We start from the raw sequence: 67,314 nt of genomic DNA on the forward strand, positions 1-67,314 counted from the left end.
AAACCTGAACCAGAACGTCATACTCATGTTGTGGAAATTAAAAAACCTGAACCACAAGTCCATACTCATGTTGTCGAAGTGAAAAAAGCTGATCAAGTACACAATCATGTTGTAGAAGTGAAACACTCTCCAAAAGTACACAATCATCTCGTAGAAGTGAGACAACCTCCCAAAGAACATAATCATGTCGTGGAGGTGAAACATGCTCCAAAAGAACACAATCATGTCGTGGAAGTGAAACATCTTCCCAAAGATAACGATTATGTTGTAAAAATGGATGAACCTGAAAAAAACTCACAGCCGAGGGAAATTGAAAAGGAAACTCTAGACATGTTAAAAAATATCCTTCGTAATGTTCCCAACCCAAATTAAAATAACATATTTTCTTAGCTGAAAGAATCAAAAACCCACTTTACAATCTTTGTATATACCCTGTTCACAATCAGCATAATAAATAATAAATACAATTCCTATCTTAATAAAGTTTTTTCGTTACAAATAAAAAAAAGGAATGTAAAGTTGACATAAAGGCCGAAACACGTAATACTTACTTTCTAAATGAAGAAACTCACAGTAAATCTGCCGATATTCCCCTTATTTTTTTTAAACCCTTATCCGCACCCCAATGGTGCATAGGGCACTGCGTAATACAAACGCAGTGTTATCTTGATTGTTTACACATGAATGAAAGGTGATCATCCCTCCGCTTCAGGTACCAGTCCAGGGTAATATCGAATAAATAGTACAGTTAAAAAAATCACTTGTATTTATTTTACCCCCTCTGGGAATCGAACCCGGGAACTCCAGAACGGTAGCCGAGAGTGCTGACCATTACACTACGGAGGCGAACTAATCCCTTATTTCGAAATTAAAAATTCCTAACAAAATGGAAAAGAGTTTTGTATGTTGGGCTTTTGTAATACATACAAGGGTTATAGGCAAACGATTTGAAAATCAAATATAACCCCGTTTATTGTTTTTTGTACCCTAATTTGTGGATGTTTTTGACGAAAGTTTTCCATTATAGTTGTGGAATAACCTATCCCGGGGGTATCTTTGGCTCCGGGAACGTGTCCACGTGACCGGCATGGTAGCCGCTCGCCGGACGTCGCGATCATTTGCCTCCGTTTTCTTATTTCTGACTTCTGACTGAGCTCGCGTCGACCTTAATAAATCTACGCTGGCTCTAAATTGCTACACTTTATCAGACGCCCCGCATAGTCACACTATTTGTGTGCTTTTTTATTTTATTTATTACGAATTGTGCCGGTTTACAGTCGCTTTATATGAGAAAAGAAATAAAAAGGAAAGTTATTTGTACCTTACATTAAAATTTGGACTTTATTCGGTACTTTAGTCAGATGGTCTATATTAAGTAAGGGATAGCCTTTAACCCCCCAAATTCGCGTCTGCGTATTTAAAAAAAAAGATGCTTTTTTCACTCTCAAACAAAAAAGCCAAAACAGCATTGTCTCCAAAATAAGTTATGTGTATATATGGATACAACATTTTGAGTGTGTCGAAATACTTGTTTACTAATCTGGATCATCTCCAATTATAGGAGTTATTTTCATATTATTTTTATAAATCTCATAAAAAAAATTACAATAATAATTAAAATAATAATAAATTTTATATAAGTATGTATATATATATACATATATATATATATATATATATATATATATATATATATATATATATATATATATATATATATATATATATATATATATATATATATATATATATATATATATATATATATATATATATATATATATATATATATATATATATATACACCGCAGGACAAAAAAATTTACGAGTTTACCTGCTACCGCACGCCAAGGCGTGCGGTAGCAGGTAAACTCGTAAATTTTTAGCAGGTAAAATAAAAAAATTCGTAGCAGGTAAACTCGTAAAAAGTCAAGACTTTACTGAACTCTTTTTCTAAGAAATCCTTTTTTGATACCTCTTTCTTTTGTTCGATAAATTAAGGACACTATGTGTCACCTTTCTACAATATTTATATTTAAAAATGTCTCAAACAGTCTTGTTTTACCCGCGTTTGAGTGAACATAACACAACAATCATGAAAAGTGCAAAGAAAATGTCGATTGCGATAAAATCCAAAATAATCACATTGTCGCAATAAAACATATCTAATTGTGAAATATCTCGTCGAGTTGGGTATTCAGAAGGTGCAGTGAGGTTTTTATTAAAAAAATTCCAAGAAACTGGATCCATAGAACGGAAAAAAGGAAGCGGACGGGGGCGCGTGACATCTGCCCGAGATGATCGCTTAATAAAAAAAATACTTATGCGCGATCGATTTTTAACGGCATCTGAAATACGCGCAGAGGTGCAGTCTACCAGCACATCAACATTTTCAGTAAAAACAGTGTCCAGGCGGCTGTTGGAGCATGGTTTCCAAGCACGAAGACCCGCAAAGAAACCATTACTGACGAACAAAATGAAGAAGGCTAGACTGGATTGGGCGAAGGAGCACCAGAATTGGACCTTGGAGGATTGGCAAAATGTTATTTTCTCCGATGAATCAAAATTCAACCTTTTTGGTCCAGACGGCATAAAGATAGTTCGACGAAAATCTGGGGAAAGATATCATCCGTCGTGCGTCACTCGAACCGTTAAACATTCACCCTACGTCATGATTTGGGGGTGCATGACAGCGTACGGTTTGGGACCTCTAAATTTTGTACAAGGTACGATGAATGCCATCCAGTACAAAAAAGTGTTGAAAAACCATCTTATTCCAACAATCGAGGACATTACGCAGTATACCGCGGACCCGATTTTTCAGGACGATTCTGCGCCGTGCCATAGAGCCCGCACTGTGAGTACAAATATTTATTTTTTTAATGCATTTTGTGACCACTTGATAAATAATTTATTGTTTTTTTTACAGATCAATGAATTCAAGGATAAAATTGGCTTAAAATCGATGACGTGGCCCGGGAATAGTCCTGATTTGAACCCGATAGAAAATTTATGGGTTATTATGAAGAAAAAAGTCGGAAAAAAAAAATCAAAAAACGTTGAGGAATTAAAAAGAAACTAGATTCAAGTTTGGGAAGAAGAAATAACTTCAGAAATTTTAGATTCGCTTTACGCTTCGTTAAATAATAGGATTTTACATGTTATAAAAAATAAAGGTGAATTCACTAAGTATTAAATATTTTTAAATGTTATAAATATGTTTTAATGTAAAATACCTGAATTTAAAATAAAGCGATTAGAACCTACTTCTTAAATATGAATTGAAAAAAAACATGTCTTTTATTATTTCATCACAAACACTCGACCATAAATGAACCGTTATGGGTCTCTAAGGTTCGGGTAATCTGATACCTGGTATATAATGGCAATTTCCAAGTACAATTCATGAGTAGGATCTTTTATTTTAACCTTGAAGTAACGAGTAGTCATCACATATGTCAAACAATACAAAAAAAAACTAATTAAATATCAAGAATAATTCATTATGTGTCAATTTTAGTTTTTTTGAGGACTCGTAAATTTTTTTGTCCAGGGGTGTATATATATATATATATATATATATATATATATATATATATATATATATATATATATATATATATATATATTAATATATATATATATATATATATATATATATATATATACACATATATATTATTTAGACATGTACCGTGGTGTAGTGAGGTAGATGCTTGGCTTTGAAACAGACGTCACGGGTTCGGTTCTGCCAATTGCAAAATAAATTTAAGAATGATTTATTTTTAATCGGTCTGGGTAATTACGGGTGTATTTTTTCACATTTACTTTTCCTGTCCTTACTACCATACAAATAGAAAACCCTCTTTATGTAGAGGCTTTGCGGGTTATTCCTAAAAAAATGAAAAGTCAAAATTACAAAACACGGTATCCGTAAATTATCGAAATTTTTTCTCCTATTAAATCCAGTTTTGTCGCTTATGATAGAGCCGTAATGCGAACAATCCATCGTCACTCTTCGCGATGAGGAGAAGTTCGAGATTATATAACCAAGGCTGGTCAATCACTCTTCCCCATTGGTTCTAACAATACTCGAAGCACCGATATAGAATTCCATAGAGGAAATATTCAACAAATTTCAACTCATGACAGTCAAACAACTATACGCTAAAACAATCAATTTAGTTGTATTTGAGAATTCAAATCATAATAAAACAAAGCACACATCATCAATAACACACTAATAACATGAAAATAACCACAATATAACAAAACAAAATCAAAAATCCATCCATCAAAATATACCAAGTAGGTACATAAAATTAACAGAAATACAACATATAACAGACTTTCATATTCGTCTTCATCTTTGTTACCCTTACCCTTTTACTACCTTCCTCACACACACAGACTCCCACTCTTTTTTAACATATTTTTTTATCTCTTTATGTTTTAATAGTTATTATAACATACATGTGGAATTGTGTAATTGGCTTTATTTTTAATACTATAACTATTTTTTCTTTTGTCCTTTTTTAAATGTAAAGCTGTACAATTCCCGAACAAATAAAATAAAAAATTTACGTTTTAATAGTTATTATAACATACATGTGGAATTGTTTAATTGGCTTTATTTTTAATAATATAACTATTTTTTCTTTTATATTTATTTTTTTAAATGTAAAGCTGTACAGTCCCCGAACAAATAAAATAAAAAATTAAATGTTAAATGTTAATCTTAAGTGGAGAAAACTCATTTCATTCAAATACAGATTTATAAAAAGAACGAAATAGCAGTACAATTAAGTTGACAGCGTTAAAAGTTACAATTTGAATTATTTACTTGCATCGATAACAAAATAATGTAATAATATCAAAAATGTTTAGATATGTAAAAATATGAATAGCATTTTTTTATGAAATAACATCAAACCTGGACACTGATTCTACCAATAATATTAAATCCTTGATTAAAAATCGCATTACAAAACATTGATTTTAACACGACTTATTCAGGAAGAAACATACTCGTTTATGTTTTTTAAATAAATTTAAGTATAATAATAATGTCCTCAACCTAGCATTTAAAAAAACACATTAAAACATATTTCATTTGTGTTATTAAACGTATAAATATTTAATTTTTATTGCAAAATCGGACGATTGAATTATATTTTCAATTTGATTGTAATAATATTATTATCTTTTTAATAACAATAATATTTTAACGACATGAGGACACAAGTAATATTTTTTTTCTATATTATTATATGACTCATAAAAAAACATTAAATGCCAGGTATAAACTATTTTTAAGTATGCAGTTAAATTATTAGATAAAAATATAATTATGTAGTTAGTTAATTTTATTATACTTTTAACACCACGGATTTTTTATTCTCAGAGACGATGAAAAGATGCGTATAAAATCAGATTCGTATTTACTCAAAACGTGTTACAAATATAAGAAAATGTACCCTCTTAAGTACTAAATACTCTCTTAATATAAATGAAGGTCGAAATGAATATCTGGGTAAATACATGGCTTACGACCTGTCAATTACCGTTTAAGTGATCGCATTATACAACGCGCAATAATCACCATTCTACCCATGATTGACAACCACTTTACTCAAATTTCAGAGAGTTGTATTTATGCTTCAATTGAACCATAATCAAAAATTCTTTGTCTGTGACATCTATGGTTGAAATAAGTATTAAACAAATTATTGAGAGAAACCTTTATGAAATGTTTTACGACATACACACTTAGGTACACTTCTGGCTTCTCTTCGTTTGAGTTTTTTTCAGTTGATTGTTCAATTTCTTCAAAGTAAATCTCAAACTTTTTTTCACATACGCCCTTTCCCTTTTCCCTCATCGACATCATTTTAAATTAAAAAACATCCTTAAAAATGTTTAAGACCAATGCCAAATATGTTTATTTTTTATTCAAATGATCAAAAACATTAAAGACGAAACAATTTATCCTATCACGATTTTTATTATTTTTATAACCCGTTCAATTATGGACACAAAAGATTAAAAATGCATCATATCAAAACGTAAAAACGTCAGGAAACTTCAACTTTTTCATGAAGATATGAATTATAGCACAAATTATTTTTAAAAATCCAGATTTCCTTTACTGCGAAGTCGATAAATTCAATACAACCCATATAGTATGTTTTATTCCATTCAAATGCTAAAAATAATGGAAGCTAACACAGCCCTCGATTTATTCTGCAAGCTTATTTCGTGGCATATCCAACATCAAACTGGATTGTAAAATGAAGCAGGGGGCAATAGTAATTGATTTTTTTCAACTTTAAGGTGGATGAAAAATATGAAAATCACTTTAAAACCCTTTATTTAATTCCTTACGGATTATTTCAAAACACCCTGGTACAATCTCACTAAAACTTGTCAGAATTTCGATATACATATAAGTAATTCAAATACGATTTCTAGAAATATTCTAGCCACAACCTAGATATTCTCAACTTGGATACATTTTGGCCATTAACTGAATACGATTTTACTACAACTTGGATACAAAATCCTTACAACCTATATACATTCCCATTCCTCTCATTATAATACGATCACATCAATTTTTGATACAATCTCCCTATATTTTTGCAATTTAGCTTGTTTTATGTGGTTCAAAATCCCTTTTGAAACACTCACTTCTACGGTCATGCAATAACATTTATTTTTTATGCATGCTTCTAGAATTTGGCACTTTCTACCTCTCCTTGAGACAGATGTCTCATAATAATTATTATTTTAAAGTTACAAATGTCCGATATAATTTTAGCGCTATACCTATAATTGTTACCTAATATAGTACATCACTCAATAATACAGTTTGTTTTTACTTATTTCTCTGCAACTGCTTTCCTGACATATATAAATATATATATATATATATATATATATATATATATATATATATATATATATATATATATATATATATATATATATATATATATATATATATATATATATATATATATATACATATATATTTATATATATATATATATATTTATATATATATATATATATATATATATATATATATATATATATATATATATATATATATATATAATTTATATTTATTGCCGCGATATCTACATTGAAAGTACCTGAACGCAATCACGTATAAAAAGAGATCCTTCGAATATTTGCTTATTATTATCATACCTCAAGTATTTGAATAAAGATAATAAATATCTCATCACTAAAATGTGGTTTTATCTAAGAGCTTTTTTGCCTTTGGTGGTTATCAATGTAATTTTGAACGTATCAGTTGAGACATGCAGTCTCTCACTTGCTCATCCAGATCCTCCACCTGTTCATACTCATGTTGTGGAAATGAAGAGACCTGAACCAGAATGTGATACTCATGTTTTGGAAATGAAAAGACCTGAACCAGAACATACTCATGTTTTGGAAATGAAAAGTTATGAACCAGAACAACATACTCATGTTGTAGAAGTGAAAAAACCTGAACCACAACGTCATACTCACGTTGTGCAAATTAAAAAACCTGAACCACAAGTCCATACTCATGTTGTCGAAGTAAAAAAAGCTGATCAAGTACACAATCATGTTGTAGAAGTGAAACACTCTCCAAAAGTACACAATCATCACGTGGAAGTGAGACAACCTCCCAAAGAACACAATCACGTCGTGGAAGTGAGACATCCTCCAAAACAACACAATCATGTTGTGGAAGTGAAACATCCTCCTAAAGTACACGAGCATGTTGTGAAAATGAATGAACCTGACAAAATCTGCATAAATGCAACTCCCATGTAAAAAAAATCTTCACAAATAAAAAAAAGGAATTTAAAGACTCAAAGGCCGTAACACGCAGTACTTACTTACTAAATGAAGAAACTCTCAGTTAATCTGCCGATGTTCTCCTAACATCGAAACTAAAATTCTTATAAAATGGATTCATATTTACTCATATATTGTCTTAGCTTCTGAATTGTATCTACCAAAATTAGTTCAATAAAATTATTTTTGTGGCACATATAACATGTTTGGACTCCTCCCTCGAAGTCTCCATTACGACTAATAGGTGTTCGGATTTCCGTGAATTTCCCCAATCTGGATTTCAAAGTCAATCTTCAAGATCATCAATAATTTAAACATTACTCAACTCCGGATGAAAAAAATTACATAAAAAAGTTAGGGAATTTGTGGTAAGAAATAGTAGTGGGAGTAAAATATATATATATATATATATATATATATATATATATATATATATATATATATATATATATATATATATATACATATATATATATATATATATATATATATATATATATATATATATATATAAAACTAAAAGTTTGATACCAAAGTTTTAGTTTTATTTAAAAATGTTTATAAAATGTGTATATAAACATATACATATATATATATATATATATATATATATATATATATATATATATATATATATATATATATATATATATATATATATATATATATATATATATATATGTATATGTTTATATACACATTTTATAAACATTTTTAAATAAAACTAAAACTTTGGTATCAAACTTTTATTTTTCACACTTTTTACACACCGGTTTCGACAAGCACCCTGTCAACTTCAGGGTTGTACATATGAGTACACATCCATCCCAAAAAATGACAAGTTGTTTGTCGAAACCGGTTGAGAAAAAGTACTAAAAATAAAGGTGGTTAAAAAGGAAGTTGTAGTTTTATTTAATAAAGTTAATAATAAAGAATTTTATGTGTAGGGCTTTTAAAATAGTAGGGCAAAAGATGATTTTATAATTTATAGTAGGGCAAAAGATTTAAAATTCTAATATAACTCCGTTTATTGTTTGTATCCGAATTAGTAGATGTGTTTGACGAAAGTTTTCCATTACAGTTGTGGAATAACCTATCCCGGGGGTATCTTTGGCTCCGGGAACGTGACCACGTGACCGGCATGGTAGCCGCTCGCCGGACGTCACGATCATTTGCCTCCGTTTTCTTATTTCTGACTTCTGACTGAGCTCGCGTCGACCTTAATAAATCCACGCTGGCTCTAAATTGCTACACTTTATCAGACGCCCCGCATAGTCACACTGTTTGTGTGCTTTTTTATTTTATTTATTACGAATTGTGCCGGTTTACAGTCGCTTTATATGAGAAAAGAAATAAAAAGGAAAGTTATTTGTACCTTACATTAAAATTTGGACTTTATTCGGTACTTTAGTCAGATGGTCTATATTAAGTAAGGGATAGCCTTTAACCCCCAAAATCACGCGTACGTATTTAAAAAATATGATGCTTTTTTCTCTCTCAAACATAAAGCCAAAACAGCATTCTCTCCAAAATAAGTTATATGTAAACATAAGTAAGTAAGTGATAGCCAAAATCACGTTTACGTATTAAATGATAAGATGCTTTTTTTTCATTCTGAAACATAAAGCATAGTTCTAACAATACTTATAGTATCGAGACAGAATTACATAGAAGAAATATTCCACAAATTATTCACAATTATCAAAATAAAACAACGCATAAATCACCAATACACATTGTTTAATAAGGTAAATAGAACCATAAAATAAAAATAAAAATTGCGATTACTGCAGTTTTGTTTGCTTTGTTAGGTTAATATAAGGTAATTTTACAGAAGCAAGGTATCTTGCTGTGTATTGAACTCATTTTTCAAAACCTAAATATCAAAAATAACACTTTCAAAAACCTAGTGTGGGGCATATGAATGAAACAACGATTTAGTAAAAATTAACTGAAGTAGGTAAGTAGTTTTATTTAGACTTTTATTATTTATTCGACACAAACAACATTGGTATTGATAAAAAAAATCAAAAATGAAATGTATTAAAAATATAATTCTGATGTGCCTCGAGTAAGGAGGGTCAACTGAGACAAATGCGTCTACGGAGTTAATGCGTCTTTTTGAACTTATCCGAAAACTGTTCAGTATACATTAATGTAGATATTAGATTATTTTTAATCGGATCTAAATTTGAGCTAAAAGTTAGCTCACTCCTTTCAAGAACGTCATAAATCATAAATTGTCAATTTTCAGTTGTGCATGTTTTTGGAATGCCCAGAAAATGTACTTTATCCCAGCAGAAGAGGCATATTTTTAACTTAATATTTACCCGCTACAGGGCAGAATGTGTTGTTTTTGAATTTCGAAGAAAAGGTATTGCTTAATTATTTTTTTAAATATACTAAATACTTTTCAAATGGAGAAAAAACCTTCAGGTTTTACCTTAAAAGATCTGTTGCACAGTAAAAAGTTCAAAAAGTGGCTTGATATTTATTTTTAATATATTGTATTATATTTTTTAACTTAAAAACGTTATCCTGAAAAATTAAGTTTTTTTATTTATGACGTTCTTGAAAGGAGTGAGCGACATATAATAAACTCAAATTACGTTAAAAATTACGCATAAGTCGCCATAGACGCATTTTTCCTAGTTGACCATTATTAAATTTTATAAATATTTTATAAGTAGGTACATAATTTTAGAAGGTGGCATTATGCGTAGATTTTCTAGTATTTTTAATTAAGATTTATCAACAAGGAATTATCGCTTGTTGGCAGTTGAAGCCAGAAATTTATTTTGCTATTCGGCATAAGTGGTAGTAATTTGGTTACAATGTCTTCCTTTCAACTTTCTTTTATTCCTCTTGGAGTGTTAGTCACCAAATGTAGTACTCGCACATTATGTTTCTTCGTAAGGAAATATAGTTCTTGATAAGGCTCATCTAAGTCATACTTTTTCGTCTTCTTCTTTTTCTAGATAATAAGGATCTGTTTGTGCCTCCGCTTGTAGCTCTTGGGATGTTGACTCCCAGCTGTCTTTCCACCAGTCTGCCTGGGGGTCTGCGTCGTTCAGGGATTAGTTGAAGGGCGATACGTGGAAGGTTTACATGACATTCTGTTTACATGATCAATCCAGTATCGCCTTCGTTGTCGTCCCCACCTCACAATATCCTCCGTCTTACACATGCTCCGGATGTCGGTATTTTTTACTCGGTCTCGCAATGTGTTTCCAGTTATGGATCGGAGAGTCCTCATCTTGGAAGTTAGAGGTCGAGATTTTGTTCTAGAAGTATCTGCTCTTGCCTCAATCCCATGAGTGGCTAGTAATACTTAAGTCATACTTATGGAGAATATTCCTACTCCCACTGGTATGCTTCACTTCGACCAGTGAACTCAGAAGGAAAGTATAGAGGATCAGCATCAGCTCCTTCTTTGCAAGTGGGTCTCGGTGTGCGTTTTTTTTAGTCCACTCGTAAGACTTTTGAACCTCCACGACTTCAATATTCTTCCAGCATTTTAAAATCACATTTTTATAGTTTTCAAAATCATAAACAGCATTTGTCGCATTTGTGTTTCGATATTTCCGTGTACTCCACACTATTCTTAATAAAAGAATATCAAACCTTGACACCGATTTTAACAATAATGTAAATTTTTTAATGAAAAATGCATTACTTAACGATAATTTTAACATGATTTTTTCACGTAGAACCATGTTTGTTTTTTCAAGAAATTTAAAGTATAATAATAATGATCTCAACATAGCATTATATAAAAGAAAACACATAAAAATATTTCCTTTGTGTTATTAAATATTCTAATGTATTATTTTTATCGTAAAATATTTTTTTAATTTGATTGTAATAATATTATTACTATCTTTTTAATAATAATAATATTTTACGAGGTGAGGACACATGTAATAATTATTTTTATTATTATGTGACTCATAAAAAAACATCAAATGCCAGGTATAAACTATTTTTTTAGTATCCATTTAAATTATTAGATAAAAATGTAATTATATAATTAATTAATTTTATTATACTTTTCCCACCACGATATTTTTATCCTGAGTCGATGAAAATATGAAATCTGATTCTTATTTACTCAAAAGATTATACAAGTTTAAGGAAATGTAGTCTTTTAAGTAATAAGTACTCACTCAATATAAATTAAGTCTATTGAGGTTGGAATATGAAAGTCTGGGTATTTATATTACATGGCTTACGATCTGTCAATGACTGTTAAAGTGATCACTTTATACAATATGCATTAATCACCATTGTACCAATCATTGACAACCACTTGACTCAAATTTCGGAAAGTTGTATTTGATTAGTTTTATATGATTCTATTAAAGCACAATTGAAAATTCTTTGTCTGCGATATTTATAGTTGAAATTAGTTAGTTTTTATTATTTGGAAAAAACTTCTTAAACGTTTGTACGATTTTCACCTTTTACACTTCAATAGACCTCTTCATCTATGTTGATCAATAAAAGTATTGATACAAATTACTCCAAAGTGGAGCAAATCTAGCATGTATAAAAAATTAAGATAAATTGGACACATACACATATTTACATTTAATTAAGTTTATTAAAAGATGTGTTCAATTTCTTCATAATAAATATCAAACCCTTTTTTTTACATACATATTTTCCACGCTTTCCTTCGTCGATATCATTTTAGATCAAAAATATCCTTTAAAATGTTTGAGACCAATGACAAATGTGTATAATTTATATTTAAATTGTGAAAAATATTAAAGACCAAACAATTTATCATATCACGATTTTTATTATTTTTTATAACCCGATCAATTATGGACATAAAAGATTAAAAATGTATCATATCAAAACGTAAAAAGTCAGAAAACTTGAACTTTTTCTTTTAGATGATAACTTAACCTTAAAATATATTTTTTTAAATAATAAATCCTGATTTCCGTTACGAGTCGATAAATCCATTACTACCTTTTTTTTAATTCCTTTGAAATGCCAAACAAAATGTGATACTTCCAAAATGATAAAGTTGATAAAGAAAATTTATATTATTTGATAAAAATATGTAATGTGAGTTTATTATATAGTTATACTTTTATGTACATGTCAATTTATTTTTTTATTTAGATTACTTAAGTGAAAACATCTTATTGAAATGTTTTTTTTTTTTTATTTGGTTATATTATGTTATTTTTGTTCAATATTCTGTTGGTTTTGGAATAAAAAAATAAAAAAATAAACATTAAATCCGATGTGGAATGAAACCGGGGGCGATAAAAAATGATTTTTCTAGATGAATAGTAAATATTTAAAATTATTTTGTAATCGTTCATTTCATTCCTTATGCGTGATCTCAAAACAACCTGTTTACATTCTCTCTAAAACTTGATAGAATTTTGATATACAAGTAATTCGAAAACGATTTTTGTATACACTCTAGACACAACCTGGATAATATCTGGCCATAAATCGAATACGATTTAACTACAACCTTGATACAAAATCCTTTCAACCTATATATACACTCCCATTCCTCTCATTATGATGCGATCACATCACACTTTGATACAATCTCCTTCACTTTCTTTTTGGGTTCAAAATCCCCTTTGATTAACAAACTACTATGGTCATGCAATAACAATTTATTTTCTATGCAAGCTACTACAATTTGGCACTATCTACCTCTCCTTGTGACAAAAGTCTCATTGTAATAATTATTTTAAACTCACTCCTTTCAAGAACGTCATAAATAAATAAAAAACTTGATTTTTCAGGAGAACGTTTTTAAAGTTAAAAATATAACACAATGTTTTAAAAATAAATATCAAGCCACTTATTGAACATTTTACTGTGCTACAGATCTTTTAGGTAAAACCTGAGGTTTTTTTTCTCCATTTGAAAAATATTTAGTTTATTTAAAAAATAATTAAACAATACCTTTTCTTCAAAATGCAAAAATAACATTTTCTGCCCTGTAGCGGATAAATATAAAGTTAAAAATGTGCCTCTTTTGCTGGGATATAGTACTTTTTTTTTTTGGGCATTCCGAAAACATGCACAACTGAAAATTGACGATTTTTTATTTATGACGTTCTTGAAAGGAGTGAGCGATATGTCCGATATAATTGAAAGGCCCTTGATATTATTGACAGTTTTTTATGAGAAACGAAAATATTTTTCAATGTCGCGATATCAACATTTAAAGTACCTGAACACAATAACGTATAAAAAGAGGTACCTTGAATATTTGCTTATTATAATCATATCTCAAGTTTTAGAATAAAGATAAATAAATATCTCATCACCAAAATGTGGTTTTACCTGAGAGCTATTTTGCCTTTGGTGGTGTTAAATGTAATTTTGAACGTATCGGCTGATTCTTGCATCTCAATTGATCATACAGCCCATGCGCCTGTTCATACTCATGTTTTGGAAGTGAAAAGACCTGAACCAGAACAACACACTCATGTTTTGGAAATGAAGAAACCTGAATCAGAATGTAATACTCATGTTGTGGAAATTAAAAAACCTGAACCACAACAGCATACCCATGTTGTCGAAGTGAAAAAAGCTGATCAAGCACACAATCATGTTGTGGAAGTGAAACACGCTCCAAAAGTACACAATCATCTCGTGGAAGTGAGACAACCTCCTAAGGAGCATAATCATGTCGTAGAAGTGAGACATCCTCCAAAACAACACAATCATGTCGTGGAAGTGAAACATCCTCCTAAAGTACACGATCATCATCAACCGAAGGAAATTAAAAAGGAAACTCTGGACTTGTTGAAAAAAGTCATTCACGATTTTAGTACACCTCAAGGGAATATTGATGATAATCTAAAATACTTTGTAGAAAGGTCAAAGACTGACAATGCAGCAGCGGCACCAAAACACGACGGCGCTGATGTGCTAGATGTCTTGCAAGTTATAATTCAAGCACTGGGAGACAAAAAAGATCCTCAAAAAAATAAGAACTCGGTTTCCTTCCTAGGAGGAGATTTTGAAATTAAATTCAAAGATATGCCTAGTGAGTCTTGCAAAAGACTTCATATTTGTTAAAAAAAAACTGGGAAAAAGTAATTGGATAAAAATTTAAAATTGAATTTATTTATCATTTGTTTTCCTGTAAAATCACGTATTTCAATTTCTTCATGATATATATTTTTGCCAAAATAGAATTAAATAAAAAAAAAATCTTAGATAAGTATATGTATGATATTATATAATTGGAAAATAAAAATATTTCGGTAATACCATTTAACTTTTCATTGAACTGTAATTCACTATGAATGCTTATTATAATAATTTTTACAATTCATATTCCATACAATTCCTCTCTCGATTCCCGTTCGTATTTTCCTTTTATTATGAATTATATTTCACTATTTTTTCCACTCATCGGTCTAACAAGTCGAATAAAGATCCAAACAGAACCATTTCCCCAAAACTGTGTTATTGAAAGACAACGCTTGGTGAGCCATTCACAAATCACTCTCCTGCAAAACAGTTTATGAAACATTGTGCTTTTTTACTAGGGACAATCGATATGCAATAAAATATATGAAAACGTCGGATAATCCTGCCAAATAATTATAGCTATAAAATGGACCACGATATCTACTTATGTAGTACCCGAATATAATATATCATCTAAAAAAAAGTGCGTTGAAAATAGATCACGGCTGGAACTATAGTGAAAAGATAACACATAAACAACCAAGTGTAGACAATCCATAAAAAGATCCGCTTTTTTAATACTGAATTGTGGGATAAAAGCAAAACGGGGAGTAAATTATGTTTTTATTTTTTATTTAAGTTTTATTTTATTATTATTAAAGTTTACATGGTAAATACCACTATTTCTTAAAATATTTTTGATACGTGTTTCGAGAAAAAGATGCGGAATGCATATAAACACACAATAAAAATTAGATTTTAAGAAATAGTGATATTTACCAAGAAAATCTTAAACTAAAATTGAATAAATATTACCACGAAGTATCGGCCGAATCAATTAATAAAATTACCTTGACTAACCAACTAACTAAGCATCACGCCGCTTCCACACAGGGGCCGGCAGAGATAATAGAACGCCACACCAATCCGTCTTTACAAACAATCTTCGCTTCTTCCACATTTTTACATATCCTCATACACAGTCTTTAACACATTCATGCATATCTTCATACATACATGCCGATTATTCCAACTTTAATTGTGATAATTCCGTTAAAATATTTTGTGTAATGTTTTTTTATAAATAACTGGGAGTGGAAACATATTATGGAATCGATCTCTGTGTAATGTGTTTATTTAAATTAAAAATCATAGTTTGACTTACAAAAGCAAACGTTTTAGAATATTCAGCGCAACGTGTTAAACTACTTGTAGTTAGATATCAATAATAAAATAATACGTTGTATCCGGTAGCAATTATCCTGGAATCTTAAGCAATATTTCTCGAAATATCTTAGTACAGACAGGGTTGAAAACTTGATGCATATTATGATATTTTATTAAGAAAAAAGTAACAAGAAGAAAGACAATTCATTTTCTGAATTCAAAACAGTCGCAAGTTATTTTTCGTTTAAAAAAATAATGATTTAGCAAAAATAGTTGGAAATCCAATAAAAATTAATACCAAAATATTATGTACGTTATAAAAATGGCGGAGCCAATTAAGCACTCGTTTAAATGGACATTTTACAAGAATTTTTTAAAGACATCTTAAACATTACTTTATTATCGTGTGGATGTAATTTATATATGGGTACAGGGCATTTTTTAACCAAAAAGGTCCAGGAACTCACTTTATGTCAAGCTTTTTACTAAAAAAAATATACTCAAATAATATTTAAATATTTGTCCGCCTCCGTAGTGTAATGGTCAGCACGCTCGGCTACCGTTCTGGAGGTCCCGGGTTCGATTCCCAAGGGGGGTAAAATAAATATTAGTGATTTTTTCACTGAAATATTTATTCAATACTACCCTGGACTGGTACCTGAAGCGGAAGGCTGATCACCTTTCCTTCATGTGTAAACTATCAAGATAATACTGCGTTTATATGACGCAGTGCCCTATGCACCATTGGGATGCGGATAAGGGTTTTTATTATTATTAATATTTAAATATTCATTACAATACTATGTATATCTTATCATTTTGACGAATTATATAAAACAAAGATTGTTATTACGTATTGTAAGCGCGCAAACATTGTTTCGTTAAATTGATTTTGAAGATATAAACAAAAATTATCCGTGAAAAAAAGTATCGAAATACCATTCTCCCGCGTTATATAATATATATATATATATATATATATATATATATATATATATATATATATATATATATATATATATATATATATATACATATATTTATATAAATATTTATATATATATATATATATATATATATATATATATATATATATATATATATATATATAAATATATTTATATTTTTACTATATGCATGTAATGCTTCAATTAAGCTTATCTCACTACATAAATTAGTAAATCAGAATGTATTCATTACTTAAAATTAGGCCACCAGTAAACTAATTCATTAAACAACAACAAAAAAAAACTATTCAAGTACACTAAATTCGGTCGTTTGATTACGTAATATGCGGAAAAGTTAATTAGGATTAATTATATATTTTTTTAAATATTCAGTTAAAATTTGACCGGGTGTCAGCCCTGGCGCGCATCAGCCAATAGCGATACCTAGTCTAATTGTTGCTATGGAAGGCACGTTATGTTATTATTAAATTAGGAATCCTAGGCCCCTAATCCGCCGATTTACCCTTGGATAATGTGTAAGCCCGACTAATTGGGACAGTCCCCTTGGTCCCTTGTAAGGGTTGTGAAACTCGACAAACGGGAAAACGGAGAACTTTGCTTAAGGGATGTGTAAAATACATACAACAGGTGATAGCGGAGCCTCCGCCGAGTCGCATTAATATTCTTAACCTTCATTCAGTCGTTCGTAGCACGTTGTACGTATAGTCAAGCGACGGTTATCAGTTAACTGCACATCAACAAGCCACGCTTTTACACGCTGTAGTGCCCTATGCAACATTGGGTGCGGACAAGGATTAAAAGATACTTAGAAGTTTTATTAATATATTGATAAAGCGGACAGCAGCATAAGCGGGATCAGACCCCCAGGAAGACCACCTAAATGATGGAGGGATAGCTGGTCTTCCACCTCCCAGGAGCGGACCGGAGAATGACAGGACTTAATCCTAAAAAAAGAAGAAGAAGATATATTGAGAGAAACAATATTTTCAAAATTGTAAGGCTGATTCTCTCTAAGTCATGAGTCATCCGAAGCCAACATTAAATGAAATTTAGTAATTATAATTATAATAATTTTGGATAATTTATGTAGCACCATTTTCATAAAATATTACCTCAAAGGCGCTCATACAGACGTGAGTTGTGATATTAAAAAAGATAATACATAATAGATTTTTTTTTATATTTAAAAAAAATCGTCAATCGGCGGAGTCTGGAAAGGAGAAAGTGGAACCACCATATTATTACGCCTTGTTCTCCGTCTTTTTGGGCTGGAGCATGGCCAAGATGCTGGGCAGGGTGCCTCTCTAAGCGATGGTCACGCCAGAGAGCAGCTTGTTGAGCTTCTCGTCATTGTAAATGATAAGTAATTTGTTGAGGTCCTCACCAAAACGTTACATTTCCATTATAAATGATTTTAAGTAATCAGGAATTCTAGATAGTAAAATTGTTACGTTTTGGTGCGATTTAATGATTTCATATTGGTTTAACACAGGATTGGTTACTTTTTGTCGCAACTTTAATACAGTAAACAGAACAGATTTGCATTTAAAGGATTTTTTGTACAATATTGGAAATGTAACTTTTTGATGAGAACCTCCACATTTACAAAACGATGTGTGATAGATATATTAATGGTGAAAATAAGGGTTAGAATGTAAGGTTAAGGAGTTAAAAAGGCGAGTTGGACATTGTAGATGAAAGTAGAACCCGAGAAAGAATTTCCATGATCAAATACTTATTTAATTTATTTCATCCTTTTCCATTTCCAGCTTTTAGAAAATACGATACTTAATCAAATCAATTCTATAAGGAACTGGTAGCACCCCTACTTAATTGAGAGGTCCCTTTTACCTGTCTGCGAACACAGACACTGTCCCGATATTATTCATTTAATTTACCAACCCCTAACGTTATTCATGTACATGCGCTTAAGTATCTTTGCCCATGGAAGTGTTCGTAACTACCCTATGGCTACGTGCGATTTGCGAGAGTGTGAGGGGGCTTGTCATCAAATGTATATCTTCCGGCCTCGTTTCTCCTTACAGAGATGGGCGGGTCATTAGCATCCGTACTAAGATTTCCGTATAATGGCCCAATAATCGAAACTTGTAGAGTAGCGGTCTCCGACCGCTGAAGATACATAACTCTAAATCCTGGATTACTAATGCGGCAATCTTGACTGATCAAGTCACTTCAATCGGACGATGCTGGATGTTTGGTCGAGCACTGTATTTTACAATTAACCCTGTGTTTGTAAAGGCGGAAAATACAAGTGTGTGAATCTCATGTCGCCCCCTTACTTATCAGGAAAAATGGGAAAATAGGATATCAAACGTACTACCCAATTGTTTTGAAGATTTTTCTTATTTGCCTATGTATTTGACGTATAAACGGTAAATTAGGCATAAATATTTATCGATTTGGTATTCACTCTGTGAAATGATCTGTGATTTAATATTTTTCACTCTTACATTCCATACACTAACCAGTCGAGTAGTATTATGTAGTACTAGTATCAAGGTAAGACTGATAACCTTGCCTTCATATAATTAACGATTAATTTGACATCGCATCAATGCACCTTTGAGTGGAGATAAGGGTAAGAAGAAGAAAATTAATTGACATTATGCTCTTACTCTCTGGATGAACACGCCACCTTCAAAAAAACTAATTGAAGTCTTAGATACTTGTGATGAAATTAAAATATCTCTAAAAATAATCTGTTGACGAAAATGTAATTAAAATGTTTATTATCAATATTATGAATTGATTTTGCATTAACTTTAAGGAATAACACGACGATTTAAAAAAAATTGTAAGACCATTTTTTATTTATTTATTTATATGAACACAACTTGTTTCAAGAACTAAAGATGTTTTCAACAACAGGTGAAAAACATTGTTTTTATTTTTAACCTGTCGATCAGAATATCTATAGTTGTCGAAACTGGTCGTGCTTACATTAATAAACTCAAAAAAGTGGTCTTATACAAGTGTTTTATATTTATATTCAAAGCATAAATACGCAGCGACATCGCAAAATCAACACGTCAAAAAGTCGATACCAGAACATATACTGCCACAAAATCGCTAAGGGCTAGTTGAACATGTTTCGTGGTTTCAGCTTACCTTCTCATTATTGACGATAAAGATAACACTACTTCGATACAATGTAGTACCTTTTATAACCATTGAGTGCGGATAAGGTTTTTTTATAATTTCATATTTAAACGTATTTCAATATTTTAAACCTAGCATATCTCTGAATAACAAAAATACGTTTTTTTTTAAATTGAGTAATCGTTAATATCGATAAATATCATTGGTAATAAAGTAAAAATACGTTTGCTAAAAACAAAGCACTAAACGTTGAAAACTAGTCAATTTTAAAATCCTCAAAGTACGACAAAAGCTGATAGCTCTCCAATGATAGCGGCAGACCTAATAGCGTTTGTCCGATTCCAGCGTTGGGGGGATGAAGGGGTTAGGGAAGCATGTTTCTGTCGTGTTCCTTCGACCCCTGGTGACCGTCGGGGGTCGGTCAGGGAGGGGAGAGATTATGACCGAGGGAAGTAATATCCTCTTATTACACGAGTAGGTATTTCAAAGTAACCCGGAGGTTTGACTTTGCGATCTAAAACTATTCCACTGAAAATTATTAATTCGCCGCTGAATAATTACGACGCGCAAAATAATTTTGAAGCTAGATATACATTCATTTTCCAGTAGTACAATAATTTCCAATTAAGTATTTACGTCAACGGGATACATTTAATCATGTCCGTGGAAATACTTTAATGAAAATTTATTAACCTTTCCCACAATTAGGAAATTCTTAAATTATTTATGCAACAAATACGAAAAAGGTTGAGGGTTTCAAATAATAATAATGGGATTAATCGAATGATCTTCAGAGTCGAATAATGATTATTCGAGTCATAATATTATTCGTTAATTAAAAAAAAAACATTCATTCAAATTTACTACCGGATCACATACTCAACAATTGATTTGTAAAAAATCTAAAATTGTTCTATCATAGACCGTATATTTTTTAATTTTTAGGCCTCTTATTTTGCTATCGAGTTATTTTAAGTCAATAGAGATTTGAAATAAGATAACAAACGTTATTTTAAAATTAAACGTGAATGGAAAAAAATATTAATGATCTCGATAAAAAACAAATTATTTTAAAACCAAGCAATATCAATAATTAATTTTAAAAAATAAACTGTTTTATAATATATCGGGTTGTGGTCCCGTGGTTAGTGTCGCAGACTCAAAGTTTCTGGGTGTAAACTTACTCCATCACAATATGATACCTATTTTTAATAATAAGACACTTGGGCTTATGTAAATAATAGAAGGTTTAAATATTTGTGTACATAATAAAAGCACAAATATTTTTCTGTAAAAAATAGAATCGTTCCTTTTTCAGTCAGAAATTCCTAGCGGCTTTTTTTATCTCTTCGAACAACGATGACGATCCAACGCTAACTAAAACCAACATCAACTAATTAAATATTTTACTAATTTTAGGCATCGAGTGAATTATTCGATTACAATAATTCATTTACAGGAATGATTTTTAACAATCGAATATTGTTCGAATTAATGTATTGTGCGCCCCCGTAGTGCAACTGTTAGCTGTTAGTTGTAATTCCATAGTTTAGGGCCTTCAGCCCTGGGTTCGATTCCCAAGGAGGGATTAAAACAAATATTGGTGATTTTTCATCTAATATTCGTTAATTATACACTTTGACTGGTATCCGAAGCGCAGGGTTGATCACATTGACTTCATTAAAGAATCTATCAATATCACACTGTGTTAGTATGAGTAAGTGCCTTATGAACCATAAGTTGCGCAAAAGCGTTAGAAGAGAAGAATAATGGATTAATCGAATAGCTCAAATAATGTTATTCAATTCGTCCCATCGCTAGTTTCAATCACCTGAAAAACCATGGTGAAATTCTGCAAAAAGTATACGAATCAGTGACGAATATACGTAGTAGAAATTTATTGAGTAAACTTTAGGGATCAGAGGTACAAGGGAATATCTAAAATGTACATATTATAGTTAAATCGACTATACAGTACGAGTATGTAGATATATTTAAATTATTTATCGCTGTGACATAATCTAATCGCATACGCGATTTCAAACAATATAATTTTATTTTTGAACTACTTTATCACGAAGTTAGTTATAGGTATGTATGACATATAAGATTGTGAAAGAGTGTTGTGGAGTTCTATTCTCTTATTATTTTTTAAAATTATTTTATTATAATTGTACTCAGTTTTTGTATCAAAAAATCAATACGTATATTTAGGAAAATCGAGAAATTATTCAACGTTTTTATTAGCAAAAGTTTATCCTCTGTTATGTTACTATAATATCCTGTTTCCACGCAGGATGCAATATTCAATAAGGGGTAATAATGCGGCGGCTTTGCTCCGACAATGTAAGACTCTAGAAGTCGATAGGGTCCGCACAAGAGTCCCAAGAGACCCATTCATGGCCGTCCTCTAGCTTCTAACTTGTAACTCAATTCTTTGAACTAAATTCCCCCACTGTTCGGCGAAGATCATTATATCCGGATTCAATATTCAGCAAACAATTTTATATTAAAAGTTTTTAGTAGATCATTGCCTCCCATATCTGTGCATTTACTATTTTTGTAATAAAATGAATATTAATCTCACTCAAATACACAAAAGAGTAAACAATCATCTAGTCCAATGATTCTCAACCTTTTTTTCTTCGGGCCGCATACATATATTTGTAAAGCTACGCGGGCCGCAATACTATACTGGTATGACAAAAAATATCATGAAACCCACCACCCCCGTTTTTTTGGAAAACCATTTGAGATTTATAAAAATATGACCAAAACAGAATAATAATAGCGCGCATATTTGTCTGTCAAATGTTTGTTTTTTGGGAATAAATCTAGCGTGTGCAGTAGCAACACTCTTATACCAGATCTGATGTTGACACGACAACGACCATCCTCTTCGGGTTTCCATGTCTGTACGTCTATATTTATACACGATTATTTATATACGATTCTATATTTATAGAACGCCAGATTTTGTAAATCATGTTCCTGATAATAAATGTGTTGGGGGCCGCACAAAAAAGCTTGGCGGGCCGCAGGTTGAGTATGGCTGATCTAGTCACTAAGTCGCCCTCAAATAACCTATTTGTGGAGGTCCTCACCAAGTTATATTTCCATTTTAAATGATTTTAAGTAATCAGGGATTCTAGCTTGTAAAATTTTTACGTTTTGGTGCGATTTAATGATTTCATATTGGATTTTAACACAGGATTGGTCACGTTTTGTCACAACTTTAATTAAGATTTCGATAGAATACAGTAAACAGGATTTTTGTGCAATATTGGAAATGAAACTTTTTGGTGAGGACCTCCACATTTACAAAACGATGTGTGATAGATATATAAATGGTGAAAATAAGGGAAGAATGTAAGGTTAAGGAGTTAAAAAGGTGAGTTGGACATTGTAGATGAAAGTAGAACCCGAGAAAGAATTTCCATGATCAAATACTTGAACGTTAAAAAAGTTGGAATGATCGGCAGAAATGTTTGAGGAGATGAATGGAGATGTATGGAAGAGGCGAAGAATTTTTGCAAAGACAGAATGACGTGCGTTCTATTATCTCTGCCTACTCATACGTAGAAGCAGCACATTTGGTCAACATGCTCAAGATTTTGAGTTCGATTCCCAGGAGAGATGAAGTAAATATAGGCGATTTTTTGCAATATTTTTTTTTTAAATATACATGTAGTCATACGTGCCCTCCGATTACGTTGACTTTTGACACCACCAGATTTTAAGTTCTGATTGATCTGGTCGTGCAAAATTTTTTGGCCGTCCTCGTTCTGTTCTCCCGTTCACATTTACCTGGTACACCGTAGAACGGGGCTACTTGAACGTTGATGTGTTACTTGAGCCCAGTACAAAAAAAAATTAGATCGTGGTATCGATCGAAGTATCGTGACAATAAGTGTCACCTGTGAAAACAATGAATCATGCCGATACGTTCATTATTGTAGACCAAATACAGATCTAAATCTTTTTTGTACTGGGCTCAAGTAACACATCAAAGTTCAAGTAGCCCCGTTCTACGGTACTTACTTAGTTATTTTCTCGTTACCCATTTGCTCCACATATCCGTACCACCTTGAAAAAATTTCTCAATCATTTTAATTTTCCCTAGTTCAGCCTTACATTCCTTTCTAATATGTATCTTCATTTTTAATTCTGTTATACTACGATTTTCCATGCATTCGTCTGAGACCATGCATGCGTTCAGCCTGCTTTCATCTTTCCTTTGCCATTTCCATGTTTCCCTTCCATACATCGGTGTCGCTACCAGCATTCCGTTGTGAATCGCCAATTTCAAGGTGGTACGGACATGTGGAGCAAATGGGTAACGAGAAAATAACTAAGTAAGTACCGTAGAACGGGGCTACTTGAACTTTGATGTGTTACTTGAGCCCAGTACAAAAAAAAATTAGATCGTGGTATCGATCGAAGTATCGTGACAATAAGTGTCACCTGTGAAAACAATGAATCATGCCGATACGTTCATTATTGTAGACCAAATACAGATTTAAATCTTTTTTGTACTGGGCTCAAGTAACACATCAAAGTTCAAGTAGCCCCGTTCTACGGTACTTACTTAGTTATTTTCTCGTTACCCATTTGCTCCACATGTCCGTACCACCTTGAAAAAATTTCTCAATCATTTTAATTTTCCCTAGTTCAGCCTTACATTCCTTTCTAATATGTATCTTCATTTTTAATTCTGTTATACTACGATTTTACATGCATTCGTCTGAGACCATGCATGCGTTCAGCCTGCTTTCATCTTTCCTTTGCCATTTCCATGTTTCCCTTCCATACATCGGTGTCGCTACCAGCATTCCGTTGTGAATCGCCAATTTCGCTTCGATTCTCGAATGTTGTATTATAAATATTGAATACTCAAACATTGGCACTTATATCTCAGTTGGAATTAAGGTCGTTAAGTCGCAACTTAATTTTCTCTAAATCCAGGTAACATTTTACGTATTTGAATTTTTTGAAACAACGTTTCGTGCATTGAAAAAAATAAGTTTTTCTTCGAAATAATTACATGGTTTTGAAAAGTAAAGAATCACTGAAAGGTAAGGAGTTAAAAAATCTATACATTTATCTTTATAAAAAAATATCCAATATACATTCCTTAAAAAAATCGAGCGTGAAGAGACATGTCGCTCACTCCTTTCAAGAACGTCATAAATCAAAAAACTTGATTTTTCAGGAGAACGTTTTTAAAGTTTAAAAATATAATACAATGTATTAAAAATAAATATCAAGCCCTTATTGAACTTTTTACTGTGAAACAGATCTTTTTAGGTAAAACCTAAAGGTTTTTTCTCCATTTAAAAATATTAAATATATTTAAAAAAAACTAATTAAACAATACCTTTTCTTCAAAATGCAAAAACAACACTTTCTGCCCTGTAGCGGGTAAATATTAAGTTAAAAATATGCTTCCTTTTCTGGGATATAGTACATTTTCTGGGCATTCCGAAAATATGCTCAACTGAAAATTGACGATTTTTGATTTATGACGTTCTTGAAAGGAGTGAGCGATGTGACCTCCGGTAGTCTCCGGTGGAATGAATTCTGTGTTTGCGAATATCCCCTTAAAATTGGAACTGCTATCACTTGGGAACTTAGTGAAGAAAATATCTTTCCCCTTTCGACCATAGGTGAGAAGAATTTATCTTCACTAATATTATTTAATTTATTATAAAATAATAATTTACATTTTCTCGAATAAAACCAATGTGCCCCGGGATACTGAAGGGATCTTATATTTAATATTTATGCACATAATGTATAATATTTACATTTCGGCACGGACAGGTAGTTAATACGGCCCTAATTTATTCCACAAACCGAACACCCTAAAGACACAAATGCTATACCCAGATTTGCCGATAAATATTTATACGGCTCGACAAATAGTATTGAAATTAGAGACGAGTTAATCATGAGTATATTGACATCCCCTACGTGGGCTAAGAGTCGCCTTTCGCTGTAATATAACCGAGGGTTACATTAAACGAATACTAGGGTGGGGTGAAATATTTTTTTTTCGTCTCAAATTCAGTTCTGAAAAGGGTTTGAATGTACCCATTCCAACCCTTATCCGCACCCAATGGTGCATATGGCTGCATCGTGTTGACGCAGTGTTATCTTGATCATTACTTATATATGAAGGCAAGATGATCACTCCTGCGCTTCAGGCACCAGTCCAGGGTAATATTAAATAAATATTAGTGGGTAAAACCACAAATATTTATTATCACCACCCTGGGAATCGAACCCGGGACCTCCAGCATGGTAGCTTAACACGCTAACCATTAATTACACTACGGAGGCGGACCGACTGAATGTGAATGTACCCATACCTACCTAAATAATATATTTTTGTAGTGGCTCAATCTGGTCAAATGAATAAAAAATTAAAAATAAAAGAGAAAGCACACTTTTCTATGTTTAATTGTACGATGATCTTGGGTTAACAATACTTCAGCTACTGTCAAGAAAACCGCCATGAGGAATATTTATAATGATTAAGGAAACACTTGTTTTCATACCACTTGAGTTTTATTAAAGACTACTAGTTTCGGAAGCTAAACTTCCATCGTCAAGTCTGAATAAAAACTAAAATATAAAATTGTTCTTTAAATAAGGAGAGGGGAAAGTTAAGGGGAGGGGGTTAGTAAAGGGCTGAGTTTGAAAACAAAGGAAAAATGGAAAGCAAAGGTGAAGAATTTTGAAACAATATATTACCTATTTAATAAATTATTATTAGAATTTAGGTTTTTTTGGATTTCTAAATTTTCTAAATAATTCACAATTTGGCCTATATGTGGAACAAGGTGTAATAATTTTAATTTGTGAGAGTGTAATGAGTGATTTGTATATATTATGTGATTTGCAAATTCGGAAAAATAATTACTTACAAGACCGCTACGATGTTCTTTAATTCTAATCTTTAAATTTCTTGCGGTTTGGCCTATATATTTTTTATCACAATCTCCACACGAAATTTCATAAATACCTTTTTTTTAATATATCTATTTTTGATTTTGAGTTATCGAGGATTTTATGTAAATTATTATTTGTATAATATGCAGGTTGGATATGGGAGGGTAAGATTTTCGAAATATTTTTAGTTATAGAACCCGTATATAAAATTGTCCGGCAAGATTTGTTTTTAATTGAATCATTATTAGACGCTGAATATATGTATTTTTTTCTTATTTTTTTTGCATTTTATCTTTTAGCGCGCTATTATACCCATTGTTTTTTGCTATTAGTTTAATTCACGATTATAATTTGAGTTACTGAGAGGGATATTAATTAGTCTATTTAATAATGAATGGAAACTAGCCATTTTATGTGGAATGGGATGAATGGAATCAGCTGGAATGACTGTATCAGTATGTGTAGGTTTACGATATATACTAAAATCTAATTTATTACTTATAACTTTAATCGATATATCAAGAAAATGTAGGGTATTATCGTAATTTTTTCCATGGTAAATTTAATATTTTTATGTTGTGTTGATGTGGGTAAGGAATGAATCTAATTGTCTATCAATCATCAACACAAGTGTTTCCTTAATCATTGTAACATCTCTTACCACAAAGTTAATGCCGAAAAAATAAATAAAATAGGAATATTTATTATTGCGTGTGTTGCTGTTACGTTGGACAGATAGATGGTGCAGCCATTGCGGTAAAAAACTGTTTTTCAAAAAAGCTCATTTTTACCTGCTACAGTTAAAAAAACACCTATCACAAAAACACAGGCGTATTTGAATGCAACATTGTCAAAACTTCAAAGCAATCGGTGAATAACTTTAGGAGGTTTGAGATTATGAGCAAATATTGTAATTTTTTTACTCGTATAGATCGAGTTACCTAAGAAATTTGTAACTCTTGAATTTAAATCAAATAAACAAGTGTATCAAGTAGTTTTAGTTTTAAATTACCAATATTTTTAATATTCACTTAACTAACCTGTGACAGGTCATAAGCCCTGCAAATACTCAGACATCCATATTCTTCATCATTTTTGTTGATTTATTTAAAAAATACCTAAATAGTAAACTAACAAAGTGGAAAAAATCCAGATTTTGTTTGGACACACTCAACATGTTACGTATAAAAAGAATGGTTTTTATAAGAATATGAACCCTAGAGGTTTACCAACTTCATCTCAAGGTTTGGAAATAAAGATATAATCATAGTAATAATAAATAATAAACACGTTTATTTGAAGATAAGTTAAAATAATTCCCCTATCCGTTTTTATTTACTCGCACCATTCACGTATTACTAGGCACGATGAGTTCTGTAAAAGAACGCTAAATCCAATCATATTTGTCTGGTCCAGTGACGTATTTTATTTTAATCAAAAAGTCCCCTGATGAACTACAAACATGTCGATTGAGGAGCGAAACAAAAATTACAGTGTAGTGTGTTTTAGTGATTTTATTATATATTCAAAGCACGAAAATAAAAATCCTGCGTGTATATTACACCCAAATTATAAAATTGAAACTAACAGTGGAGGCGGGTTGGAACCAGGTTTTTTTCCAAATAAATACCGAAATGGTCAAAAAAAAGTTATAGTCGTTTATTTATATTACTTTGTCCGCCTCCATAGTGTAGTGGTTAGCGCACTAGGCTACCATGCTGGAGGTCCCTGGTTCGATTCCCAAGAGGGTCAAAATAAATATTAGTAATTTTTCAGTCTATTTATGTATTTAATATGACCCTGGTTGGTACCTGAAGCGGAAGGCTGATCACCTTTCCTTCGTGTATTTAACGATCAAGATAACACTCCTATACGATGCAGTGCCCCATGCACCATTGGGTACGGATAAGGCTTATATAAGTAGAAGATTTATATTATTAATTTAAAATACAAAGTAACATTGCACAAAAGCAACTGGCTTAAGTTAGGGTACTTATACAAATTATATATTTTCTCGGTAATGCATCCTTCCGGCAATGTCTTATGCCCCATGCATTTTGCGACAAGTCAGACTGAAATTACACTTTACGCACTAATGCTCATAAAACATCCACCATTATGCTTATATCACTGATCACTTTATGCCCATATAACATCCACCATTCTACCACTAATTGAAAATCAAACTACTTAAATTTCGAAAGTTGTATTTATGCTACAATTGACAACTCCTTTCATACGATAGTTCTCGGCGGCATCTATGGTTGAGTTCGATAAGTCTTTTTTTAATAGCAGAATTTTTATGAAATACTCTTGGGTCTCTGTTTATGCGATAGATACGTTCCACGGAGAGTCGCATAAAAAATACTTGAACTACATACAAAACTGGGGGATAGGTTCTTTTTTTTTTAAACCGCATAACTTCAAATCAATATGATAAAACGTACCAAAAATCGCATAAAAAAAGTTTGTAAAAAAATCATTAAAAATTTAAAAAAAAAATTAAAATTAAATATCCACATGTAGGAAATTGTTTTTGAGATACATCTTCCATCCAAATTACATTTACTTTTTCTGTTTTTACCAATAAAGTATCTCTTGAATACGATTTGAGCTTAATTTTGTGCCAGTGACACAATCACACTTTAACGGTTGTAACCTGCACTAAAAATTTTTTTATAAATTATGCAAATTCGCATAAAAAAAGACTTGAACTACATAAGGGATAGGTTCCATTACATTTCAAAATCCCATAACTTCAAAATCGCATAAAAAAGATCCGCATAAAAACAGACCCAAGTGTATATGTAAAATTATTCCCTATATTCTTCTTCATCTATGTTGAGATATCAATATAAATAACTCCTAAGTGGACAAAACCACAATTGTGAACAAAGATTAGGACCCAATCAAAATATTAAGACCATTCGCTTTAAAAAATTGAGTGAACATCTTTTGAAAACATTTATTGCAGAAGTGAAGTTTTTAATTATATTAATAGGTACGCCACTGTCGCAGATAATGCTTCAGTGAAAACGGAATTTCACGATAGCTGCAGTTTGCGAGAACGCGTCGGATTAAAAAGGGTATTATCAGAAGAACGCCATCACGTCGGTGATGTACAAATCAAAGTGCCTTTTTGTGATTTCTCTCCCGCGACTGGTGCATGAATTTCCTTCTACCGTGATATTCGTAATATAATATTTCCTTTGTAGATATGACTACAAACTACGATATTACACAGCTTGTGCGCAATTTATATCGCGAGGCGACATCTTATTACGCGGACGTGACACATCGTGACGTCACGGGTGGTATGACGTCACATAATAATAATAATAATACTTAAAAAGGCAAGAAACGTGCTTCCATTTCATTTAAATTTTTATACTTTATTTAGGAACATGTGTTAATTTAGTTTAAAAATATATTTAACGAACAAAAAAAGGTGGTTTATATTTTAAATCGAACCCGGGACCTCCAGCACGGTAGCTTAACACCATTACACCACAGGGCGGACCCAGGGGGGGGTGAAAAAATATATTAGTGATTTTACACTCATATATTTATTTAGTATTACCTTGGACTGATCCTTGAAGCGCAGGAGTGATGACCTTGCCTTCATGTAAGTAAAGATCAATATAATGCTTCGTCAATAAGATGCAGTGCCCTTTGCACCACTGGATGCGGATAAGGGTTAGAAGAAGATTTTTTTAAATATAAAAATCAACCTCTGATTTAGAGTCTACGGAGTTATATATTGTTTTTTTTTAAACATAAAAATAAAAAAAATCAAAATTCGTGTCAGTTGTTTCGCCTTGTTAGGGCATTATCAAACTACTGTACGTATCAAACAGTAAAATACTGTATCACACGACAATTTGGCAGAATTCTGGATAGATCTTACATTCGGGGGTAAGTTGTTCCACGCATAAGAAATACTACCTAAAAACATCAGTTACCTCTCTGTTATTAGTATGAAACATAGCTCTGCTCATGAAACATGTGAAAGCGAATCCAAAATGTCAAGAAATGAGTATGGATGAAAATGTAGTTAAATAACATACATTAGTTAATAGCAGATTAGTGCTACCGCAAAATAAGGAAAATTTAACCCTTAGCACTGGAGAGCGTCATAGAGATGGCATGCATGGTGTGCCATACTACTCGAGTGCCGTCGCTATGGCGCTAAGAAAATAAAGTCTTAACACATTGTTTGTGGGAAAGACTAAAAAGCGCCTTTCACATACTGTTGGTAGAGTGCGGGAGATGCTTATAAGCGTTCTATTTGCTTACTTTTGGTCAAACGCGAGAGATGCCAAAAAACACTGTACAGTTCGGATTTGGGTTTACAGTTACTTGTGATTAGTATACTGAGGAAGGCAGCAGACTATCTGAGTATAATTAGGATTGGGATTGATGGAAAAACTGCCGACAACAATGTGTTAATGATAATGAATGTGAATTTGGTTGGTTTAAAAAACTTTTGAGTGCAAAGGGTAAGTGTATAATGATAAAAATCCATAACTCTTCAGAAATAGAAGGATGTACGTATGTACATACATATATGTATGTGCTTGCATTTTCTCCTAAACAGTTCATATTTTGTATCCTTATGAATCAGAGATGAATGTGTAAAGCTCAATTCCAAAATCAGCTACATGTAATGCATTTTTAACAAAGCTGAGAAATTATTTATAATAGCATTGAACTGCGGTTACATTTATAGACGTGATGAAACTTAATAGTCAAAATATATTTTTCGGTGACAAAGATCCATGATTATTTTAACCTTTCCGGGAGTATGGACGTAAATGAACGTCGGAGCGAATTTTCCTCAAAAGAGTCTTGACGTTAATGAACGTCAAAGTCCGTCTATCAATTGGTACAATGTAAGCAATGACATCAGTGGATATTTGTCATGACATAAAACATAGAGAGGCGAGTTTAATTTAATATTTGACTTTTTTACATAATTTCTTCATAATACATAGATTTCGTGAAAAAATAAAATGAAATTCATGTAAAAAGTAACCCAGTCCCCAGAGAAAGTGGGACATCAATTATTGTACTCCCGGAAAGGTTAATCAAGGGTTATGTGCTTGATTTTACCAAACGCATATATCCATCATGTTATCAAGATATCAATGTAACATTATTATCATTATATAATTTACTTCAAGTGGATTGACTATTTGAGTGTGATGTGATATTTAAAGCAATAATTAATTAATGATAAGTAAAAGCAAACACAAATAATGTTTCTACATAAATTTTTGGATTGTTGTAAATTTATTCTAGACAGAAATTTTGTAGTCAAGATAACATAACAAGCTACTAAGTGGTCATCTTTTTTCAAAAAATATTTCTAAATTATAATGTTGCCATATTTTTTACTTGAAAAGAAGAATAAAGATTTTTTTCAACAATCATAATGGGTGTTATTGGATATATGAAGTTATGTTATTTTTTATTTCCATTTCGTACATTATTTTCCAAATACGTACATATATAGATTTTCCACATAAGTTATATTTGTATTTATTTATTTTTAATGTAAATATTTTTTATAGATTTTTTTCAACAAAATAATAGGAAAATTTTTCCTTTATAAGAGTTGATAATGAACTTATATGAATGGGATATTTACCCTTTTTAGATTACATATTTATTATAGATTAAAAATTATATCTCCATCAGACTATATAACAGTTTCTTACCTATTCAATGCGGATGAAGCGGCTTAAAAAGTTCCTGAAGATTCCCACAGATGTCACTGAACAGACAAAACCTAAAAACCCTAAAATGTGTGATAGGGTTTCCTAACAAATAAAAACCTCTCATAAAAATATAACAATCATGTAATAAATATTTGGCATTTTACATCAATCAATTATCATATCAGTGTAAAAATTTTAAACTAGAATTCATATTTGGTATTAAAACTTCATACCAAACTGTCCCTTTACTTCATCACTATTAAAGCTGGGAGATCACCATACTCATTAAACTCGCGATTATAAATTGTTTGTAGTTTTAAGATGTTTTTATATTTGATACCATCGGATCAGATGCCTCTTCCCTGCACAAGGCTTGTCCGTAACTCATCTCACCAACACTGGCGGCGCGCGCATTAGCGACAACTCATGGTGTTATTACTCAAATTACTCAACAAATCAACTGTAACGTACTTCCTTTTTTATTAATCATATTATTTATATATTCAAAAACATAAATTTAATAATACACATTCGTCACCATAGTCGAAAATGTAAGAGCGCAAAATTATACCGGTCACTGTTTTATTTTATTTGTAAGGTTGTGAGTCACAGTAGAATTCTGCAATTAATAATACTCAAATCGTTCCAGAAATATTATTTATATTCCATATAAATTATAAGCTTAGTTTTAACAACAACAACATGACTTTTGTTCCGGTGAAGAGTAATTTACATTGGGTATAACAAATATTGCAAACAAGAATTGCTGATAGGATTGCTTTGATACATTGCTTATACACAGAAGTAAGTTTATTTCTTCCATCGACCAATCCTTACGGACACTGTACGCTTTGTTGCTGTAACGCAGAACTATCCTAAGTCTCATTTAGAGTCAAAATTATTTTTCATATTTAAAGGAATGTTTGTGAACTTTGTTGTATCTCTAGACACGATAATAACAAAAAATAAAGCATCCCAGGTAAATGGAAATTACACTTAACTCTTAATTCACAGGGATCGCTTTAACTGAGATGTTTAAAAAATTCCTACGACATTTTCTATTTCCTTAGTTCCAAAATTAATAGAAATATACAAACATTAAGCTGTTTGATTGTATCAGCCAAAATATAAAAGAACACAGTTGACTGTTGTATTCTTTTGTATAAACACTTGAATAAGTCTTGTATTAGATTTATATGAGTCGGTCATATAAAAGAGGCTAACTACCACCGTTGATATTAAGAAAATCAGAGATTCGCAAACATCTCCATGTTCAGCCAATCTCATAATGTGTGGTAAAATTTTGGACTGAATTTTTATTATTATTATTTTTATTATTATGTAAAGGTTAATTGACAAACTTGTGCATTTTTTATATTCCCTTGTTAGCCGGGAAATTCATTTAAATGGTGTATTTTTCACCATCCACCCTGGTAAAATGAGAGCCTGCAGTGTATACCCTATCACGGTAGATTCTAGCAAATATTTTACTACTTCTAACTCTTATAGGTACCCGATAATGCACAGAACACCGAATCAGATCACAATCTTAACTTCATTATTACCTACACAAAGACAAGGTGATCAGTCCAAAGTTTCAGGTCAATATTAAATCAATATTGCGGGAAAGAAATCGCAAATATTTATTGTCACCCTCGGGAATCAAACCCGCGATATGCGCTGGCCAAACGTAATCACCATTACACAACGGAGGTGGAAGTATTATATAATGATATAATAAGTAGTACTATATTCCAAAATATTATTCTATTTTATAAAGACATATGACAAAAATATATGGTTGGGCTGTTTATTCTTTATCGGATAATTTATTTAGCGCCATGTTTGTGAAAAATCACGTCAAGAAGGGATAAAGAAAAATTGGTGTACAAAAAAAATTAAGATAAAGTACTAAACACAAATTCAATTGAATGTGAGTAAATATTGATCTCTACCTTGAGGCTTGTATACATTTTGGTGGAGACTGACTGGAGCTATTTCGTCGTAACGTAACACGTTACGATGCGAGCATTCGTCAGTACTGCGAGCCAAGCGCTCCATTCATAGTCGGAGCGCTCGCCGCAAATGACGTTACGACGAAATGCTCCGGTCAGTCCCCACCTTTAGCTTACACGAGATTTTAAGAGTACGGGTATACAACCTAGTCATTGGCTCCTATTCTACTTTTCCTACTGACTATTGCCCTCCTTTTTATTTCTTGTATAGCAGTAATATCTCTCATCTGAATGCTTTTTCTTTCGTCAACTGTATCGTATCACATATATTGTACTCCTAGATCCGAGAATCTAGAGTGCTGAATTTTGATCACCTTGTCTTCATACAATTTATGTTAAAATTAAGGAAGTGTCAATCTGATGCTGTGTCCTGTGTACCATGGGGTGCGGATAAGGATAAAAAAATGTTGATTGTGTAATCGTTGATTTTTCTTAAACATTAAGAAAAAAGTTGACTATCTTCACTGTAAACTGTCGTAGGTTGTACTGAAATAGGTTAGATCTGCGCTACAGCGACGGCTTGCATAGTACGAGGAATTAAAAACGTGGCGAAAGCCACAGATAAATGACGAATAAATAATATTTACAATAAAATACTTTTTGGACTATAACATCAGGCTGTTGTTCTGTCAGACTTCTACTGCAATTCAATGGGAAACAAAAATTGTCGTTTTTCTTTTAGTATTTATTCTAACGTGCTCGCGTCTCGCGTGTTAAACCGGGCACAGAGTGTCTTAACTGTGGTGGTTGGCGTGCGGCGCGTACGTGGGGCGGTCCGAGCAGTCACCCGTGAAGTGGTTCCTCACGGGCAGGAAGCCGTGCCCACTCGCGCTGTTGCCGTTCCTCTCCATGGCCGACGCAAACTCCCGCAGCAAGTCGGAGAGCGTTTTTCTCTTGAACCTGAGAGATTCGTCTATCACCTCCTGCAGAAGCGCCTTCTTTATGGAGATGCTGCCCTTCATACGTTTCAGGTGACTGAATAGCTCAGTGTAATCTGGAAATAAAAATACATATTAACCATTAATCCGTACGTATGTTAATTTCGACTTCATACATAGTTCACTTATGTAGTGTAGTGGTAAACACATTTGGCTACCATATTAGGAGTCCGGGATTTAATTTGAATCAGGAGAAAATAAATGTGTTTTTTCACTCTATTATTCAATTATTATTACCCTGGAATGGTACCTGAGGCGCAGAACCGATCATCTTGCCTTTATTTAATAAATGGTCGATTAAACATTGCATTATTTTAATGCAGTGCCCTATGCACCACTGGGTGCAGATAAGTGTCAGTAGTAGTAATGTTTGTTTATTTTTTTAGATCCACCACTAATCAGCGATAATTCAGAAAATCACTCAAAATATTAACACATTGTTTGCGGGAAATGCTTAAAAGCATCTTTTTCATACTGTTGGTAGAGAGCGGGAGACGGAGAATGATCTCCGCTCCCGCTCTCCGCGGGAAAAAAAAAATTTATACATATGTCAAATGGTAATAATATTATTTTAATTTTAACAATTTTAATGTAATGATTTTATTTTTATTTTAATGGCCTAGTGACGGAATGATTTTCCGATACCGGTAGTCACAAATAACTGTTTAAAAAAGTGGTATTACACAAAGTAAACAATGGATGGTAAGGAGAGTGTTTTATTACCATACCACAAAGTTATCAATGCTTTTAATATACAAAATAAGTTTTAGCTATAAACATTAAAAACTATCTAACAAGTTTGCAATCACCTAATTATCATTACAACTGTGATCCGGCGGGGTCACTGCAATTACGCTTCTTGCAAAGATGATTCAAATGAATTCACCCATTCACTGAGGACTGGCAAAATGAGATTAATTTTATTTACAAAATAACAGTATTATTTATTATTTTCCATTTTTTTTAATAACATAAAATATTGGAAAAAGCAATGATTATCATTTGAAATTTTATTTAAATATTTTAAAGATATAATAATAATATTCAGATTTTAATAAAAAAATTCATAAATGATATTAACATATTGTTATTATCATTCTTAGTGTCAATATTTTATTTTCATCTGTATTTCAAAAGAACATTACGGACTCGAAAAAAATTAAGAACTGTGATCGTACGAATTTTGATGAAATTGCTTCAATGCTTTTGTACTCAAGCAGCACAGAGTTTTCTAATTTTTATAGGAAAACTGGATTGACATAAAAATATGACATGTGTGTAATGGGTGAATTGTATGAATTTTGTTTCAATTGCAACATATTGTGTTATGTGACCATTCCATACTTCATGTGATAGGTATGTTTTAAAAAAATACCTATTCTCGGATATGTATAACGAGGAACGTTGTAACGAGCAAATTCACTCGGTCCCTTCGTCATCGTTATAACCGAGTTCGACTGTATTTGTATGATTAAAAAATTGTATGGATTTGTACATACCTTTCCCGGGACGTCTGACGTCCTTGAACAGCTGCGCCCTCACACTGAGATTGTGTTTCCGGATCTCGCCGAGCTCCTTCCGGGTGAAGGGCGCGGGCGGGGGCGCGGGCGCGGCGGGTGCGGCGGGGGCGTGCGGCAGCGAGTAGGTCAGGCCGTGGTGCGGCGGGAGCGCCTGGTGCGGCCGGTTGGCCAGCCCGATCATGCCCACGGCGGCCGCCTCGTGCAGGATCATGTTGATCTCGCGGTCGTCATCCATGGGCGAGACGGCGTACGCGGGGAATGGGGGCGGAGGGGGCGACGGGGAGCGGGGCTGCTTCAGGCCCACCGAGAGATAACTATCTGTAATCAAATAAAATAGTAACATTAAATTCTGTAATTGCCCAAGAGAAATTAGTTTGATCACTGGGATTGTACAAGGACGGGAGGCAAGCGTACAAAGTCAAATGACATTACCAGACCAAGCTTTAAATGTTTCTATAACCAATCTGCATGATACCTAAAACAGTATGGTCGGGAGACATTCAGTTCATCCTGTAGTGAATCAAAGGACCACAATACTCGATAATGAGCAGGAGACAATTGATTGAAAAATATCTCATAAAAACTGATAATAATATGAGAATAATATTCTCATTTCTCACATTACGTTCTATCTCGCAATTCCACTATTACAGAATGAAAGAACAAATTTACCTCCATTGAAATAAAGTGAGATAACTGGGTACAATCAAACAAAGAATAATATTTAAAAAAAATTTAACTGGGTTCGTTTTCCAATGTTTATGCACTATGAACGAGAAAGGTATTTCTACTTCTGGTCATCTAGTGGATTGATGCTTAAGGACGGGAAGGGTATTTTTACCTACTGCGCCAGCCTCATTTCAAAGTTAGAAATGAAGGAATTATCCAATGGTTTATATGAATACTATATATGTACTATTCTCTTTCTAAATATACACAAGGTCTCAACTATATGTACATAATTATCAAATCCCGTCACCAGCGGTCCGCAGGTAAAAAAATGACCCGTCCGCGTATATTGCTCACTCCTTAATACATCAAAAAACTTGATTTTTCAGGAGAAAGTTTTTAAATTTTAAGAATATAATGAAATGTATCAAAAATAAGTATCAACCCACTTATTGAACTTTTTTCTGTGCAACAGATCTTTTTAGGTAAAACCTGAAAGTTTTTTCTCCGTTTGAAAAATATTAAGTATATTTAAAAAAATAATTGAACAATACCTTTTCTTCAAAATGAAAAAACAACACTTTCTGTCCTGTAGCGGGTAAATATTAAGTTAAAAATATGCCTCTTTTGCTGGGATATAGTACATTTTTTGGGCATTCCGAAAACATGCAAAACTGAAAATTGTCAATTTTTTATATATGACGTTGAAAGGATTGAGCGATATGTTACATAACTGTTAAAATTTCCAAAACTGAAGCCAAGTCTCCAATCCCACAAGACACAACCCATGTGGGTGAAAAAGCCGGAGAAAATAAAGTACGGTAAGTACCTCCATTGAGCAACGGTTTGACAACGGGCGGCAGGGCGCTGACGTTGACCTGCATGGGAGGCAGGTAGGGAGGCACTTGCGGGAAGAAGTCCACGGGCGGGGGACCGGGGTCGGCAGGCGGCGGGCTGGCGGGCGGCCGCTCAGGCGGCGCGGGGGGCGGCCCTGGCGGCACGCTGTGTGCCGGGCTCTGCGCGGGGCTGTGTGCAGGACCATGCGCAGGACCATGCGCAGGACTCTGCGCGGGGCTTTGCGCGGGGCTCTGCGCGGGGCTGTGTGCGGGGCTCTGCGAGGGGTCGGGCGCGGGGGGCCCGCTGGGTCGGCGCGCCATCACGTGCGGCGAGAGCGGGCCAGGCTTGCGCTTGGGCGGCGCGCGCAGCACAGCGGGCTCGCCGCCCAGCGAAGGCGTCAGCGGGCGCTTACTAGACAGTTTGGCGCTTCCGCCACCCACTAGGTCGATATCCGCTTCATCCACCATCATCCGCTGAAAATTTTTAATCGGAAATTGATTTGTGATCGCGCAAATCAAACATCATATCATTGTTTTTTTTTTCTTGGTGAAAAAATGTGTTGTAGCACATTACTCAAAATTCCTTTTAGAAATTTAAATCGACTATTCTTCATCTTTACAGCTTGGCCAAATACTAGATAACATTACATTATCCTAATAAATTTATAATCTATCATGTAATCATTTTATTGCTTTACATTATTAAGTCAGCATTGAGTAGAATACTTTTGCGACATCTTTTTTTTTTTTTTGTTTTTTATTTCACGTGAGTCTGGTCAAAATAAGTATACGCATGATCTGGCAAAAAGTCAAGCACTTTGTAGGGACCCAATGACACGTGTCAATCCACTGTTGAGTTTAGTAATGGGCTAAAAAACATATAGATCAAAATTCAACATATAAAATATGGCGAATTTATTTTACCTAAGTGGTATTAGGGTCCCTTGCCAGAGAAGGGATGACATGTATCACTAAGCGCATACCAGACGAAACTAACATGATTTTGCATTTTTTTATTATTATATGTATTACTGGTCTTTATAATAGCTTACTGTAGTATTGGACACACAGTGTTACAATTGCGATATGGAATAACAACATGTAATTGGAGCATGGAGATAGTGAGTATTTTGTAAACAAACCTTATCAATTTTGAATGGGTTTCCAAACATGTGTTGTCTAACCGGAGCCGACTCTATTTCTCTGAGCTGCGGAGTCATTCTCTTGAGGTACTCTTGGTAATTACCCATCTGTGCCACGGGCATTGAATGCAAAGAGTCATCGTCGACTAATTTGGTGTGCGCTAGCGACGGCTGGAGGAAATTTGCTCTCATTCTCACCACCTACAATTACAATAAACACATCATTATACAGACTATGCTCCTGAGTCATAGTTTGATTACATTCCTAGAACAGGTTGGGAAAAGCAAAAACGCATACATCGAGATCACTCACATTGAGTGACCTTCAACGAACTAGAGTGGAGAAATAGCATCACTATATAAATTACCTTTGTTTTACCAAACAAGTTAGCAAAATCATATGATCATCAAAACAATGTTGAAAAATAACATCATCCGCGAATACTGAGAAACTGCTATGATGAAAAGTATTATTGCACATCAAAATAGTTATAATTATCTGATTCGACTTTGAGGTGATTTTTTGCAAAAACAGCATTACTGTAGATTAACCAATATTATTAATAAGTATTTCTGATTAAATGAAGGACAAAGTTGATTTTTAAGTTAATAAATTATATATAAAGGGTTACAAATGACTAGAATAAAAGCTTTACTAGTAATTGTACTTTTTTTTTTTTCTAAAAATCCTATGAAACTCTGGTCCCTCAATGATATATTAATACAAAAACCTCTATAATTTAAAGAACAAAATGATAATTCTCAATTTGAAAACATATTTCGCTCTATATTCGCACTTAAATTACAAGAAAAGAGTAAAAAACCATTTTAAAAATTCAGAAAAATACATTTTTTACAGAAAAAAATTTGTGGGAACTGTCCATACTCAGCCTGTTCTATTGGTCTTAGTGCTGTTGCTTGCTGCTCAGCTGCTTGGTGTTCGTATCATGACCTGAAAGAGTACTTACCAAAATCCAATACCTAAATCTAACAACACAAATATATTTTTTCATTCAAAATAAATAATTAATAACATTAGCGCCCTAAAATTGGTTATCTTTCACGCGTATGATATAATTAAGCATCATAGCTAAGAACAACATAGTGTTGACACCTATAAAAAGGTATATAGATAAAATTATAAAAATCATACATTCTACATATTTTTACATATTGTATGGCTTTGTTTACTTACACATCTTACAACGTTAATTGAAAAAAATACACATATTGCAAAACAAACGAGGTACTTCCATCTCTCACAAGCAACCTAGCATTTTTTTGCTGAGAATATGGAAAACGGCTTTAATTTTCATTTGAAAAGGCCATTTTTAGCATTCACAGCATGCTCCTTTTAAGACCTCTTAATAAATCATAATAAAATTCATGCAAATCATTCACAAAATATTATAAATTATAAGGAAAAACACTTGCCTGGTCGAGCAAATCTCTTCTCTGTATGTCAAAAGGGTTCCTATACGTATGCGCTTGCGCTCTATGCCGGCTCCTGGAGAGTCCCACCACGAATCCTCCAAACTCGTTCAGCTGGTCTCGCAAAGCGGTGAACTTGTCTTGCAAGCACGGGTGGGTGGCCAGATCCTTCTTGAGGGGAAACCTCGGGTTGACTCGGACCGTCTCGGCCCCCTTCACCGGGACAGAGCTCGTCCCCATTTTGTTCAATACCTCGCTGCACAGCTTATCAAATTCCAACTTGGCTTGGTTTTTCAGACGCTTCAGATAATTGACAACGGAATAGCTCAAAGAATTGTCCTGGGAATCGGGGACTAAACTTTGAACCAGTGGAGTCGGCGCTCCCATCTTTGTTAAGGCTCGTTTTAAAGGCTAGAAGAGAAAAAAATATGACATTCTACACTGGTTTTCAAACATGACTATTCGATTAACCTTTCACTCAAATAGGTATATTTGGCACTGAAAACGGCGAAAACTGAGCCATATTTGATATTATGAGCCGCAAAGATACCATTGCACATTAGTAGAAAGCCAAATCAAAATACCTTTATAATTTATATTTGAAGCACTAACTTTGTGATTTTCCATTTTATGATTAAAATGTAACTTTGTTTTAAAATCACTATAAATATTTTATTATAACTTAATTATAATGTCTACCTGTTTCGAAGCTAACACTTCTTTATAACTTAACTGATTAATACTAATAGTATTAATCAGTCTTAAAGAAGCGGTTAGCTTCGAAACCGGTAGACATTATAATTAAGTTAAAATAAAATATTTATAGTGATTTTAAAACAAAGTTACATTTTAATTACAAAATACCTTTGTTCTTATGTTAATTGAAATTAAAATTGTCACAAAGAGAGGTTCAACAAACAAATTGATATTACATAAATTGGTATTACATAAAGTGAAAGATGAAAGATAAGGAGAGTGTTTTGTGAAATTTGTGAGACTAGGAACCATAAAGCATCATCTAGTGATAGACATGCCTAAACAAAAATGACTGAAAAAAAAATTACATACATTCTTTTTTGACATCTGAACATAGATGAAGACGAATATGGAAGTCTGGGCATTTACAGGGCTTACGACCGCCATAGGCTAAGTGATTACAATTTCTACCCATGATTGACAACCACACTACTCAAATTCTTGAAACATCTAGATATTGATCAAACTCGAAACTAACTAACTAACCATCACGCCGCTTCCCCGCAGGGGCGGCCGAGAGTCGAACGCCACACCACTCTATATTTGCAAACATTCTTCGCCTCTTCTACATTCATGCATCTCCTCATACATACCCGATGATTATTACGACTCCTGACCCGGCCGCTTTCAAGTATTTGACATACCTGATTGTGCCAAGTTTTCCTCGGTCTTCCTCTGTTTCTTTTCCCAACTATATTCGCCTCATAAATTTGTTTAACCGTTCTTTCCTCACTCATACGTTCCACATGTCCAAACCATCTTAACACACCTTTCTTAATTTCAAGTATTTGACATACCTGATTGTGCCAAGTTTTCCTCGGTCTTCCTCTGTTTCTTTTCCCTACTACATTCGCCTCATAAATTTGTTTAATCGTTCTTTCCTCACTCATACGTTCCACATGTCCAAACCATCTTAACACACCTTTCTTAATTTCAAACTAAAATTTCACAGTGCTAAAAACTAAAGGGATCCAAAAAGTGTAAAAAAACTAAATTGAATGTTACTTATAAAAAATATAAACAAGTGACATACTGCTTTATACTAAAGTGTGGATTACTTGACAGGTGAAAAAAAAAATTTAATTACTCACAGACACATAGTAAGAGGGCATTCGGTCAATGTACTGCTGGAACATGAGCTTCCACTCGGGTGTCGGTTTACATCTATGGATTTTGAAGAGATCATCGAGTAGAGGGAGAAGAACGGGATAATTGTACGGCATGACAAACAAGTTCACGCAAGTCAGGTTAGTACTCGCCTTCAGGTAACCAAATGGGTGGCTCACCTCTGAGCCCTTGCAATTATTCGCGACAAATACCTGCAAAAACCAACATCACATTAACACAACTACAAAAGGTAATAAATCTTACAAGATAAAGGTCGCCAGTTCATTTCTACGATAATTAACACACTATGGACGGGAAAGGTATTTCTATCCGTTCGGTCGATTGATGCTTAAAGACGGGAAGGGTATTTTTACCTCCTGTGTCGGTCTCTTTCCAAATTCAGAAAAGAAGGAATTATTTAATGTTTTGATATGAATATTATGTACTAATCTCTTTGTTAAGGACTTAACTATATGTTAGTAATATAATTATCAAATACTGTCGCCAGCGCTCCGCAGGCGTAAAAAACACCCGTCCTTAGTGTGTTAGGAATAAATAGAATTAATAACTATCACATACACATTCACTTTTTTATATTTCATATTTTTTAAGAACATTTAGAATTTTTTAACCGAGAGCAATACTGAATTGAACGAGATTTAATGAAAAACTTGAAAATGAATTATTTACAAAATAACAACTACTACTTTAAAAAAATACAGTTAATTCTGAATTTAATGTTTCTTTTTTTTCACTGTCCCAATTATTTTTGTGTATTTTTGTACAAACAATAACTTGATTCTGTCCATTTGAGAACCTCAAACGATGTTAAATAATTCAAAATTGCATGTATTTATTGTTTTAACTTTTTTGTTTAGTAAAATAGTTTTGTACAAAAAATGATACCAACTGAGCAAAAATTTAACTTTTTTTCAAGAACAAAAAATTTAATGCCCATTTTTTACATATAGGACTATTTAAATCTTTATTTATTAATGTTTATTTATTTTCATTTCACTTAATATTTCAGTATTTTTCTTGATTCATTAAAGAAACATTTTATAAAGGTTTCATTATAACATAATAAAGGTTGCGAAAATGTTTTTTCTTAGAATATTATGGTCAGTAAATGAAATCGACTGGGAATACTGTATGAATTTGAGTAAAAAGTCTTGAATAAATGTGCACCAGCTTAGTTTTGAACCAAAACTAAGCACGTATAGTTTAAAACCTTACCTGCCAACATATAGTGGGTTGTTTTCTTGCTAATATAAATTGTGTTAGTGGACTAGGTTCCAGTTCATACTTATCAAAAGGCAAATTGTCTATAACCATTGGTTCTTGAGAGGAGCACGTGAACTTTACAGCAGGGTGAGCCGATCTTGGGGGCTGGAAAAATAAAACTATTTTTAGCATTGTAAAGATGAAGAAAACAAAATTACACTATAGCTATTTTGGCTTGAATGGGCATTTCAAATTCAACTTGTAAACTTTAACTATTGTGTTTTATATATCCAAAATGTTTTTTTTTTTATTAACATAAATTGTATACATTTATTTATATCACAATTTCAAACATATTTATTTTTTAAATTGCAGAGATCCACTAAGCCACCTTGTGTGTCTTGTCGATGGAATTCTTTTTCAACACATTTTTTTATTGTTTTTAACCATTTTAACCTAATATACACACAAAAAAAGAGAGAAAAATTAAGAATTTTTTACATTTTACAATTTTCATAAAATGAACTCTCGATCATTCACCCATTCCTTTATTTTGCATTTGTTCCATATTTTATTTTGACCTCTAGCATCGGTCAGCAACAAATTAAAAATGTTCGGAACGATATATTGCAGTGTTCGACTCCCATATTTATTGTTAATTCTTGGGACTATCAAACCTTTGTTGTAAGTAAATCGTGCATTTTAGTTACACAGTAGATTATATTCATGTGCAAATGAAAATCGACTTAAAAAAGTACATATGAAAAAGGAAAAATGGAATAGATAGAAATATGTATGTAAATAACAAAGAATTCGTATTTTGTATATATTTTGCCTTACCTATGTATTAATTCCCAAATGGAAGATAATGTGTTAACTACATAGTGCAAATAATTTTAATGTTACTTCTATGTGGTAAGAAAAAATATTAAATCCGTAACTTAATTCTTTAACAATTAACAATATGTGGACATTTCTAATAACTATGAAGACACCATAGTTATTAGAAATGTCCACAAGTAAGCATAAAGTTATCTACACCGTGTAGTTATCGCTATGTCTATCCATCGAAATCGATCACCTGAAGTTTATTTCCTCAAAACATTACACCATACAATTATTTTACAAGCAGACAATCTCTAAAATAGAGACTTTGCAGGCGATTCTTTGAAAATTTGACTCGAAATTGAAATTAATAAAAAAAAAGTTTAGTAAAATCATAAATAAGCATATTTTTAAAATTGGTTAATGAGACTTGATTGTCCAACTATCGTGCTGCTTGTCTCTCTTGCGAAGCCAACTTTCAGGAGGTTGGCCATCTTATGGACTATGCAGACGTTTTCTATTAAATGATGATTTAATAGAAAAAGAACAATGAAAGGTTAAAGTCATTTTAAATACTAACTGATATTGCATATCCACAAAACAATGAGTTGGTAACTATTCATCTAATAAAACAGTCACATCAACAGTTCAACCACAGTAATAATCCATGCATTTGGTAATATTCACGTTCAATAGTAAACAGCCAACGTGAAAGTCTTGAGGTACATGGGATTACAAAATCATGTACATAATGACTAAGAAATAGCGTTACTTGAGCACAAAGAGCACATACAAAGGATCAATAAAAATGTCATATCTCTAGGTAAATCATTCATGATAATGTTAAAAGTGACTTATCAATTGTCCAGTAATGCCTATTTAAAACGCATAAATATATACTGATAAAAACAACTATTCCGATATAACTCATACTCTTAAGTCCATTACAAGAACAGCTCGTAGATCAATCAATATATACCTGCCCGTTACCCATTAGAAGGCATTTGAAGTATGTAAAAGATATTTGTGGATTAACGTAGAGTGTAAAACCCAAAAAAAATTCATTACATCGCCATATACTTGTCTACACAGCTCTTTGCATGTCATACATGCTTTTACTGTGTTTTAGTGATAGCAAGAGAATCTATAAATACGAGTTGTGTGTGCATTGTAAACACTTTATCAGAACTATCATATAAATAAAATACAAATTTAATTCATATGGTAGTATTGCTGATTACATTTTTCTAGGTTATATGTTGCGTATCAAAGATGACATTAAGGCAGCTATAAAATCCACTAAGATAATCATTGCAATGGAATCCAAAACATCAATAAACACATCATAATAGTGATTAATGCATTGATTTGGTGATTAATTAGTAAAACTCCATAGTTAATATTTTTTATATTAAAATCATACACTGATTTTTAGGGACTACTAAGTTGTATTTTTGATTTATAAACTACTAAGTTGTATTTCGTCCGCCTCCGTAGTGTAATGGTCAGCACGCTCGGCTACCGTTCTGGAGGTCCCGGGTTCGATTCCCAAGGGGGATGAAAATAAATATAAGTAATTTTTTTCACTATAATATTTATTCAATATTACCATGGACTGGTACCTGAAGCGGAGGGCTGATCACCTTTCCTTCATGTGTAAAACGATCATGATAACACTGCGTTTATAAGACACAGTGCCCTATGCACCATTGGGGTGCAAATAAGGGTTTTATATAAAAAAACATAAAAATTTGTGGCAATTGTTTTGTGACAGTAGTTTGATAATGCCCTAATAAGGCGAAACAAGTGTCACAAATTAAAATATATATATGTATATATTTTCATATTTTTATAAAAATAAAATATACAACTTAGTAGACCCTAAAAATCAGTGTGATTTTTATAAACTCAGTTTTCATTTTAAGTAGCTCACTTTTGCATTTTGAGATATATTCTGCAACTGTATATCTGTATATCTCCGACACATGGATAATCTGCATATTTTGTCAGTTCAGGGGTAAGTTAAAAAAATTATACTGACCAATGAGAGCGCAGTTGGATCAGGGCGAAATGATTCCGGTATTGGCCAGAAACCCACGGCAAAACCTTTCTGTGCCACTGTTCGAGGTACATATATTAATTTCCGACAAGACTGCCACGCTGTGTTGTTCAACATACTTTGTGGGCCTCCAGGGCCCATGTAAGATGCACCATTGTTCCAGCGTGTCTGAAAATATATTTAATTTAACCCATTATTATCGTAATTCATTGTAGAAGCTATCTAAAAAAAATTTAAAACATTTGTAATTTTTTTTAATTCACAATAAATATGTACATGTTTTTAACATATGGTTTGCGGGTAATGCTTAGAAGCTTCTTTTACATACTGTTGATAGAGAAGGGGAGACGCTTATAACCGTACTATTTGCTTACTTTTGGAAGAGCGCGAGAGACACCAAAAAATACTGTACAAATCGGAATTGATATAACTAAAAATACTTTCAGATATAACTAAAAATAGAAAATTAAATTAATAATTAAAATAGAAAGTTCAGTTTAATGGTAGGATTCAAAGCCCCGGACATCAAAATGGATATCCAAAACGCTTACACTGGACCACAATTGAACAAGCTCTCATATTTATGTGAAAAGTTCTTAATTGGATTTTAGTCATTTGCAAGTATCAGTGTTGCTAAAAAAAATATGTATGCTACATTTTTTTTAAAATTTTGAAGTCAGTATTTTACTCACAGATATGGAATTTTGATAATCCCAGATATCGCATTAAGCCCTATTCTTTATAAACTGATGTAGTCCTTGAATTATAACATTATTGTCCATACTCCTATAAGAATAATGTTCTTTAAAAATTAGGTTTGAGATTCTGAGAAATTACATAAAAATAACACTAACCCCATTCTTGTCACCATCGCAGTTTATAACATCCCCGTATATATCAGCCTTATCCAGATCATTGCCAGCACCATTCCCCATCCCCATGGGGTCGTCCAGTCCATCCTCTCTCCCGGACCCATTGTTCTCTATGGGGGGAGGATCGGGTCCCATCTTCTCAAAATTAATTACTACGCCACTCTGCACTTTAAGAACCAAACTATCAATACACTGCATTAACATCCTGTGTGATGTGATGCAGTACGATCGACCTGGAAGTAAGAAATGTGATTTAATTATATTAAGTAATCAAAAGGCTCAACAAGAGAGTTGTCTAGAGAAGCTATTTACACACTTCGAACGGGAAAGGTATTTCTACACGTTTGGTCAATTGATGCATAAGGACGGGAAGGTTATTTTTACCTTCTGCACTAGCCTCATTTCAAAGTCAGAAAAGAGGGAATTATCCAATGTTTTTAAATGATCATTATACACCAATCTCTTTTTAAGGTCTTAACTATATGTCGGTAGTGTAAAGGCAAAGGGGTATATCTGTCAAATTTTTCATTTTCCATGTTTGTTCTACAAAATGTCTAAAAAAAGTGTATTCCTTAATCTGGCAAAAGGATATAGCTGTAGTTGCAACACTTATTTAGTTTTTTTAAGATATGTACATATAAAATTACATAAAACAAATGAGTTATTTAATTTCACAAGTTTGTTTTTGCTCTCCTGTAAAATTTGATCCGAGACAGGTATACCCCTTTGCCTTTACACTACCGATGTATGTAATCATAAAATCCCGTCGCCAGTGGTTTGCAGGCGTAAAAAATACCCGTCAGAAATGTGTTAATAACGGGGACAATTGAAACGGACAGACCAAATAAGGCAATTAAAAGGATCCAATTTAAACCCTGCCTTCAACTAGAACCAGTATCAGTAGGAATGGTCTATATCAATGTTATGACATCCTAGGAGATCACAACCCTCAACACTGAGCAAGACAAGGTATTGTCATGGCTTCAGAAATTTCAGAAAAAATGTTTTCCTCACTGTTCTGTTCATGACTGAGCAACCATATTAACAGTTATTTAATAATGGGCAGAATGGTGAATGTTATACAGTGCTTTAAGTAATTATTTAAACCAACCAATGACACATTGTAAGCCCGGTAAATGTCTAGACCTCGATAAACCATTTCTGTTGAGATATCTATAAAATGTTTTTTTGTTATTTTATTTAAATTATGTAATAATCAAACATGGTTCGATTTGGAATATTTTAATCAATTTTTTTTAATCAAGGGGTCTATAAGTGAGCAATGTTTTTCAGCAATATTCCAGACAATACTAAAGGGTCCGCCAAATAACTTTTTTTTTTTGAAAATGCTATAAAAAACATCGAGTGTAGCTTCGGCTGTGTGGCACGTAGCGCCGTCCTGTTGAAACCAAATGTTGCCAATATCCTCCTCTTCAATTTTTGTGAACAAAAATCCGTTCAACATGGCCCGATAACGATCGCCATTGACTGTAACGGCCACTCCTTGCTCATTTTCAAAGAAAAATGGCCCAATTATGCCTCTGGACCAAAATCCGCACCAAACAGTGACTCGTTTTGGGTGTACCGGCTTTTCAATGTATGCGTGCGGGTTTTCTGTGCCCCAAATACGACAATTTTGCTTGTTTACATACCCGCCAAGATCAAAATGAGCTTCATCCGAAAAGATGATTTTTTTGGCAAAATCGGCATCTTCTGTAAGTCGATCGCAGGCCCACTCAGCGAAGCGAAAACGCATTGGATGGTCAGTTGGCTTCAACTCCTGAACCAATTGGACTTTGTATGGCGTCATACCAAGGTCTTTATGCAAAATTCGTCTCAATGATGTCTCCGAAATGTTCAATTGTTGAGAACGACGGTGAATTGATGTTGATGGCGCTTCACGCACACTTTCTGCCACAACATCGATATTCTCGGGTGTACGCACTGTTTTTGGCTTTTCACGCTTTGGTTTATCGATGAGGATGCCAGTTTCTTTCACTTTTTTCACAAGATAACGAACATACGGAGCTGACGGTGCTTCTCTTCTTCCAAAAACCGTACGCAATTTTCGCACACATTCTGCAACATTACCATGATTTTCAAAGTAATGTCGCAATATTTCCCAGCGTTGTTCAAGCGTATACACAACCATATTCGCTCAGCGGAAGGATAAAACTAATTATCTGTCAAATCAGACATGAGCTAAGTGTTACCATTCACGAAATAAGCACTAGTTGAAAAAAAAAACTTTAGATGGCGGACCCTATAGCTAGCAATATATTGCCATGACAATATCTCTTGTTTACAAGTCTCTTAAAAAATTAGATTTTTCACAGAAAGACTAAAAAAAATCCTCCTCCCTTTTTCCTTTGCCTTCCTTATTATCATCAATTAGTAATTTTCATAAATATTTAATATAATATAAAATAGTTGCTTAATTAATGCAGCAATAAATTGTAATTCATGATTTATTAATTTTTCATTCTCATTTGTAATTTATGTTCAAGCATCTACCCTCTGATTGCAAACAGCTATATAAGGTATCAAATGTTTTAACCAATATCACTAGTCTGTTTTTGGTTGGTTGGAAAATATTGCTTCTTAGCAATAAGCCCGGGAATGCGCATATTTCTTTCCTGTGTATGAAGTTTAGATAAATAAATAATGTTTATCAATAACTGAATGTAATGGAACTCTAAATTATTAAAATTATGAATTTGATAATAGAGATGTTTCCACGAAAAACAGTTGGTAGGGACTGTCACTGTCCGGTTCTAGGTTTAAAAATTGTTGAATGAACCTTACCTCCCGTTACTTCACACATAGCATCTATAGGAGACGAATCTGAAGGCACTAATCCTGAGTCCCTCTCTATGGCAGGAGTTCCAGACAGTCGCAGCACCAGAGAAAACAGTCTTTGGTCCCAACGGAAAGGTTCTCGGGTCAACTCCGATCCAGGAATAGGACAATTCATCGGTAGATTGAACTAAAAAAAGATATAACATGTATCAATTTTACTACTACTCCTATACGCAACCAATGGTGCATAGGGCACTGCACAAAATTGACGCAGAGTTTATTTGATCATTTATTAAATAAAGGAAGGTGATCAGTCCTGCGCTTCAGATACCAGTCCAGGATAAAAAATATTTATATTATAGTTGAAAAACCCTTATATTTATTTCCCCCCCCCTGGATATCGAACCCAGGATTTTCGGCATGGTAACCAAATTTGCTAACCACTACACTATGGAAGCGGTATCAAATGTTACTTTTTTGTAAATTACTCTGAAAATAAAGGAATACTAAAGCTAATAAATTTATGTATAAACTGTCTTCAATTAGCATTCGAGAGAGTTACGTTCCTTGATATTATTGCAAACAGTAAAACCGCGAGCATCAATATTCTAGGCTAACGGTTCTCCCTTCTACTGATACAAAATGTATGGAATTTGAAAATATTTAAATAAAAATAGCATTTTGAAATAAAAAGTGCTTGTTTTACAAAATAAGTTTGTAATTTTTTGTACCATCATTCAAACAATATTGAAAGATAATATTATGTGCATAATTTATTTGTATATATTGGCAATAATCTTACTCTAAAACAGATTCCCAAGAAATTTTAATGTAAGAAGCCAGGTTATATGACAACAGTTTCCTGCCGGCCTTTATGTTGTATTTTTATTTATATTAATAAATCAATCTTACATTATAATTCAGATACTAATTATTCCATTCTGGAAATCATTCGTCAAAAGTGTAGTTTATAACAATAACTCAAAAAAAATAAACTGATTATGTATATGAAAATAAATTGTAACTGACACAAAAATTTATACAATAACATGCAATTTCATGCATTATTTTATCACGTATTGTAGAGTAGCCATTCAGATACTGTAAGCTTCATATGGGATAAAATGCCATGTGTCGATAGCACTTCTTGCTAATGTTTCGGATGACAGTGCAACGTCCACATCTATTCATATGTTAATGATATATGATATTATCCGAACATTTTTTTTCAAAAATTATTTTGGTGCTATAACGGCTTGACACTCAATGTAACCTATGCAAGATATTGGAAATTGATATAATGCAAAGCAACAAAAAAATATTTTTATATATTTTTTGCTAGGCAGTATAGTATAGCAGTGGCACAATAAAATCTGCCTAATATTTTTGGATAATTTTAAACAGTTTTTTTTTTAAACTAAACACTTGTATAATACCACTTATTGAGTATAGTAAAACTATACACCTGTAGATGAAAACAAAAGTAGTTTTCAAAACTAGTCGTGTGTAACAAAATAGAACTCTTTTTATGTAATAATAATAATAAAACCCTTATCCGCACCCCAATGGTGCATAGGGCACTGTGTCTTATAAACGCAGTGTTATCATGATCGTTTTACACATGAAGGAAAGGTGATCAGCCCTCCGCTTCAGGTACCAGTCCATGGTAATATTGAATAAATATTAAAGTGAAAAAATTACTTATATTTATTTTTACCCCCCTTGGGAATCGAACCCGGGACCTCCAGAACGGTAGCCGAGCGTGCTGACCATTACACTACGGAGGCGGACATTTCGTCTACTTATCAACAACACTCGTTTGATAATGCCATAACTAGGCGAAACAATTGTCACAATATTAATTTTTTATGTGTTTTTGTTAATAAAATACAACTTAGTAGACTCAAAAAATCTGTGTTTGATTTAAAATTAATACATAAATTATAATGGAGTTCAACAAATTAAACACCAAATCAATAAATAAAGAAATAAAACTCATGAAATGGTATTAAACAAGCGTTTTTTTTTTCATTCCACAAAGTCAATAGTGATTCAATAAATAATATAATTTTAAGTAGCATTGAAGTTATACTTACTTCTTCCTGAACTCCTCCATTACTAGACAACTTCCCTCCATCGGTGATGACGACTATCACAGATGGCTCTAGATAAAATGGACACCTCCCCTGACCATAAGTATCTATGCCCGTTTGCATTCTGTTGATATTTAAAACATCAAAAGCGTGCTTCAATGCTGCGCCCATCGTTGTCATTCCAAAACATTGAAGATTTTTAAGTTCATTTATAAAAGTCGCTAAGTTCTCCTTCCATCCAGCCTGCAACAAATTAATTATCAGCTCATTAAGTTGCATTCATATTAATTTTTCATAATTGCCACAGATAGCAAAATATTCAAATTAATGTTATTTTACTGCTTGGGCCGAGGTTATAAACCTAAAATATGTTTTTAGTAGAAATCATTTCTAGAGCATAATACTAGAAATGTCTTTGTCATATCGATGTACCCTACGTAAAGTGCTCTAACTACATTTTTGTCAATTTTGAGATATTTGGTGTATGTTATCAACAGACCGTTATCTACAAATATAAATAAACAAAAAAATATATAAAATAAATTACGCCTAGTTTTCAGGCGTATAAGACGCTATCTAAATAGAATTTTCTAAATGAACTGAACTCCTAACACGCTAACTACTTAATTTTGACAAAGCATAAAGTTTTAAAACGATTTAATACATTATTTTATTGTGTTTTTCAATGTATAATACTAGTTTAGAATTTCAGATAAAAGCGTTAATTAATAAAAAAAATATGTTGAAAAAATCTTCTAAGCTCTCTCCTGTAAAGTAACAGATTTGCAGATAGAGTACTTTACATAGGGGCCGTCGATATGACATATCACTCACTTCTTTCAACAACGTCATATATCGCTCACTCCTTTCAAGAACGTCATAAATCAAAAAACTTGATTATTCAGGAGATCATTTTTAAAGTTTAAAATTATAATAAAATGCATTAAAAATAAATATCAACCCGCATATTGAACTTTTTTCAGGGCAACAGATATTTTTAGGTTAAACCTGAATGTTATTTTTCCATTTAAAAAATATTTAGTATATTTAAAAAAATAATTGAACAATAACTTTTCTTCAAAGTGCAAAAACAACACTTTCTACCCTGTAGCGGGTAAATATTAAGTTTAAAATATGCCGCTTTTGCTGGGATATAGTACATTTTCTGGGCGTTCTGAAAACATGCACAACTGAAAATTGTAGATTTTTGATATATGACGTTGTTGAAAGGAGTGAGCGATATATTAATAATTTTCACACTTATTATTTTTTGTTCATTGACATTTCTCCATGGCATTTCAATGAGATGATGTCAATTTTTAATATTGTGCAACTTAAGGTAAAATATTTTTTACACCTTTGCTTCTTTTTTGCTCCATTATTGCTCTCACACATTAGCAAAGATGTCCATTAATTGGTGAAAACACTACTTGGTAAATGATAAGAATGAATAGAATAAAAATTAATTAAAGTAAAAATTAATTTTCATATTGACTTCAGGAAAATTAACCCAGACATCATGAATGATAGCCAAAAATACATAACTAAAAAAAGACATAACTAAAATTGAGCAAGATAAACATTTCCAATCCAAATTTTTAAAGAATTAAAATTTGACATAGAACACTTTTAGACTCAGTGTTTTCTGGTACATTGTTAATAACATGTTTACAGATTTTTAAAAAAAGTCGTCAAATAATTTGTAAGCATGTGGAAATATTAAAATAATCACATCCAAAAAAAAACATATTCGATTAAGTTTAGACTTTTCTTGTTCATAATATTACGTTTTAGAGATATTGAGAAATTAATTTTGATTAACACATTTTCACTTTCGATACAAAATCGTGGCCCAAATCAAGTTCCCTCCATTGTTTTAAATTAGGAAGGTGACAAAAGCGCCAATCAAGTTCAAGATGCGCACGCACATTATTCGCCATTGCCTCCGCTGCGAGCGACGGCGGGGGACCCGATAGCCGTATGTATCATGCTTCTTTTTTTTGAAGCCGTGATTTCTCATAAAATATGTCCTTTATAGCAGAAATAATATATATTCATTTGGGATATACGATACTACATGCATGCACACAATTTGAAACACTGATTTTATAGCTAAATTAACACAAATGTGAATTTTATGAACAGTCACTGGCAGAAAATTGTACCAACCTTGATGTTTACGGGTGGCTCTTCAAAAGTCAGCAACATATACCTATCACCTCTGCTTTCAGGGGACCTTTGACGCACCTATAAAGAAAATTAAACTTCCATAATCACACTCGCTTAATAATAATTAAAATTCAGAGTTAGATAACCTCAAATTAGAGCAGTCAATATTCCGAGACGTACCTTAACGAACGTTTCCACGGCCCCCTTGGCCACATCGAGGAGCGTTGGGCGTCCACCCAAATAAGCTCTTTGATTCATAGAAGCCGAAGTATCTATTAAGAATACTATAATTGTCATTTTGAAGCCTGATAATATATTCTTCCTAAATACATTGAAATAAACACTTAAAAGGGTCTAAAAAAAGCAAAATGGCCACTTCATCGCACGCAGGTCCAGAGAGCGACCATTCCGCAGCCGCTTCGACAAACAGCTGAACAAGCCTAAACGCCACGAAGACTCATAGGTACCACGTGACCTCCCCACACATTCGACCGTTCGGCTACTGCCGGAAAACCGTTCGGAGCACTTCGGCTCTTCTCGTGATAAATATCTCCCCACTCTTGCATATTATAGATAGGTAAACATAAATTATTTGTAGCATTTGTTTATGAGCTGCTTTTTTATAAGATGATTTTTTGTTACAATAACACTCTTCACGAGACAATTTATAAGTAGTGGGTTATTTTGCGACGACTATTTTGTAAAATTAGAAAACAGTTATTCTGTTTATTATGCTTGTTGGATGAGATCGGCATAGATGTTTTTTGTGCAATGCAGGTACGAAGTTTAGTGGGTAGTTTAATAAAAGCTCTATAAAAACGTGCTATATCCATACAGTATGTAAATAGATAATCAAAGCATTTTTTGTGATCGCATACCTGCAGTATATTAATAAACATGTATAGATATAATATCATTATCTCTATGTTGCACAGTCGGTGTGTATCTACCTCGGTATCCTAACCACATAAAGAGATAGGTATTCATACATGCGCTTAACCCCTTCAGGCCAGATTTTTTTAAGCAGCAGTTATTTTTCGTGCAGTAAAAGATGGAATATTGCACATACTCAGGTGAATACGGTATCGAAAAAAAAAGTGAGAAGGAAATTTGTGATTTCAAAATTCGCCCTTTGATACCGCCTGCTCGGATTACAAATACTTATCAGAAATAATGTATGTGATTAAAATGTGACTTTGTTTTAAAATCACTACAAAAACAAAGTTATATTTTAATTATAAAATGGAAAATCACAAAGTTAGTGCTTCATATGTAAATTATACTTATCAAAAACATTGTCGTTTTATTGTCTACGATGCAAACTCGCAAAAATCTGTCACGGGTCGATTAAACGACGAATCTTTCGTCGTATCGAAGACATTTTTTTTTTTCAAACTATAATTTATTTGTAATATCATCAAGGTGTCGAATTTTCATAGTCAACGTATCGACAACGACCAACAACCAAAACCGAGGGCCGTCTAGCCCCTTACCCATTTTTCGCACAAATAAATGTAACTTTGCACTTCCATGTAAAAGGTCACGAGTGCTATTTTTGGCCGCGCCAAAAAAAAATATTTGCTAGTGCAGTCCTCAGCATGTCTACCGTTTATTACATTATGAAATCAACTCTGGATGCTTTTTTTTTAGTACAATATTTTATATTTATAATAAAATTAAGAAAGGTGTGTTGAGATGGTTTGGACGAATGAGTGAGGAAAGAACGGTAGAACAAATTTATGAGGCGAATATAATTTAAAAAAGGAGCAGAAAATGACCGAGAAAAACTTGGCACGATCAAGTATGCCAAATACTTAAAAGTGGTCAGGTTAGGAGTCGAAATAATCGGCGGGTATGTATGAGAAGATGCATGAACGTGGAAGAGGCGAAGAATGTTTGCAAGGACAGAGTGGTGTGGCGTTCTATTCTCTCTGCCTACCCCTGCGTGGAAGTGGCGTAATGGTAAGTTTGTTAGTTATATTTTATGTATTATTAGGCTGATTACCTCATCTTCAAATTTTAATGACCCAAATATCACTGCGCTACTCTGATGCATTGGTGCAATTAGTGCACTTGGTGCACTCTACCATTTGGTGCGGGCAAAAGAAAACAAGGAGAAAATAATTACATCTAAAACATATTTGTTGAACTCCTGACCATTTCTAAACTCTTGACTTATTCTAACTTAGTATTTTGTATTTTTTATATTAATTTTATCAGACACTGGATTAAGTTAACTTTCACAAATTTTCAACCGAGGGCGCAACAGTCAGACAAAATTCCAAATCCAAATCAAAATTACAACTACCATACGAAAGGAATCCAACAACATTGCAAATATACATTTTTGAAAAATTAGTACAATATGGATGCACAATAATAGGCAGAATAGTGAACGTTACACAAGTGTATAAACTGATCTTTTAATCCAGCCAATGCCAGGTTGTGAGGTCTGGAATTCTCTGATACACATCAACTCTCGCTTGAAAACGATAGTTGCTTCGTCTCAAGAAGAGACTAACGACCGTATAACTGAACTATTGAGGTAAAAATTGCAACTGCTTGACATTATGTTTCTGTGGTCGACACATTCATCTTGACAGCTTAAATTAAATATATATTTTTAACCTGAACAGTTACAAAAATCTTTCATGAAATCCAACTAGGTAGCGACATGCGATATTTTGTTTATCCGCGCACTTTCCACTGAAAGGGTTAAAACTTGGCCTGAAGAGTTAACAGTTGTTTCATAAATATTATGCGATTTAACATGCCCGGTAGGTACGTATAATACTATTTTAAAAAACAACTACTTATAGGTAAGTAATTCTTTACTATACTTTTGAAAGTTTCTGTATACTATGCGTATAAACCATATAAGTATATCAAAAAACTTTATTTTTCATGTATCGTTTTTAAAGTTTAAAAATATAGTAAAAGGTATTAAAATTAAAGCCACTTTTTGATTTTTTTACTGTGCAACAGATCTTTTATGTAAAACCTGAATGTTTTTTCTCCATTTGAAAAATATTTAGTATATTTAAAAAAATAATTAAACAATAACTTTTCTTTAAATTGCAAAAAACAACACCTTAGGCCCTGTAGCGGGTAAATATTAAATTAAAAAGATGCCAGTTTTGCTGGGATATAGTACATTTTCTGGGCATTCCGAAGACATGCACAACTAAAAATCGACGATTTTTGATATATGACGTTGTTGAAAGAAGTGAGCGATATGTGCACCGTACGGTAAATGATCGAAAAAAGAACCACTATACATAGTTATTAAATTTACTCGGATAGACGAAATGCGAATTTCTAGATCAACGCTCATATTTTTGGCTCAGTTTTGTACCTGTTCTTAGATATGGAGACTACGACAGTGATATTGCTTTCTTTAGTTAAAGTTAGCAAGATATTATTGTAACTCTTATCCGCACCCAATGGTGCATAGGGCACTGCATTATATAAAAGCAGTGTTATCTTGATTGTTAACACACGAAGGAAAGGTGATCAGCCATGCGCTTTGGGTACCAGTCCAGGGTTATATTAATATGGTAGCCGAGCGTGCTGACCATTACACTACGGAGGCGGACTAGCGAAATAAAAACGCACTAGCAATAATGACAAAAAAACAAAATAAATACATGCATCACTCAATATTTTTAAACTAAGTGACAGACGTACCGGGTAAAAACAGTACATAATTTTTTTACAGTACTATAACAGTACTATAAAAAGAATGGATATTTTTATGTAATAAAAACATCCATTCTTTTTATACTTTAGTGTGCTCGTGTGCTGTATCCGTTATTTATTTTAATACTGTGTGTAGAAATTGAATTGATGTAGCTGTCATCATACATACATTTTATTTTGAAGTTATTATTATTACTTCATGAAATAGATTTATAAATTGTACTTAATAAAATGAAAAAAAAAGAATTTGAAGAAAGAGAGAACACATATCGTAAACAAAATTGTCGACTCGTGTCCTAAAGAAATCTACAGGGAAATACAATACTTCCAACGTTAACTAACTAACCATCACGCTCATTCTGCTGGGGTATGCAGAGATAATCGAACGCCACACTAATCTATCTTTGCTAAAAACATTCGCCTCTTCCACATTCATGCATCTCTTCATACAAATCCACCGATTATTTGGACTCCTGACCTGACAGCTTTCAAGTGTTTGCCATGCTTGATCATACCATATTTTCCTCGATCTTCCTCAGCTCCTATTTCCAACTACATTCGCCTTATAAATTATTCGTACAGTTCTTTACTCACTCATTCGTTCCACGTGTCCAAACCATCTCAACACACCTTTCATAATTTTATCGATAATACTTATCTCAGCCTTGCATTCTTTCCTTATTTCACCATTTGAACATCTATCAGACATCGTTTCGCCGCACATTCATCCGAGGGAACGCACTTCGACTACAATCAGTTTACTTTCATCCTACATTTGCTTACTTGATACTTCACACCCATACATTAGGGTTGTAAATAAATAAAAATTAAAGTAAAATTTAATTAAACATTTTATAATAATTTTGTTTTAAATTATTATTTAATTTTTAATTTAAGCTTTACTTAGTAAATACCACTATTTCTTAAAATCGTCTGTGACACGTGTTTCGATACATTCCGCATCATTTTTAAACACCGTAAATGACGCGGAATGCATCGAAACACGTATCACACTAGATTTTAAGAACTAGTGGTATTTACTGAGTAAATCTTAAGCTAAAAATGTATAGATTTTAACACAAAGTAACTGCCGTATCAATTAATAAAATTATTATTTAATTAATTAATAATAATTTCGCTTTCTTTGCATTTGTTTATTCACTGTTATCGTGAGCAACGATTATAATTTACGTTAAGTTAAGAATAATGAAAAGAATTATAAAAGAAGATTAATAAAGAAGGATGAAAGCAGACTGAATGCGGTCGAAATGCGATCCCTCAGACGAATGTGTGGCAAAACGATGTTTGATAGATGTTCGAATGATGAAATAAGGAAAGAATATAAGGCTGAGATAAGCATTATCGATAAAATTAAGAAAGGTGTGTTGAGATGGTTTGGACATGTGGAGCGTATGAGTGAAGAAAAAACGGTTAAACAAATTTATGGAGCGAATGTAGTTGGAAAAAGAAGCAGAGGACGACCGAGGAAAACTTGGCACAATCAGGTATGTCAAATTCTTGAAAGCAGCCGGGTCAGGAGTCGTAATAATCGTCTGGTATGTATGAGGAGATGCATGAATGTAGAAGAGGCTAAGAATGTTTGCAAAGACAGAGTGGTGTGGCGTTCGATTCTCGCGTTCGAAGCGGCGTGATGGTAAGTTAGTTATTATGTACAAATCAACTTCCAGTTGTGTAGACGCTCGGCTACTTAGCTTAGCGTTGACGTCATCACAGGGTTGATTAAAAACCTTAATTATACACAATTAGAATTTAAATATAAGTACAAGAAAATTTTCTTCATTTAATTAGTTTGTTTTTGAATACTTTTTTGAATATTTTGAATGCTAATTTTAAATTTCTATATAAATTTATCCACCAGAGCTTTAATTAAGTCAACGTTCAGCACCGATTCTGTGAAAATTCTATTGTATTCTAACCCTTGTCCACACCCAGTGGTGCATAGGGCACTTCATTGTATAGAAGCAGTGTTGTCTTGATCGTTAAATACACGAAGGAAAGGTGTTAAACCTTGCGCTTTAGGTACCAGTCCAGTGTGATATTAAATAAATATTAGACTTAAAAATCATTCATATTTTTTTTACCCTCTTGGGAATCAAACCCGGGACCTCCAGCATGGTAGCCTAGCGCGCTAACCACTACACTGTACAGGCGGACAAGTGAAAGTAACCAGCCAATTATTTTCAGAATCTGGTCATGTATATATGAATATCTTTTCATGTATATATGTTTATATATATGTGTATGTATATATATATATATATATATATATATACACATATATATGTATATATATATATATATATATATATATATATATATATATATATATATACATATATATATATTTATATATATATATATATATATATATATATATATATATATATAAATAAATATATATATATATATATATATATATATATATATATATATATATATATATATATATATATTTAAAGATATCATTTAGTGTTATAATTAACACACATAATTGTGTCACATTTAATTATTTAATTTTACCTTTTTTAAAACTTCTGATCAGATTTCAATTTATGTTAATTTTTAATTTCAGGAATAATTTTGTTGACTTTTCCTTGAATGTGTATACGCTTTTCTATAAAAATACCATTGAAAAAAATCACGTTGGCGGAGGGAGAGGATTTCTGCCACAAATCCTTTCGACGACAGCCAACGATATAAAAAAAGGTCAATGGAATTTGTCATCATGTAACCTTACATCGAAATTTCCAACGACCCCTTCTCAGTATTTCGCTAAAAATATATTATTTGGGTTTACTTTCAGAATTTTCATTACCAGCAATTATTTTCGCTGTCTAATAATAAAAATACAAAAAAATGTAATTCATATTTGAAGCCATAACTTTGTGATTTTCCACGCTATAATTAAAGTACAAATTTGTTTTATAATCATTATAAAAATTCTATTTTAACTTAATTATTATGTCTACCGGTTTCAAAGCTAAAGAAGCGGTTAGCTTTAAAACCGTATACATTATAACTAATTTATAACAAAATATTTATAGGGATTTTAAAACAAAGTTATATTTTAATCATAAAACTTTTTTGATCGGCTCCTAAGTTTGGTCTTCTACTACCTATAGTAGATCCTGTCTTGTGTTGACTTTACCTAAACTGTGGACTTGTGGTAATGCAAGTACCTCTCTACCTTCTAATAATACGTATCAATGAATTATTTTCATCGTGTAATTGATAAGTTCATAAATTACCGCATTATTAAGAGGTACGATATTCCTTATTTGACTAAAACTATAGTTGACTGTGGATTTCCTGCTCCTGAACAAATAAGCTACAGAATACTTTTTTTTTTAAATCACACAATTTTTGAGAATAAGATAATTTGTGCTATTGTTACAATTTGTTTTGAGAATATTGATGTGATGTGATATTATATGCAGTGTTGTTCACAGTCCAAAATTAACTGTACGATATGTTTGGTGCTTTTTATAAATGATTTTAATATAATAAAAGTTATAAATTGAAATATTTTTTTTAAATATTCCTTTGGCCCTTAATCTGTAATTATATCGTCTGCGTTTTTATATTAAACTCATCTCCCATAATAAAAATCAGAAGTCTATAACGCTGTTGCATTATTATGTTGGTGCCTATGTTCAAATAAAAACTTAGAGTAAATAAAATTGTTAAAAATAAATTATTTCATATTTATATTTTTTCACCATGGTCACCCCGTGAGAGTTTGGCAAGCTTAACTCTACTGCTTACTAGGGTAGGCAGTAGAGGTAGGTATACGTAGTAAGGTAAGCTAGGTACTGCTTAGTAAGGTAGGGTGGGTAGGTACTGTTTGCACGTCACGCGGGTAAGTTAGGATAGGTTGTGCTTTTCTGCCCATATGGAATGCACGCCCCTGATTATACGGCCATACGATAAATATATATAGTCATATTTGACCTATCGAGAGATCATAAAGAATATCGAATGATAATTATACATTTTAGACATGAAATTGTATTGAGACCCAGCAAACGTTAATTCGCATTCATTCCACCGGAGATCACCGGAGAGGTCACCAGTCTGCTCACGCCCGATTTTTTTAAAGAATATAATATAATATTTATTGTTTCGGCATTAACTTTGTGGTAAGACATGTTACAATAATTAAAGAAAACAATTTGTTTTTTACCACTTGAGTTTTATTAAAGACTACATGTTTCAGAAGTTAAACTTCCATCATTCAGGTCTGTATAATAACTAAAATACAAAATATAAAATTTTTCTTTCCCCTCTCCTTATTTATAGAAAAATTTTATATTTTATATTTTAGTTATTATACAGACCTGAATGATGGAAGTTTAACTTCTGAAACATGTAGTCTTTAATAAAACTCAAGTGGTAAAAAACCAAGTGTTTTCTTTAATTATTGTAATATAATATAAATTGGATATTTTTTAGAATATATAGAAAGAAAAAATATTTTTGTATTTCGAACTCCTTACCTTTCAGTTACTCTTTTTTTTCAAAACCACACAATTATTTCGAAGAAAAACTTCTTTTTTCAATGCAAAAACGATGTTTTAAGAAAAAAATCAATTAGGCACGTAAAATGTTAATCTCGATTTTGAGAAAATTAAGTTGCGACTTAACGAATGCCGGGCCTTAAATACCTTTGTAAATATTTCACTTGGTGCTGTCAAAAACGAACTATTTGTACTATACATATAATATTACGTATGTACCTACCCAATAATAGCACAAACCTGTTATATAAGGTTTGAATTAGGGTCTTTTTTGCACCATTCTACACTCGAGGATTTAGATCGCATTATAAAGAAATGAATCTACGCTTATTAAGGCATGAAAACGGCTTTTATCTTCTACCAAGCGTCTCTGTGTACGTTTGCAAAAATGCGATAAATAAATCTTGTTATGACTGCGTCGATTGTATGGCATACGTATACTTGATACTTGGTCAGAGCGCCGACAGCGCACAACGACTCCTGAAAAAGAAATATAATTGCTTTAATTTAACAATTTTGTTTTCATTTTAATGCGCAATACTTACAAAGCTTTCGGAGCTATAAATGAAACGTGTTTATAAAGATGGGCTCAGTACCATTTCTTCATGGAAAGTGAGAGCATTTAACACAGTAACTCGTCTTATCAGTGAATAACACCAACGAACATCCTGTTGGTTTAACGTCGATTGTCAGAAAGTTATAATTTGTTTTAAACTAGCTCTACCCGTCAACGTGTTTCTTAGGCTGTTTAAATGAAACTGAAAGAAAAAAATAATAAAAAAACTGGCGTGTATTCGAATGCAAGATACGTGAAATATTTCAAACAAATAAAAATATTAACGTACATTATTCCATTGATAATATGACGAGCATATTCTTAACTCTTATTAATAAAAAAATACCATGACGCGTACGTTTTTGTTTTTTAAAGTGAAACTTCTTTGGCGGCGATTCGATTATCGAATTGGACGAGAATTGAGAGTGAAATGTAAAAGGCGCGTCACGTTTATTAGGCGTATTTCGTTACATGAAACAGAAGAAAGACAACATAGAGAAAGAGAGCTATACATTCATATCCCGAGTTCATCACCTTTGACTGGATCAATCGAGACCCTATTGGACTAATCAACTCAGGGCGCATTTTTGCAAGCGTACTGGGAACGATTGTGGCGCCATCTACACACGGCGAACGCAATAACCAATAAAGATAGCGTGTTGGACGTTTTGAAGTTTTACAAACATTTTTTTTAAAGTAAACGAATTCGATAAGAGATTACTATTTGAATAAAAAACATTTAAATTGAGTTGATTTTTTATGAGTTTTTATTCTTTTAATTTTTTTTGATTTATGAATACTCGGAATTATGAGTAATCTTAAAATGGCAAAACGTTGTATGTTCGAATGGTGATCTAAGTAAACAATGCAAGTCTGATATAAGTATTATCGATAAAATTTTTAAAAAAGGTGTGTAGGGATGATATGGGCATGTGAATTGAATGAGTGAATAAAGGATAGTTTAACAAATTTATGAGGCGAATGTGATCGGCAATAGATGCAGAGAAAGACCGAGAAAAACTTGGCAAGTTTTTCAAACGCTTGAAAGTGGAGAGGAATAATCACCGTATATGTATGAGAAGATGCATGAATGTGGAAGAGGCGGAAATTCTGTACAAAGACAGATTGGTGTGGCGTTCTATTCTCTCTACGTACCCCTTTAGCGAAGCGGGGTGATGGTAAATTAGTTTTTTTGTAATTTTATTTTGATTATTAATTATCTAAGGCACATCAAACTATAGTATTTTTTGTAGTACAATTGATAGCATACACCTTACTACGTATGTATCAGTATCAATAGACCGTTTGTGCACGTGTTTGCAATCTTTCGAATAGTTGCGTTACGTGCATATGTGGTTCGTTTTGAATGCGTATGCACAGGCTACGCACAGTTATTGCGAAACACTCAACATAACACACTTATTACAATAATTCGCATTGAATATTTTCTTACACATGCAAGGCGTAGTTCACAATGTTTTAGTACAAGGATTTAAGGTTATAGGCCGTGCACTGCTGCCAATCAGTGAACTGTCAGAATATATAATTATTCAGAAAACGTCTAGAGATGTTTCGATTATGTGTTCATTTCACATTGAATCATTCATTACAGGCCTGATAAAATTAGCTACGAGAAACTAATTAAACCTTTTGTATGGAAAGTTGCTATAGTAAGTACCGGTAGGAGATATTTCCAATTAAAATATACATTTTAACTAAGTTTACCAATAAAAAATTGGAATTTGAAGGTAGAAATTACTTGAGAAATGTCTAGAACTGTTTTAAATATATATATATATATATATATATATATATATATATATATATATATATATATATATATATATATATATATATATATATATATATATATATATATACATATATATATATATATATATATATATATATATATATATATATATATATATATATATATATATGTACACTCATTTAACATTTAATCATCCATTACATATTTAATGGAAAGCCGCTATAGTGATTAGGTACCTGTAGCAGATATTATGTCAAACATATACTTATAAGATTTACATTTGAACCCTTTAGGTGCGCAATTTTTTTTTTTAAATTTCAACGAATAGTGTCACACACTAAAAAATAAAGGATCGTGTTTGCACAAACACCGTGTCACATCACATTACGCTTGCATAAAATTTTGTAAACGTTTTCATGGTTGTTTTAATTTGTTTACAGAGTAAGTGGGTTCCAATGTATTTATCAAATAAAAACATTAGAAGAATATAAAAAAAATCCTTTTTTTAGTGTGGCCAAATACCTGTCATAGACTGATTAAGTGATCACTTTACACACGTACTATGTTCACCCGAAATACCCAGTGGAACATTCACCCAAAATACCAGATGTAAATAACCAGACTTCCTTAGTCTTGTTCATCTACATATGTTAAGATGTCATAAAAAACTCCTAAGTAAAGAAAACTCAGATTTGTGTACAAGTATTTGGACACACTCAAAATGTTGTGAATGAATATAATTCCTCAAATTATAAAGTGAATAAAAAATGAAAATCGTGTTTTCAGGCGTTTCCCAATATGTAAAAGTTATCAGGGGTTCAGATCTTGCTACATTCAAATAAAAGAGTATCTGATTAATAAAAGCTTTCTTAACACAACATAGATGGCTGTTGTAAACTCATATGGATGGTGTCTTGATATTATTGATATATCTAGAAGTTTAAAATTTGTGTGGTATGGTTGTCAATTATTGGTGGAATGGTGAATATTCCACGTGTGCAAAGTGATCACTTGACTAGACTATGACAGGTCATAAGCCCTGTAAATATCCAGGCCATATCCTCAATCATTTATGTTGAGAAATATTTTATTGAATTATTAAAAATGTTTTTTTATTATTTAAGAAATGTAAGGTTTTCTGGATTGATTGATAATATTTTTATATATATGTGAGTACATACATTTTTTTTAATATTAAAATCATTTTAAAATGATTTTTATATTAATATCAAAAATATTAACTAACGAATTTTTAAGTAGTATTATTTTCTCTTATCGCGAAGGCGATCTCATTGGAATCCTTAATATATGAAGGTAG

General features: G+C 32.4%; 1 protein-coding gene across 1 annotated transcript; it reads right to left on the bottom strand.

Annotated features, from left to right (window-relative positions):
- Positions 1-34,287: 34,287 nt before the first annotated feature.
- On the bottom strand, positions 34,288-55,888 carry LOC148300662 (integrator complex subunit 6-like). Its single transcript, XM_088274454.1, has 13 exons — positions 55,610-55,888; positions 55,430-55,507; positions 53,264-53,503; positions 51,174-51,354; positions 48,351-48,601; positions 47,479-47,664; positions 44,625-44,777; positions 43,373-43,600; positions 41,529-41,936; positions 40,095-40,295; positions 38,946-39,426; positions 37,427-37,765; positions 34,288-35,983 (listed from the first exon to the last, which is right to left on the bottom strand). Exons 1-13 carry the CDS (start codon positions 55,724-55,726, stop codon positions 35,724-35,726), a joined length of 3,123 nt encoding a protein of 1,040 aa, XP_088130580.1. The 5' UTR covers positions 55,727-55,888; the 3' UTR covers positions 34,288-35,723.
- Positions 55,889-67,314: the final 11,426 nt, after the last annotated feature.

The sequence above is a fragment of the Brachycentrus maculatus genome, unplaced genomic scaffold, assembly GCF_059751285.1.
Source record: "Brachycentrus maculatus isolate JH-2025_06_01 unplaced genomic scaffold, ASM5975128v1 h1tg000675l, whole genome shotgun sequence".
Lineage (NCBI taxonomy): Eukaryota > Metazoa > Arthropoda > Insecta > Trichoptera > Brachycentridae > Brachycentrus > Brachycentrus maculatus.

What these genes read in the sequence shown, in the direction of transcription:
- LOC148300662 (XM_088274454.1), bottom strand. Translation starts at nt 55,726, where the DNA reads ATGACAATTATAGTATTCTTAATAGATACTTCGGCTTCTATGAATCAA. An exon ending in GCGATGGTGACAAGAATGGG is followed by an intron (nt 47,665 to 48,350) that starts GTTAGTGTTATT and finishes ATATATTTTCAG; the next exon opens with ACACGCTGGAACAATGGTGC. An exon ending in CAAACCGTTGCTCAATGGAG is followed by an intron (nt 37,766 to 38,945) that starts GTACTTACCGTA and finishes ATTTGATTACAG; the next exon opens with ATAGTTATCTCTCGGTGGGC.